Source organism: Schistocerca piceifrons, chromosome 2 (genome assembly GCF_021461385.2).
Source record: "Schistocerca piceifrons isolate TAMUIC-IGC-003096 chromosome 2, iqSchPice1.1, whole genome shotgun sequence".
Classification (NCBI taxonomy): Eukaryota; Metazoa; Arthropoda; class Insecta; order Orthoptera; family Acrididae; genus Schistocerca; species Schistocerca piceifrons.
This window is the reverse complement of record NC_060139.1, coordinates 619,591,342-619,663,430: the sequence shown is the minus strand read 5'-3', so window position 1 is coordinate 619,663,430 and position 72,089 is coordinate 619,591,342. Positions and strand designations below refer to the sequence as shown.

At 38.7% G+C, this 72,089-nt stretch overlaps 3 protein-coding genes across 5 annotated transcripts in view; 2 read left to right on the top strand and 1 right to left on the bottom strand.

The window, feature by feature from the left end:
- The first annotated feature begins 16,725 nt into the window (after positions 1-16,725).
- On the top strand, positions 16,726-24,913 carry LOC124776636. Of its 2 annotated transcripts, XM_047251725.1 has the most exons (5): positions 16,726-17,171; positions 19,880-20,053; positions 20,806-20,883; positions 20,965-21,251; positions 22,824-24,913. In XM_047251725.1, exons 1-5 carry the CDS (start codon positions 17,142-17,144, stop codon positions 22,855-22,857), a joined length of 603 nt encoding a protein of 200 aa, XP_047107681.1. In that variant the 5' UTR covers positions 16,726-17,141; the 3' UTR covers positions 22,858-24,913. The 2 variants fall into 2 exon arrangements, 1 of the variants encoding a protein (XP_047107681.1); XR_007015642.1 differs by lacking the exons at positions 16,726-17,171; positions 20,806-20,883; positions 20,965-21,251 and having other exon boundaries at positions 19,918-20,053.
- A 5,003-nt stretch (positions 24,914-29,916) lies between these two features.
- Positions 29,917-55,885, top strand: LOC124777733 (elongator complex protein 5). Of its 2 annotated transcripts, none has more exons than XM_047253232.1 (6): positions 29,917-30,119; positions 44,878-45,054; positions 45,221-45,403; positions 48,855-49,030; positions 52,492-52,658; positions 55,233-55,882. In XM_047253232.1, the coding sequence occupies exons 1-6, from the start codon at positions 30,065-30,067 to the stop codon at positions 55,339-55,341; spliced, it is 867 nt and encodes a 288-aa protein (XP_047109188.1). In that variant the 5' UTR covers positions 29,917-30,064; the 3' UTR covers positions 55,342-55,882. The 2 variants fall into 2 exon arrangements, with proteins under 2 accessions (XP_047109188.1, XP_047109189.1); XM_047253233.1 differs by lacking the exon at positions 29,917-30,119 and adding an exon at positions 30,190-30,300 and having other exon boundaries at positions 55,233-55,885.
- A 15,247-nt stretch (positions 55,886-71,132) lies between these two features.
- Positions 71,133-72,089, bottom strand: part of LOC124777046 — a 1,458-nt gene continuing 501 nt past the window's right edge. Inside the window, exon 2 of the mRNA XM_047252313.1 lies at positions 71,133-72,089. This exon is cut by the window's right edge and continues 122 nt beyond it. Coding sequence (XP_047108269.1) covers positions 71,747-72,089 — 343 coding nt within the window. The 3' untranslated portion in view covers positions 71,133-71,746.

The window sequence follows — 72,089 nt, the reverse complement described above, 5'->3', positions numbered from 1 at the left end:
TGGTTTCTGTACAAATTGTAAATAGCCTTTCGCTCCCTGTATTTTACCCCTGCCACCTTTAAAATGTGAAAGAGAGTATTCCAGTCAACATTGTCAAAAGCTTTCTCTAAGTCTACAAATGCTAGAAACGTAGGTTTGCCTTTCCTTAATCTTTCTTCTAAGATAAGTCGTAAGGTCAGTATTGCCTCACGTGTTCCAGTGTTTCTACGGAATCCAAACTGATCTTCCCCGAGGTTGGCTTCTACTAGTTTTTCCATTCGTCTGTAAAGAATTCGTGTTAGTATTTTGCAGCTGTGACTTATTAAGCTGATAGTTCGGTAATTTTCACATCTGTCAACACCTGCTTTCTTTGGGATTGGAATTATAATATTCTTCTTGAAGTCTGAGGGTATTTCGCCTGTTTCATACATCTTGCTCACCAGATGGTAGAGTTTTGTCAGGACTGGCTCTCCCACGGCCGTCAGTAGTTCCAATGGAATATTGTCTACTCCGGGGGCCTTGTTTCGACTCAGGTCTTTCAGTGCTCTGTCAAACTCTTCACGCAGTATCATATCTCCCATTTCATCTTCATCTACATCCTCTTCCATTTCCATAATATTGTCCTCAAGTACATCGCCCTTGTATAGACCCTCTATATACTCCTTCCACCTTTCTGCTTTCCCTTCTTTGCTTAGAACTGGGTTTCCATCTGAGCTCTTGATATTCATACAAGTTGTTCTCTTATCTCCAAAGGTCTCTTTAATTTTCCTGTAGGCGGTATCTATCTTACCCCTAGTGAGATAGGCCTCTACATCCTTACATTTGTCCTCTAGCCATCCCTGTTTAGCCATTTTGCACTTCCTGTCGATATCATTTTTGAGACGTTTGTATTCCTTTTTGCCTGTTTCACTTACTGCATTTTTATATTTTCTCCTTTCATCAATTAAATTCAATATTTCTTCTGTTACCCAAGGATTTCTACTAGCCCTCGTCTTTTTACCTACTTGATCCTCTGCTGCCTTCACTACTTCATCCCTCAAAGCTACCCATTCTTCTTCTACTGTATTTCTTTCCCCCATTCCTGTCAATTGCTCCCTTATGCTCTCCCTGAATCTCTGTACAACCTCTGGTTCTTTTAGTTTATCCAGGTCCCATCTCCTTAAATTCCCACCTTTTTGAAGTTTCTTCAGTTTTAATCTACAGGTCATAACCAATAGATTGTGGTCAGAGTCCACATCTGCCCCTGGAAATGTCTTACAATTTAAAACCTGGTTCCTAAATCTCTGTCTTACCATTATATAATCTATCTGAAACCTTTTAGTATCTCCAGGGTTATTCCATGTATACAGCCTTCTTTCATGATTCTTAAACCAAGTGTTAGTTATGATTATGTTGTGCTGTGTGCAAAATTCGACCAGGCGGCTTCCTCTTTCATTTCTGTCCCCCAATCCATATTCACCTACTATGTTTCCTTCTCTCCCTTTTCCTACACTCGAATTCCAGTCACCCATTCTTACGATTCTTTATTTAGAATCGTTCAAATGAACGACTCATTCACGAATCGCCACAACTCTATCAAGATGGCGTCGAAGGTAAAAGTTCGAAATGTGTCTCTCCACAAAAACGTAAATTTTGCGACAAAAAAGAAATCGTGTGAAAACACGCCACTTTTTCTGCAAGATAGTTCGACAGTTTCCGAAAAGTGGACAAAGGTGAAGTGCAGCGGCCGCAGACAAAAAGTACAAGATCAAAAGAATTGTGAAATAAATGTAAGCTTCGTGCACGACAACTTATTTCAAGTACTTTCCACAACAGATTGTGGAAGTGCAGTGTTTAGTGATAGTGCTCATGAACCATGTGAAAAGCAAAAGGATCTTGTAGATAAGCCAGAACAAAAGAATTCGTTGACGCAGAAAAATAAGAAATCCGACGTAAATTTAGTAAACAAACATCTGCCGACCTTATGTAGTTCCGATGGATTATCGGCTTGTGTGAAAAAGGAAGAGGAAATAAACAGCTGTTAGGCCTACATTTTGTAGCTCCAAAACAATTACAAAAATCGAAATATATCAGACAGCCAAGGGCGAAACATAGCTACTGACTTTCGTAATAAAAGCAATGTGAACTTAACTTCCATGGTGAAACCAGGTGCGAAATTCTGCACAGCAACTGCAATAAGCCACGAAAAAATTCTTACATTAAGCAACAAAGACTTTGCCGTTTTCCTGGCGGGAACAAACGACGTCGCAAGAAACGAAAAACAAGATCTGTTGCTTTCACTAAAAATGCGACTGTATGAACTAAGATGTACTAACGTCATTGTATTTTCAGTACCACATCGTCATGACCTAGCAGAATGGTCCTGCGTTAACAAAGAAGTGGAAAGTGCAAATAGTGAGATGAAACAGATATGCAAACGATTCGAAAATGTGACTTTCATTGATATAAGCAAACTAAGAAGGAGATTCCATACTAGACATGGTTTCCACTTAAATAGATTAGGAAAAATTTTCGTAATTGCAAAAATAATAGAAATAGTAAATGCCAAAACGAAAGTAAGTTGTGACACTTCAAACGTAATTCCCCTCAAGGACAAGACCCACAAACTACTTGGTGAATCTGAAAATGAAGCATCTTCACTACAAGACAAGTGTGATGTTCTGACATTGCAAGAAAACACCCCAAATGCTAGCAGTTCACAAGGAAGCATATCAATAACAACAGAACCAACACCTGAATTATCAGAAACAGATTCACCATCATCATCATCAACGGGCAACAACAACAGAAATGACAGTATCAATGACACTGGGAGCTACACCAGCAACAGCAGCAAGCAACTCACCATATCCCAGTGAACGACCTACAAGGTGCAGAAAACCTGTCCTTCTGGAGGATTTTTGGTACCTCACCAGGGCATGGAACGGAGTATGACACCACAAAATGTAAATACAAATGTAACCAGTTCTCATCCTCATCACCTGCAGATTCTAAGCTTAAACATTCAGTGTCTTAGAAATAAATCATTAGAACTTGAGGTAGCTATGAACAGTGCAAATATTGACTGCATGTGCATTGTGGAGCATTGGTGCAGAAGTTTTGAACTAAGTAGCATTAATATTCATCCATTTAAGTTGGCAAGCCATTATTGTAGAAAAAATACAAAAAATGGAGGTGTATGTATATTTACCAAACCAAGTATCAGCTATAAAAGAAGGTGTGAAGCTGAATCATTGAGTGTGGAAAATCATTTTGAAGCTGCAGCTGTGCAGTTGAATTAAATACAGGGAATAGTCATAGTCATAGCAAAATACAGACCACCTACTGGTGATGCAGACGTATTCTTTATCCAATTAGAAATATTGCTTAACACTCTGTTCACTGATAGAGCCACTGTAGTTGTGTGTGGGGACTTCAATATTAATCTTATGAGTGAAAGTAGGCTAAAATATCAGTTCCTAAATCTGTTATGTAGTTTCAACCTGCTTCCACACATACACACACCCACAAGAATACAAATAATACAATCAGTCTTATTGATAATATATTTTTAAATGTAGGATGCACAGAAGTTGAAGTGACAAATACTGATTTGGGATTAACAGACCACAATGCTCTTGTCCTCAAAATCCCTTCAACGCTACTGAAAGAGAAAAAACACACTTCATGTATAAAAGAAATTTTTCTACAGAGAACTGTGTAGAATTCATAAATATGCTAACTAATGAGGCTTGGGCAGAAGTACTATTCCTAACAAATACAAAAGATGCATATAACACATTTTCTTCCATTTTCATTGGATATTTTGAAATGTGTTTTCCAAAAAAGCTGTCAAAAATCAGGTCACATGGCAATACAAAGCCAAGTTCTTGGATCACAGCTGGCATCAAAACTTCCTGTGGAACTCTAAAGAGACTAATTTCCAAAATGAAAACATCCACAGACCCACAATTCATAGAATATGTCATGAATTACAAGAGAGTATATAGAAAAGTAATTGCTAAAGCAAAATTCATGAGTAATGATAGTTTTATAAGACAGTCTGAAAACAAATCAAAAGCCATATGGGGCATTGTGAAGACTGAAACGGGGATGAGTTGTGAAAACCAGGACATTAGCCTCAAAAATTTAAAAAAATGTCAATATTAATAAACAAGATTTGCCAAATTATATTAACAATTATTTCATAAATGCAACAACTCATTAAGCTTAAAATTTACAAATGAAGAAAAACCTGAATATCCAAAAACAGCTTGTAGGATGAGGGTAGAGCCAACAAATGAGGGTGAAGTGTTGAAAGTGATACAAAGCTTGAAACCCAAAATGTTGGCTGGCATAGATGAGGTGCCTGTGTCAATCATAACAAGGACAGCACCACAAATCACAAAGCCCTTTGCAAACATAGCCAATTTATCATTCAGTGAAGGAGCTATTCCAGAAAGGCTGAAAATTTCAAAAGTGAAGCCATTATTTAAAAATGGCGACAAGCATAAGGTAGAAAACTATCGCCCAATATCTCTCCTCCCAGCATTTTCAAAAATATTAGAAAAACTGATGAAGCACTGAATCAACAAATATATAAATGACCATAATTTAATTAACAGAAATCAGCATGGCTTCCAAGCACGTAAAAATACCGAAACAGCAGTAATGTGCTACACTGAACAAATAATCAAAAATCTAGAAAAAGATTATTGTGTAGTAGGAGTAAATTTAGACCTCTCCAAAACTTTTGACACGGTGAACCAGACCAAGCGAGGTGGCGCAGTGGTTAGACACTGGACTCGCATTCGGGAGGACGACGGTTCAATCCCGCGTCCGGCCATCCTGATTTAGGTTTTCCGTGATTTCCCTAAATCACTCCAGGCAAATGCCGGGATGGTTCCTCTGAAAGGGCACGGCCGACTTCCTTCCCCATCCTTCCCGAATTCGATGAGACCAATGACCATGCAGTCTGGTCTCCTTCCCCAAAACAACCAACCAACAACCAACGGTAAACCAGGACATTCTCTTAGAAAAATTGGAATTGTTGGGTATACATGGGATAGGAAAAAAAATGGTTTGAATCATACCTAAAAAAACAGAACATAGGTTGTAGGACTGACATTAACTTACTCCAACCACAAAATAAATTCAGTATCAGAGGAAAAAAATGTAGAAATAGGAGTACCACAAGGCAGCATCTTAGGGCCCATATTGTTTCTTGTCTATATAAATGATTTTCACAACTCAGATGATGCAGCCAAAGCAATAATATTTGCGGATGATGCTAGTGTGATAATAAGTGCACCAAAGCAGTTGCTACCAACAACTCCTGATAAAGTTCAAATTACATCCACTCTTGGCTCAATGCAAACAGGTTGACATTGAATGTAAATGAAACAAATTATATGCAGTTTGGGAAAAGATGTCAAAATGTAAATCTTGATCTGGTGTGGGGTGACAAAGCCTTAGACAGAGTGACATCCACAAAATTGCTGGGGATTCATGTGGATGAAAACTTAAATTTTAATGACCATGTAATAAAACTTGCACAGAAACTTAATTCAGCCTGTTTTGCTCTCAGAATTATTGCAAATGTTTGTACCTCAGAGGGTGCCAGAATGGCATATTTCGGCTATTTTCAATCTCTTGCCACATACGGAATAATATTTTGGGGTTCCACAACAGGGCGCCTAAAACAAATTTTTTTGTTGCAGAAGAGGGCCATCCGAATAATAACTCACAGTCATCCACAGACACACTGCAAACCCATATTCAAAAAGCTTAGAATACTTACTATACCAACATTATACATATACAAATGTGTATTGTATGTCAGGACCCACATTGCAGATTTTCAGACAAATGCCGACTTTCATAACTACAATACCCGTAATAGCGCAGCACTCCATACACAGTGAACAAAAAGAACGAATACACAAAGGCATGTGAGCCATATCGCTGCAAAACTGTACAACGCACTGCCAGTCAACATCAGGCAGTTAGAAGATGATAACAAATTTAAAACAGAATTTAAAAAATTTCTAGTAGACCAATGTTTTTATTGTGTAAATGACTATGTAGCTCAATAAATTTTTTCTGATGATATTTATAAAGGCAAAATGGAAAATACTCAATATGTACCTAATCATTCATTACATTACATACTTAAAGGACAGCTGTTGTGTGATGTAAATATATGCTTAAGCAGTGTGGTGTGTATAAGGACTTGCCGTTTAGGGTGACAAAACCAAAGCCTTATGAAAAACAGACTATGCATTGAAAATAACAAGCAGGGGTGTATATAGGCTATATTACTTACATTGTATTATTATTAACCTCATTGTATTATTTTGTTTTGTACTTTTTTACGTATATATTGTTTGTGTCCATTTCTTTGAAATGGCTTGACAACATCCATACAATATTTATGGTCAACGGATGGATAAATAAAATAAATAAATGGGCCCCACTGGCAATATTTGCCAAAGTATTGAGTCTTCCTCACCGTATCTCCAGTGACCATGGCGGAAATTCCACGTTAAATGTTTATTTGACAGGAACTTGATTTATTCTCTCTTTTTGGATACTGGAAGAGAATATATCGTGTTTGCTAACCAAAGATGAAGGACGCCTGAATCAACCACAGTTATATATTATGGGACGTGCGTCTCGCGGGCCCCGAGGAATCGCTTCATGACGTCATCAGTAAGGCTGAAAGCGTGACAGCGCTGCCTGGTGACTAGACCTGTAAACAGCTCTGTTGACGTAAGTGACGTCACACGTTGGCCACAGCGTTTGTACAGACTTGCCATTAGCTATTGTTTTGGAACGTCAAATCAATCCAGATTGTTTGAATGAAGCTTCCACTAACAGAATTAAATGTAGAAACAAGGTTTGAATGCGAATAATCTGGATTATGGTGACATAATAATCCGCAGCGTAGTCAAAGTTACACATTAGAGTCTTACATGATTGATTGAAGCCAACTGATAACAAATTATTGGTCGAAAGGCAGAGTGATTTATAGCACAACACATATTACGCATTGAGGACAATGTGTCTAAATGTTTTTAACGTATTAACTGCAGCTTACCAATGTAGGCTAACTACCACTGAGATGTTTGCAGCACGAATTTGTCTTTGAACCCATACCAGCAGTAGCAAATGCGGAAAAACAAATCAAGTATGGTAAAGGATACGTAGTGGAACGCCCATTGCATTTTTCCAGTTTGTGTACGATATCTGTAAATAATATGCGTCAAAACACGTCGGATGATTGTTCATTTTCTAATATATGTTTTTTGGGATGACCCAGTAGTTTTATTTTTTCATTATGAGAAATGCATTAAATGTGGGAAAGTGCATTTAAATACGCCGCAAACAAATATTAGGCAAAGCCACACGTCTGTCTGTTATCACAACCGTTATTTCTCATTCACTGTGTTCCACAACTGTCGACGAAATTATCGCTTTTCAACCTAATGTAGACCTCAGACTATGCTACAAATAGTTATTACTCCAGCCAAGGTTTCTAGGGAAAGGGGGCGAAATCCAGTATAGTGCTCTAGCCCAGATATGTGCTCTTGCCCAGTGTGTGTTACCGATATGCGTAAATTTTGATCGCTGTTTTTCTGTAAACAAACAGCTATATGCCAATCACATCTCCCTGTATGTAGTTTCTCAAAAATCCAGTTTATGTGATCTTAAGATAAAAAGAGCTCAATGAGGGAATATTAATCGATCCAAGCAGTAAGCCTACTGACATCTCCAAATTGTAAGACTGCTATAGATGCAAGTCACTGATTGTCAGAGTGTATCAGCGGGACAAAACATTTGAAGTAAATCACAAAGCTTAGTTAGTTCAATGATTACTTCTTAATGTAGTAGGCAGTCACAATTTTCTTCCATATTTTGATGTACATACATACTACACAAGCAACCAAATGGTACCTGGTGGAGGGTATCTTGTACCACTACAAATCATTTTCTTTCCTGTTCCACTCGCAAACAGAGAGAGGGAAGAAAGGCTATCTACCATCCGAGCCCAGATTTCTCATGCCTTCTAAATTTTCTCAATAGTGTTGTACAAAAAGAACATTATTTTCCCTCCAGGGATTCTCATTATACTCACACATAGTTTGAAACTACTGGTAACCTATATAGCAACCAGACTCTGAGTTGCTTCAATGTGTTGCTTAAATCTGACCTGGATCTCAAACATTGGAGCAGTACTCATGAATGTGTCACATAATTGTTCTATACGGGTGGTGTACGTGATCTTCCCCTCATTTCCAGTCACAAACTATATTCATCTTCCCAGAGGAAGGAAGTAACAACCCTGAAAGCTAGAAAGGTTTTTTTTTTAAGTGCTGTTTTTCTCTCATACTTTGTACAAGTCATTTCATAATTTTACAATGAGTACTGTCAGCTGTACATATAATGGTAACATTAAAATCCTGTTAATTTGAACCTTAGTGTTAACATTAACTAGCAATTGCATTCATGAGTCGAAACATTATGTTTAATTATAATTATAGAAGGAGAAGCTAATAAAATATTTTTTTTACTTTGTATTTTTTTATTACCTTAGGATTTTCAGTTTTCTGCCTTATGTCTAGCAGAAACCTGTTAAAGACTTTCAATCAGAGTGTGATATTCCATTCTGAATCGTAGGCAGGGATGTATAATCTATATGGACATTGTTTTTACTTCCAGTATTTTGCAAGTTCATTTCACTGAACAGAGTAAAATTACCCCTATTATGAACAACAAATACTATTAGGGAGTAAATATGTTGACATGTAAGTGAAAGACTCCGTAGGGCTCTGAAAAGACTTCTGTAAGAAGCTGCGCCAACAATTTTACACAATAATTTTACTCACATGGATAAAAAGTTTTGATAACTTGCCACATCAGATTTGAATAAAATCGCAAGCTTTTCATAGCAGTATGTTGATGATTTTCACTTATGGACCGTCTGACAGCAACTGAATAAAACACAATTTTAGTGCCATACGCGTTTCGCCTTTATTTTCTGCAAGGCATCATCAGTGGCCTGTAATATGTACATATGTTAGCTATTTTATTTACATTTTTTGTCACTGTGCCTATAGGTTATAAACAGTTCTGGTGGTTGGTATTTCCTATTAAGTAGTAATGTTTTGAACTGTACTTACAGGTTGCATAGACAGTTTCTTACATATTACGCTCCTGTTCCATTTTTGGTCTTGTTCTTCTTCCTATGAGCGCCAATTTGCTGTTTTTTCTGCATTCCACAGCACTATGCACTGAACGCTTTTTTTAATGCAATGTTTTGGTTTCTGAGGCCGACTGTCAAATGTTTTTGCCAAAGATCGACAAAGATCGAATAGTATTGCCAAACTGTGTGTGTGTGTGTGTGGGTTTTTTATGTTATCATTTCCTTTATTAAGTGTAGTAAGGAGCCTGTGCTGATGTGTGTTTGTTCATTTATCACATGTTTGTTTTCTGCTATGGCTTTCTGGATGTGGAAGTTCTCTTGCATTTGTATAAGATGTTTGTCATGGTTGCTTATTCTCATTATTTTCATTTCTTGTTCCATGTTTGGAGGATGATGGTTGTAGTGTTTTAAATGCTCTGCAAATGTGGAATGGTTTGTTTCATACTTCCAACATCTGATATGTTCTTTGTATCTTGTTTCAAAATTCCTGCATGTCATGCCTATGTATACTGCATCACAACTTTGACATTCAAGTTTATATATTCCTGATTGTTGGAATTTGTCCCTCTTGGTAGCTGGCTGGCTTAGGTGTGATTGAAGGGTTTGCCCAGGCTTATATGCTATTTTGAAGCCCTGTCTCTTTAGGATGTTTGCAACTCTGTGTCTTAGTTTATGTGTGTAGGTCATGGTGTACCATCTGGTTCTTTTCTGTGTGGTGTTGTCATTGTGTGTGTTTGTAAGTTTTCAGCTTGTGAGTTCTTTTGTATTGTGGAAATGTTGTGTTTGTTTTTATTTGTGTTTTTATTTTTTGATTGAGCCTGTGTACCACATGTGTGTCATACCCGTTGTTCCTAGCTATTTGTATGATCGTGTTCATTTCTTGTTCATAGTTTCTCTTACTGAGTGGGATTCTGTTTAATCTATGTAACATGTGCCTTAGTGCTGCAAATTTCTGGCTTTGGGGGTGGTTGGATGTGGAATGTATTATTGTGTCCGTGGCTGTTGGTTTTCTAAAGATGTTAAATGTATGTTTTCCATTTTCTTTTTTAATTGTAATGTCAAGAAAATTTATTTGATTTTCTTTTTCTTTTTCAAGTGTGAATTTTATGTTCTTATGAGCTTTGTTTATTTCTGAATGGAGTTCATCTATCTTTTCACTTGGCTCGTCTACCAAACAAATAATGTCATCCACGTATCTGTACCAATATATGATTTTGAAACTTTCATTTGTGGTTATCTTATCAAATATCAGATTTTCAAGGTGACTGATGAAAATGTTTGCTAGTGTTCCTGATATTGGGGATCCCATGGGCAGTCCATCAGTTTGTAGATAATATTCTTCCTCAAACTGAAAGTAGTTTTGTTCAGTTGTCAGTCTGAGCATATCTGTTATTTCTTTTATTGCGTCTGTGGTGAGGTTGCTGTGGGATGAGAGATTTTGTTCTATGATTTCTATTGTTTCTGTGATAGGGATGGAGGTATACATATTTTCTATATCGAATGAAATCAGTGATGCTGTGTGTGGTACCTGTATGTTCTGTATATTTTCTATTAGGTTTCCTGTGTTTATCACTGTTCTGTTGTTTTCTACTTTATAGTGTTTTGTAACTAACTTTTGGAGGTGTTTGGCTATGCGGTATGTTGGGGCTTTCTTGAAGTTGATAACAGGTCTCATTGGCATTCTGTCTTTATGTACTTTCGGTTGACTGCGGAGTGTTGGTGCTTGTGGGTTTTTCTGTGTTAAGTAGTATTTTTGTTTGTCTGTGAGTGTGTGTTCAATGTTTTTCAGTGTTCGTTTCACATTTGCCTGGAATCGTGTAGTTGGATCTGACTTCAGTTTTTGTATTGCGTTGGTGTTTATGTATTCCTTGGTTTTTGTGATGTATTGCTCTTTATCCATGAGTACTGTTACATTGCCCTTGTCTGCTCTTGTTATTAATACGTTGTTGTTTGTTAACTTTTGTTTTAACCTTTTCATAGTAGCTGCTTCTGTTTGGTTGCTCTTATTGTGTGTCTGCTGTGTTTGTTTTATTATGCCTTTTATTTCTTCTTTTACTAGTTCTCTTGTCAGTCCTATGTTTATTTCACAATTATTTTGTTGTTCTTCACGTGTAAGGATGTGTTCGGTTTCTACTATGAGCAGCCTCCATCACCGTCACCAGTAATGGTACTGGTGTGGTGTACTGTAGCAGCACATTAAAAGTGAAACTTCCTGGCAGATTAAAACTGTGTGCCCGACCGAGACTCGAACTCGGGACCTTTGCCTTTCGCGAGCAAGTGCTCTACCATCTGAGCTATCGAAGAATGACTCACGCTCGGTACTCACAGCTTTACTTCTGCCAGTATCTCGTCTCCTACCTTCCAAACTTTACAGAAGCTCTCCTGCGAACCTTGCAGAAGTAGCACTCCTGAAAGAAAGGATATAGTGGAGACATGGCTTAGCCACAGCCTGGGGGATGTTTCTCATTCTGGAAATATTAAAAGTGTTTCAATTGAATTGATTCTGCATTATTTCTCTTGCTCATGTCCTTGACATTAATGCTACCAAGTTGTGTTCTTGTACAGTAATTAGTTTCCATGTTATAACATGTTAAATATAGAAAGTTTAACTGTAACCAAGCAGTAGTTTTCTTTGATGACAATATCAGTTCCAGTGCACAACTGTATTTCAAAATCTGTCTTGTGGGGTGAAAATCCATTACTGCTGCTATCTTGTGCTGACAATGAGATGACTTTCATAGAAATACTGAATTATTTCATTTGTAATACAGTTTCATAGTTTTTGTAGTTGCTCATGACCTTTACACTTGCATGCAATAGATGTAGCATCAGCATACAGAACTATCCTTGAATTTGGGGAGCAGTATTTTGTCATTTACATAAATCGACAAAAGAAAGTATCCCAGTACTAAGTCCTGGGTACCCTGTATTACATATCAGTTATTTTAGATCAGTGTATGCCACTCGCCATTCTTAAGAGTGAAAACTGATTTGTGATAGATAAGGTTTTATTAAACTGTGAACAATTATCAGCATTATTACCCAGCCGTTTTCCCAGAGTATTTACTATCTCTCTGTACAAGTAATTGATAGAGATTAGCTTTCCCATCTGTAGCTTATAGCAGAAAGTTCAGTAACACCTTCAACATGTAAGGAATTGAGCACCAACTATTGGCACTTTTGCAACATCACCATAAGGTTTGATATCCCTACTGAAAGACGAGCAGAAATTTTTTGTTAATTGGTGCATAATAAAGTTCTTTTTTGGCATACCAGTGCTCAGTAATAACTGAAACATCTGGTTTATTAAAACATGCTATTATGTCCAAATCATTGTGCTTACTTCCTAGGCTCGTAAAGTTTTGGAAGATGATCTTTGTCCGCAGGTTGCATTGCCACCACATGTTTTTTTCTTTTTTTTGTTTGTAACCATAAATATCCTCATTAAGTAAATCAGATGTACTTGTCAAACTGGGAAGAGGACACAAAAAGGTCACACATGTACAAAATAATAATAAAAGGAAAGATTCAAAACGAGTTTCTTACAGCAAAATGTAAAACTTAATTGTTTTTGGATATATTACTTACTTATATCCTTCATTCAAAAACTTAAGAAGGCTGTTAGTTTAGTGTCTTCAAGGCATAATGCTGTTTCACTGAGCATCGCAACAATCAAGCCTGAGTTAGTAGTGTACTATGATACTACCTATGAAGAAATTGATGCACTGGATGTGAAGTGCACTGTTTAGTCTACCCAGCAGGTGTTCCAGAAGATGGCCCTGCACTATTCTATAGCATCATGAATATTTGTGTGGTATATACATTAGTGATATATTCATCACTGACAGAAAATTTAATAATCACATTTTTCCTTCAAGTTTCTGAAATGGCAGTTGATGAGATCATATCTGAAGAGACAGCTATCAACCCACACTTTCAGCATGAAGTAGGACTACAATTACCAGAATTCTGAAATGTGGATCTAATAAACCTAGAGTTGCTGTAGGAAAATAAGTAAGATGTGACATGTGTCCCAGATCAAAGATGAGAAAATGAAAGGTTGCTGTATTAGTTATAGCACACAAATATGCAGTGACTAAGAAGTGTGAAATGACTGTGTTCAAAGCTATGTAGACTTGTTTAATTCCTGGTTTAAGTCATTCACATTATTTCATTGATGTGTTTCCTGCTGCCATCCATTAATATCAGAATGTCAACAACTACTTTGTTACTTTAAAATCTTCAACATGTTCACTGTGGCGGACACAAAGGTCAATAAGAGCTACTAGCCACGAGCTTTTAAGTGTCAGCTGCAGTGAATGTGCAAAACAAGAAAATTTTTGCAATTTAATTTAAAGTCCTATTCAGCTTCCTTTTTCAGGCATGTTTATTTTTAAATATTAAAACTGATGAGAGTTTCATTACAAGACCCCTAATTTTGAAATCTGGATGACATCATCCCAGCACTGCAACAAAATATGCACCATACACAACAGGTTCAATGCAATCTCTCCTCTCCACAAATTTGCACCTCAGATGTGTTATATGTCATATATATGTTATACATCATATAATACTACAGTTAATTTTCTATATATCTGAGCAAAACGAGTTATTGTGTGTCCATGTTTATCTCATCTAGGCATTGCATCTTTCCCTTAACTTCAGTGTGCTTTACAATAAAATTTGTATGAAAAGTTTTCTGTGTAAATTACGTATTCTACAGCTAATGCTTGTGTAACCCAGTGTGCCATTCAGGTGGGTTTACTGGTGTGTCAGTATAATTGTCAGGTTTGGTTTGAAAGGGGTTCTTGAAATATATTCCCACATAAATTTTTATCTATTCTCAGTTGCAAAATATATTACACACTGTCAGTGCCATTTCAATGCAAAGATTTTAAATCATGCTGGGGAATATACCAATAACACAGTTGCAACATACCTCAGAAATTTAATTTTAGTTGCTTCAACCAATGACAATTACGGACCAAGTCTTGCACTGCCCTGTTTTGTGTATTAACCCGTTGGCTGGCATGAAGGTGCCGGTGGTCACAGCAGATTGCTCTGCTGGGGCCAGCACTGATCTCATGGTAACAACCAGGTATCAGCAATTTTACACTTTAATCTTACCGAGAAAAAATATTTACTTATATTTGATATCCCTTACCATTTCAAGACAATTTTTCGGTTTGCAGCATTTTTATTTAAATGACTACAAAGTTATTCATGAATTCAGTTTTAGATACATATTTAACATGATATATTTAACTGTGTAAAGGATAATTCCTGAAACAGTAATTAGCATTCTAGCTGTATCTTTTTAGCCAAGGCTGTACAGATGCATATACTTCACACTAGTTCCTAAACGACTGCTTAACACATTGACTACCATGCTGCTGACAGCAGAGCAGCACACTTAATGCTGTTTTCCAGACCTAATCATGTCAGGGCCAAAAAATGCAAACGATAATCTCTCAGGGAGTACTATAATCTAAGAATGTAAACTTATAACTAAAAAGGCCATTTCCAATTATGTCTACGAAGCAAATTGTGCTTTGAGTCAGTGATTTCTTTTGCCATAAGTGACCAGTGAACACGCATGCCATAGGATGGTGAATATTTATACTTTGCCTGTGAGAAGCAGCTATGCACATAGTCCAATTTATGTTGAAATTATCACCTGAGTATTGTAATTAAATTTGGTCTACTATAAGCAACATGATAAAGGAATCAAAAGAAAGACACACACAGAATTAATTTCTTTATTAACAATGCTCGGATTTCCACATCACCATAGAGGTACCAAGCTGGATGCGTTACTCGTTTTTTTTACATGGCGAGTTTCCCCAGTAGGCCTATAAACCATGAAACAGACAAAAAAGCTACTTCTCGTTGTCTTCTCTCCCTTGGACTTTCACTTCAGAAACTCTGAAACATCCATTACAAAAACACATTACATCACTCACAAACCTGGATTCAGTCACTGCAATTCATATCTATTTTACTGTCAAAAATACTGACTATGATCAATGATTAATTGTGAACATTCAAAATTTTTCAAATGTGCAGGTTACTGTTAGAATACAGACACTACACAATTTTTGATCAGGAAAAAGTTACGATGATTGCAACTTAAATACCGAAGCCATTTGTTATGAGAATACGCCGTTACCACAAATAATCCACATAGATGCATTGAAAGAAACTTGACTGAGTAACATAATGCATCAGAATACTATAGTCACAAAGAATGAAATTTCTGGGGTCTAGTGCAGCAGGGGATATAACCCGTCGGCTTTGAACAATGACGTCATTCCTTAGTCATAGATCGTAAGGGCATAGATAATAAAGCAGTTCTGTGTTCTAATAAGCACTATCATTAAAATAATTGAATGTAAATCTAAAAGCTTTTGCTGTTATGTTTCAGTTTCGTTTCTTTACTGATTGCTTAATGAAGTAGGATCAGTTTATTCTATCTCGTGAGATTTTTTTTTAAAAGCCAAAAACACTTATTAGGTACTGAAGGGAGCTGCTTAATACAGTAGGATCAGTTTATTCTATCTCGTGAGATTTTTTTTTTAAGTCAAAAAACACTTATTACGTACTGAAGGGAGCTAGAACATGAAGAACAATCGCTTCTCGTCTTTTGACAAGATATTGCTTAATAAAGTAGGATCAGTTTATTCTATCTCGTGAGATTTTTTTTAAAAGCCAAAAAACACTTATTAGGTACTGAAGGGAGCTGCTTAATAAAGTAGGATCAGTTTATTCTATCTCGTAAGATTTTTTTTTTAAGTCAAAAAACACTTATTACGTACTGAAGGGAGCTAGAACATTAAGAACAATCGCTTCTCGACTTTTGACAAGATATTGCTTAATAAAGTAGGATCAGTTTATTCTATCTCGTGAGATTTTTTTAAAAAAAAAGTAAAAAAACACTTATGCTTTTGACAAGATCAATGTTTATCTCTCTCGCATTCCTTTGTTTCTCAACATTCTCCTCAGCTCTTTCATCTCTGTAATACATGCTCTCTGGCGACTTGTGACGTCATTGTTCAAAGCCGACGGGTTGTATCCCCTGCTGCACTAGTCCCAATTTCTGTAGATTTACCATACATTTTACTTTTCTTGCGCATGTTAAGATTACTAACGGAAGTTACTTACCGTCCATTGTCTGGAATTTAAACTATCTCTTCTCGTCTGCAAACACGTGCTTTTGCAGCAAGTATTATCAATTTTTTTCCGTGATTGAAAAGCTTTATCGCACACAAATCCCGCCATCATATACAAATCCACAAGGCATCAGCATGCCATGTTCAAAGAATATCCGCGTTTCGAAAACTACCAGCGATATTGGCTTGCATGAGAGACGACGTCATGCCATGATATGACGTCATGATTCCTCGGGGCCCGCGAGACGCTTCTTACTATGGGAGGATGCGAAGTTCACCGGACTTGGATTTGATGTGACGTCATTATGACGTATAGACGCTACATCGAAAACGATAGAAACCTTATATCGACTATTCGACTTTTGTGAACTTTCGAGAGGTTGTGACAGAGGTAGCGATGTGCTCTGCGCCATTCGTTTAAATGTGTATTTCGTTCCTTGCTTTTAAATCGTGTATTGTACTGTGTTTGTGTCCTGTGCGTTGTTTTTCGTTTGCTCGTCTCTAATTATATGTTTAGCATTCGAGAGACTAATGAGAGAAAAGCTGACAGAATTCAGCATCGATGACGATGGGCAATTGCGTGGTTATTGTGAATCTCAAGCAGAAATTGAAGTAAATATTCATAGTTTTGCCCAGTTTTCCAACCACTTATTTAGAAACAATTTATTTCTGATTTTGCAGGTTGTCCAAAATTTTTCTTCAGACTTAAGAGTGGGAGCGTGGATATCCGATTTTTCAGATATCCTTTCTCAGTGGAAAATGGAAGTCACCGGGAATGTATTCCTGGCCCTAAGTACTACAAAGAAATGAAAGGGGTTCCTGTTCCAGATCACCTGGTTTGTAACATCATGCTATGTTTCATCTGCTTAGTAGTAGACTCTGTTAACCGGTAGCTTATAGTACAAACTAAGAAAAGTATGCATACCAGTAGCATTTATTATCTTGCATTATTAGGTTGCAAGAATTAAGATTGCAATTATGCTGGAAGCTGATTTTTGTGGGTAGTCCTATTATTAAATATTGTCTGTTATAAAATAATCTTTTTTTTATATAATGGATGAAATCAAAGTGTACTACAAAACAAACATATTCTTAAGATGTCACCACAATACAGTGATATTTTTGATTTGCTCTTATCACTGTCAATATATTGTGCTTAATTAAATGTACCATATTTCAAAACAGGTGAATTAAGAATATTAAACACTGGTAATTAACAACAAAGCTTGAATCATTAAGGGTTTGTGGGATATCGATGTTGCGATCTCGTGATAACGATATATATTGAACTGATAACGATATATATTGAACTGGTGAATGCCGCGGCATGGGAAACTGGTCAATTTCATTACCACAACCTTTATTGAGGTTTCACATTCGCTGGCTTCGCCAGCTCACAACCAAACTGTTGCCTCCCACCCTAACCTAAACCTTGGGCTGCGCTACAGATCAGTCTGTCACCACATTTTACCCTTTTTCATTTACGTAATACGTTCAAGGTGTAATGTTTATATCCACGCCACATTGAAACACACAATCGATACCTGGCTCCGTGGCAGTTGCTACATCGATATCCCTTAATCCCATAATGATGCAAGCGTTGTTGTTAATTACCTAAACACTTTTGTAATTTGCATATAAATTGAAATAGTAGGCTACTCAACTGTGTAATTACTTCAGTAATATAGGTAATTTTGAAGAATTCACGCGTGGGGCTACATATCAATAATTCGGCCAATGTCGCAAATTGTTTTTAATTTTTAAGGAGAGGGAACAAAAAATTTTCATGGGAGAAGTTAGGATGTAAGTGGAGAGTACCCTACCTTCTGTGATTTTTTAAAAATTTAAAACACTGATGATAAAGTGTGACCTTGGCAAGAGTGTCAATATGTAGCCCCGTGCATGGATTCTTCAAAATTACTGTAATATATAGGTCTTGTTTTAGCTAACATCTCTTACAAAAATTTATTACAGTTTTCTTCATTTGATAAAATGCTGACTCACATTATGGCATTGTTTTTTCCTGTTAAGTTGTAGCTGGTTAAATCTAGTCTCAAGTTAATGTTTAGGCCTGCTGGTTAAATATAAGGAATCATATGTTCTGTCTAGACACCCCTTTAGTAAATATGGCCCTAGCTTCTTTAAACCTGTGGATTTCCTCCACAGTGGAAAAGTAGTTGTGTGTTTATTAGTCTGTCTTTGCCTTATTTTGCATTATGTTGAATGTGTTGCTGAAATACTCTTATGAATCTGATAATTTGAGGTCCAAGCTAATGTACTTTTGTGGTTGATTTGGGTAGAGCTTCACTTTGAGATGTTCTCTTAGTTCACAACAGATGCTGGCCTGTGTGGTTAACTTTTAAGTGAGGTCAACCAAAAGTTGGGATTACACCCAAGTGCATTGATTAATGGTGTAACTGTCACTTAATCCAGCTCAAAAGCTTTGCACCACCCTGACATGTTTGTAGCTGGCATGTTACAGTATTTGATGGTGCACACTTGTTGGATGATTGTTTCAGAGTTGTTTACGTATTTTATTAGTCATTTGATGGTGTAGTTGAGTGTGTCATAGCTGTGTAGCATTTGTATATGTGGTTTAATAAATGGCCATAATGTGGAAGTGCAACTTACTTTTTGATCCACCCTCATATATATTAAAATTGGTGATTATGCAGGATTTAAGAATTTCTTGGGTTTTCTTGTTAGTGTCTGGTAATTTCGGATTGCGGGTGGTAGGTACTGCAGGTATTGCTTTAGCATCATTGATTCTGTTAACTTTTGATATTAGTTATGTGATTGAGTTTTGGTTTGTTGTACTGTGGAGTTCATTTTAGATAGGATAAGTAAAGGTTTTGATAACTGACATAACAATGTCTGTGTTGGTGTTTGGTGCTGTGGACTTCATTTTAGACGCGATAAAAGTAAAGTAAAATTTGTAATATCTGGTTTTGGGAGTTGGATTTGGGTTCATGGTATCAAGAGATTCACTTGAGCCATATACAGTTGAAGTAAGGGTATTGTGTCATCTTGGTGACACCACAGGTCAAAGTGGGTGGGCTGACTTTAGGTAATACCTTAGTGCTGGCCAAAATGTTAGTGGCCGTACCATTTAACTGTATTGTCGAAGCAATGCATTGCAAGCTAACTATCTGAGCACATATCCTGCGTGAATGTTCTATGCTAAACCTGTTTTAATACCTTCTGTGATTAGCAGCAGTCTGTTTGAGTAGGCTTTTTTGTACCTTTGAGTTGCTGTTTTTATTGGTTTCATCAAGGAGGCAAGTGTAGATTCATCCTTAGTTGTTATGCTGGAGTCAATTACATTTTTGCCAATTAACTTAAAATTCTTTTTGTGTAGTGTTATTCACACAGTTTGTAGCTGTCCTAGACCAGTCATTTCTAAATGTGTAGATGGTTTTTTCGTTTGTTTACACTGGAACATTTAGTTTTGAAAGCACTGTAAGGAGGAAGAAACATTTAAACCACATTGACCAGAATCAATAAAATGTTGTTTTTTTAATTAATTTTTGTTTTTTACTTCAAGGCTGACCGTACGAACCCCAGGAAGAGACTCTGTGTTATGGACACAAAGAAAAGTGGTTGCCCAGCTACATTCTCTGTTAAATGTATCCGGGTACACCCTGGATATTCAATTGAGTCAGTATACCCTGGATATTCAATTGAGACAGAGGGGGCTCATCCTAATATTAAGAAAAAGGTGAGTTTAAACTTTAACATACTTGAATATATTTTTTAATCAGTGTTTGTATACATTTAGTTAGAGACCGTTAGTACTTATCTGCTATAATTAAGTCTATTGTGTTACAGGTTTTGGAAAGCTTGAGAGAGGCTTTAGTGTCCCCAAATCAGCCCACAAGCTTTCTTAGATTTCATGTGGTTGCTTCACTAGTAGTCTCACACACACACACACACACACACACACACACACACACACACACACAGAAAGTGTCCAAGTTACTGCAGAAATACACCCTATGCTAGCAAATGAAATAGGAAATGTTGTTAAAGAAGGAACAAGATCGGTACCGGTAATCAAATTACATCTTGACAATTTTGTCAAGACAAATTTCAGTGCAACCACCATGCCAGATCATGACAATGTAATGTTTTATCCCTCAGATAAAACGATTTATAATCATATGTATAATGCTATATTGAAAATAAAAGACAACAATTGATCAGTATGCTCTGCAGATGAAAGTTAGTGAGTGGAAGAAAGAGTTGTCAGGTGGCAATATCTATTTTAGACCTTGTGCAGAGGTAGATGGAGAGGTACAGCCACTACTCTTTTGCTACCAGACTGCGTGGCAAGTGGAATTATTAAGAAAGTATGGGACAGTATGCTTGCTTGATGCGACATATAAAACCACTAAGTATGACATTCCACTGTTTTTCATAACAGTGAAAGCAAATGTGTGCTATTTAGTTGTAGGTTTTTTTTATGTTCAGGTAGAAGACACACAATCCATTTGTGAAGCATTCAATATTTTCAAGGAGTGGAACGTGGACATGAGTCCTGCATACTGGGTAACTGATTTCTCAGAATCCGAGATAAATGCTATTCAGGCAGTATTTCCCTGCTCTAAAGTGTATCTATTTTCATTTCAGAGGGAACAAGCTTGGAACAGGTGGTTACGTAAACATGTGAAAGAACAAGAAGACAGAGAGACAATAGTTAATCAGTGGAGAAGAGTTGCAGCATCGTCCTCCTTGCAACAGTACAAAGATAATTTAGAAAAAATGAAAAATCATCATGTTTTTGAAGGGAAGGCGTCTGCATTAAAATATTTTGAGAAACAATGGGTTCCGGTGCATCGTAGATGGGTGAAAGCTTTTGAGCACAAAGGCATGTTTGCCAATATAAACACAACAAATGGTGCTGAAGCAATGAATAGGTTGGTGAAATATTCACACCATCAAAGTACAGATACATTAACAGGTGTTATTACAGTTTTAGTCCATAGTTACCTCCCTAGCCTCATTGAAAAGTATTGTAAATTAAATTCTGCCATTAAGTCATACAATAAGATGATCCCTGTATTCCTGCATAGGATACACCCCACTTCACAAGGCATGTAATGAAGCGATATGAATCAGTGGAAGTTGATTTTAGTGCAGAATCGGTAACAATGGTAACTATGGGATTGTTTCCTGTAAACTGTGCAGGAAACAAAGGCTCTCATTACATGGTAAACTTCGAAAAACCTGAGTGCTCTTGTCCAGATTTCCAAAAGTTCAAGTATCCTTGCAAGCACTTCTGTGCCATTTTCCATTTCTCAGAATGGGGATTTCACAAATTGAATTTCAGTTATAGGACTAGTCCATTGATTTGCTTGGATGAAACAAATGGGTTTGGCTCGCGAAGCAGTTGCAGTACAGACACCAGCACTGTAACAAATGACTTGCAGGATACCAGCCAAAGTCATGAAACAAATGAACAGCACATTCCTGAAACATCAAATGGTAATTCAGCAGTGCGTCAACGGGCAAGAGAAGTGTGTAAGAATTTAATAAATCTGACATACAGTTGCAGTAATGAAACAGCTAATAAAATGTTGAACACCTCACAACCTTGCAACATGATGTAGAGTCATCAAACCCTACAGACAATGGCCTTCCATTAGCAGTGGCATCAACTTCAAAGTAACAGAAATATACTTGTGCACTCTGAAAAGCCAACAGAATGTGAGGCACCGAATGGTCGCCCATCAAAGTGCTGTCCACACCCAGTGGTGCTTAACTTCAGTGATATGAGGGGAACCGGTGTATCCACTCGGCCAAGGCTGTTGGCTTTGCTTTATACATAATAAATCTTTTGGCATTATGTATAATGTAGATTTGGCATGAGCCTTATGTTAAAAGATTAAACTGTAGAGGGTACTTCCCCCCCCCCTCCCCCTAGCATTCAGATTTTACTGGTGATGTTCATTTTTTACAACTTACATTGCTAGCAGTAGGTGTAAGTATTCAAAGTGCATTCCACTTACTGTAATCTGTGCAGAGCTGTTCAATAGGTACAAAGAACCACAAACTGGAGTGCAAAGTGTCTGAATGTTCTGTGATGCTTATACTTCAGAACACACACAGTATGTGAAAAATCGTTTGAATTGTCTGTCACTGGCAAAAGAATTGCAAGCAAATTGCACATAGGTACTGATGTTGCATGTTGACTAGGTGTAACAAAGTAAATGCAGCTTTAAAAATATTCACTTCAATTTTGTGTATAAGTAGTTACTGTTGATGTTATTTGCAAATACTTCCAGCCTATTGTGATCTGGCATCTTTAGCGAGTAAAATTGTGGCATTAAAGATAGCCTATATCTTAACATGTTCGCTGTAGCTGACGCTTAAAAGTATTCACACACATCTCTACCTCAGTGCTTGCAGTTTTGCTGTTGTATTGTTTGTATGCTGCTTAAGCAACTGTTTTTAACTAATCTAATTGAAATCTCTGTATTGTGTTACAGGTATGGAGTTAATGAAGAATCCACAGGGCTTTAATCAATAGAAAAAGTGCTAAAGCAACTGGAAACATATAAACGTTATCATTATCAACAGAAATGAAACTTTTTTTAACTTATTGAGAAGCAGACCAGATCATATACCCCCTCTTGTTCTTTCAGGAATGTGCTGCTTCTTTTGTGATTTCTGCTGGTATCCTGTAAGCCATGTGTTGCAATGCTAGATTTTGTATTGTAACTGCTTTATGTGCCAATTTGTGAAATCCCCATTCTGAGAAATGGAAAATGGCACAGAAGTTCTTGCATGGATATTTGAACTTTCGATAATCTGGACAAGATCAGGTTTTTCAAAGTTTACCATACAATGAGTCTTCAGTTCCTGCACATTTTACATGAAACAATCCCGTAGTTACCATCATTACTGATACTGCACTAAAATCAACAGAATTTAATTTAAAATACCTGGGAGGTAACTATGGACTAAAACTGTAATAAAACCTGTTAATGTTACATTTGTACTTTGCTGAAGGTGTGAATATTTCACCAACCTGTTCATTTCTTCAGCACCATTTGTTGTGTTTATACTGGCAAACATTTCTGTGTACTTAAAAGCTTTTACCCATCTATAATGCCCTGGATCCCACAGCTTTTCAAAGTAATGTAATGCAGACTCCTTCCCTTCAAAAACACTATGAATTCTCGTCTTTCCTAAATTAACTGCCCTCCACAGTTTAACAATTATGTCTTTCTTGTTCTTTTGCATGTTTTCATAACCACATCCTTCAAGCCAGCCAGCATCCCCCCCCCCTCCCTCCCCCAGGGGGCCTGCAGCACTTTTGTGGGCACATGTGTGGTGTCCTTTCATCTATTAAACTAACCAACCTCCCTGTGAAATAAACATAGATACACTTTAAAGATGGGAAGTACTCCCTGAATTGCATTTATCTCGGACTCTGAGAAATTGGTAACCCAGTATGCAGGATTTATGTCTGTATTCTACTCCTTGTAAAAATATTTAATGCTTTACAAATTTATCTTGTGTCTTCTATCTGAAGATAAAAATCCTACCTCTAAATAGCACACTTATGCTTCCACTGTTATAAAGAACAGTGGAATGTCCTACTTTGTGGCTTTGTCGCATCAAGCAAGCATACTGTTCCGTACTTAGTAGTTCAATTTGCCATCTAGTCTGGTAGCACAAGAGGAGTGGCTGTACCTCTCCATCTCCATCTACATCTGCACAAGGTTGGAAATAGTCACCTGTTAATTCTCTTCCACTCATTGATCTAATTTTGCAGAGCATCATAATCATTTGTAGTTCTTTTAGTTTCAAAAACTGCTTGTTATACAGGAATAAAAATGGTCCAAGGAGTAAGACATGTAGTTTTAATGTGATTTGGTCTGACTTTTTCAGCCATGGATTTGCTTTGCAGATACAAAAAAGAATTGTACATGCTGAGGAAGGAATTCTGTTAGTATTAAGACACTGTGAAAGCTCAATTGTTATCAAATTGGTGTTGTTATAGGATATGGGTGACAATGAAAATCAGTGGCTGCCTACAGCCTAATCCAATGACTTGTCATTGCATTACTGAAAACTCTAAAAGAAAGCTGAAGTACCAAACATGCAAAACATCTTCAGTTCTTTTTCGCTGTACTCCATAAAACATGAGTGTGTTAATTATTTGATTTTGTCATGGAATAAAAAAAACATGTGGGTGAGACATTTCATATGTGCTGTGATAACCAGAGTAGACTGTGTTCATTTGTCTGCTGTTTCTTCTGGTATGACACTCTTATCATTAACTGTTCCTTTCAGCCATGTGATTGCTTTGTGCACACCTTTTTATGCTATTTTCCATGAAATGCTTCATACTTTTACACATGATTGTTATGTTATACAGAAGTAAGCAATTTAATTATATGTTGAAGGGCTTTGTGCTCTTTATAGACTTTGGCAAGATATGTGTTACCTTGTGCTGAGTAATATGCTGAACTGCTCAATAATTGTTGAAATGCCTGGATGTGTAATTATCATTGTTACTGTGCTCAGATGTATTGTCACATACAATTAAGGTGAAACTGAATAAAAAATAAAGAATTCTCTAATCGTGGAATTTAGATTTATTTTGTGTGTGTGTGTGTGTGTGTGTGTGTGTGTGTGTGTGTGTGTGTGTGTGTGTGTGTGTGGATTGAATCTAAATTTTCCTTTTTTTCCCCCACCCCTCTCTTTGTAGAAGATTCCAATAGAAACTCGGTCCATTCTTATAATAACAGGCAGATCAGAAATTGTTTATAGAGGGGTGAAAAATGTTAACTTTCAGAAAGAGATGTTGTGAATAAATATTACAGTAGGCGTATATCTCTTTCAAAAGAAATGAAAGGATCGGGCTAATACGCCTTATTCAACTGCAACCAAGCGGTTTGTGTTCTTCTAAATTTTGCAGCATTTTTACTTTCCTTGCTCTTAAAGTTCCTCGAATATATTTAGGTAATAGGGAGCATAAAATGTCACCAGTTGTGAAGTTCATGTCCAAAACAGCATAAAGTTCTGATGTCACAATATGGGCAATAATGAGGCTGCTTAAGTACACAGTTTATGAATCTTATTTCATTTACATTTTGTAGACCATGCACGTAACTAATGTAACAAGCAAACCCTCAAAATTATTTATCTTTAATTTCCTCATAACTGTTATGCATGACACAAATATATTAAAACAATAAGGAACAAGATAGATAACTACTCACCGCAAAGATAACAAGTGAGCCCCAAACAGGCACAATGTGTCATCTTTGCAATGAGTCTATCTATCCTTTTCATTATTGTTATATTACAACCTGGGTTTTCCATTGTTTGACAAATATATTACATTCAGAAGAGTCAGTTGTCAAAATTACACACACAAATGTCTTAATGCCAAAGAATCATTCGACATTTAACCTCCGTATTGTCAACAAGTAACACACTGAAAAACACCAGTGTGTGAGGTTGTCTCTAGAGTATGGCCTTCAGATACTCCAGCTTTTAAATTTCACCACGGAGGAACACAAGTGCTAGTCTGTTTTATTACTACATCCCAGAGGTTGTCACATCATACTGCAAAGTTAACTTCTCATTTTGTTTGATTACACGAAGAGTACAGCATTTTACAGAAAATAAGTGACAAAAGAGCTATTATTTCTCAGATACTAGTCACTATACTCAACCGACAATATTTGCAAATAGTTCTATCAATAAAAATCTTGTTTCATTAACATTTCTTATCTGACAGTTACTTTCTACACACATTACAATTTTCATTGTACTAGATAAACAATGTTGAATGCTAGACTGAATAGTTCTGTAAGTGGCCACTACCGAGTGAAATGGAATGGAGAGAGAGAACTAAATAGAAAAATATCTCTGGCATGCTATGCCCTTCAGTATGTTATTTTTTGTGCCATGGATGACTACTTTTCTTATGCACATTTTCATATCACCGTAAGTTGTATGTTTCTGATGAGTATTCAAATGACTTTTATAAGGTAGATATCTTGATGGCCACATCAACATCAGCTATTAAATTAAAAAAAAGAGACATTTGAATATTAAAAGGTATTTACAATTTATGGAGGAACTCATCCAGCCTGTAGAAGCAACTAGTTTCTCTCTCTGTTAAGCAGTTTAAGATTGTATTTATTCAACAACACTGTATACAATGTATGTGAAAATACATGTTTAGAGCCAATTTTTAAAACTCCTTGTATTTCTAGGATTTCAATGTAATGTAGTAAGTGAAGGTAATGACATGTAGTCAAATTAAATCAGGCAATGCCGATAGAATTGCATTAGGAAATCAGACACTAAAAGTACTAGAGTATTGTTATTTGTGAAGCAAAATATCTTACGATAATCAAAGTTGACAGGATATAAATTGTGGACTGACAATGGCAAGAAAAGAATTTCTGAAGAAGAGAAATTTGTAGACGCTGAATATAAATTTAGGTGTTTGAAAATATTTTTGGAAGGCATTTGTCTGGATTATAGCCTCATAACAGTTCAGACAAAAAGAGAACTGTAACTTTCGAAATGTGGTGCTACAGAAGAATGCTCAAGATTAGATTCATTGTACGTGTACAGTAACCAATTAGGAGGTACTGAATAGAACTGGGGAAAAAAGAAAATTATTGCATTACTTGACTAAAGGGATCGGTTGATAGAACACATTCAGAGACATCAAGGGATCGCCAGTTTAGTACTGGAGGGAGTGGGACAATTTGGACCAACAGTGCCTTGATGATATGATGCCACTATGAATACAGACATGCATCAATGCAAGGGAACTTATTTCTGGGTATTTGAGATACTGGTGTATGCTGCAATCTGGAACACAAATTCAGAAAGTGTGACTAAATGATTTATAGACAGCAGAAACAAGATTGGACCTAAATAAATAAATTTAAAATTCTGCTTCTCTGTATGCATATTCTCCCCCTCTTTGCATTTAAGTTCCATTACTTATCTGTTTTGCAGGTATGATTGTATCCATGTGTGTTGGTTGGTTTGGTATATTTAAAGAGGACCAAACTGCTAGGGTCATCAGTCCCCTTATCCATGTGTGTCCTGACCCCTTACACATATGTTTTAATTCTGAGAGTAGCAGTTTTTGGTTTACAAACATCGCCAGCCTGTGCAAAGTGTAAAATTATGGCAGATACATGCTGTTTATGATGTACTGAGGCCATAACTTCATTTAGATAATCAAAGAATGCAGTTTATTTGGACCATTATTTCCATAAACTATGGTGCGATATCAATATGCTTAGTGCAAGCAATGTTTTATTTTGTCACATTATTTTCTTTCATCTGGAAGGGAAAAACAGTTCAAAGTTAATAGCAGTTGTTAACAAAAACATCAAATTTTTCATTTGTAGTTCTGATGGAGTCAACTTCTTCTCATGTTTACCAAGGTAGGAAGTATAGAAAGGGATGTATATTTTGTTCATTATAGCTCCTAAAAGCTGATATAGACTGATTTGAAAGCTGATTCCTGTGAGATTATATGAGTCTTGTGATCCAAAAAATCTGCATTTAAAGTCTGTGTATTGTATTTACATGGCATATTTGTAAACATTTTGTCAATGGTTGACACTAATACTGCAGTTATTCACATTTCTACATATACTGTAGATTTTAAATGTTACGAGTATGTAAGATAAGTCATTTTTTTCATTCTTCTATGAAGTTAATATCAAAAACCATGCACATAATTAGATGTTTACATATTTTTGTCAACATGTGAAGGGATGATTACAAACTTATTGACATGATCAACTTATTGCCTGTTGGAGCCCTATACAAACAAATGATAGGTAAAGCTTCAGCTACTAATTCAACTCTAGATATGGATATTTCACTTTGGCAGTGGATAAGTGAAAATTTTACACCACTTATTTTTTAGATACATACAGCTTCCTCAATGAGTCTGCATAGGTCTAAAGAAAAGACATTCTAACAAAAAGATATTGGAAATTCATCATCTTCCATTTCTTCTCTTTAAGCTAGTGTTCTGATGGCACAATACAGAAACAACTTGCATTTCTGTCTGTAATACCTTTAGCTGAAGCACTGAGAAATTTTCTTGTCTCTCTGGTTTGAAGCTCACTTGTTATACCACATGATTATATTTATATTGTGCTCTTTTATAAGTTGCAGGAGGCAGCTTTAAGTTTGCCCGCCTCTGTTGCTAACTTTTTGTTTGGTGCACACAGAGGTGAAGAAGAGGCTATCCTGCTAGATGTTCCTCTCTGGTACTTTTCATTTTGTTGATGGCATATGTACAACAGGTGCTTTTGCTTTGTATACAGTCTGGTTTCATGTATTGCACCTCTGCCAAGAATGGAGATGTCAACATCTAGTTTATGTATGAGTCAGAAGTATTTACATTTTCCAATTTTGTGATGAGGCGGTTTTTAAATTTCTCTATATGCTCTGAACAGTAGACTCCAAAGCTGAACTGAGTATATGATGACCAAACACGTTGGTTCTCCGAGTAAGAGACCTTTACTGGTGTCATCTTCTACAAGGTGCATCCAGCAAAAGTAACGAGACTTCTGCATAATTTAAGGTATCCGCTCATGTTGTGATGCAATTCGTATTTTGCATAATCTTGTCTTAGCAAATTATACTGCTGACATAAACCACATTGACATGGCCAGGTACATGCTAAAACTATTGTGGTTGTATACATGACATAATATACAGTACGTCTGGTTTATCGTACCACCATGGAATGCTTTGACACTGCATTCAATCATTTCATACGACAATCAGTACTAGACACTAACCTTTGGTTAAGATTACATTGAGAAATCCACTTCCCCTCGTATTTCATCTCCGGTCGACGACTTTTCTGCAACAATGCCTCATATTTTTCTTTTTAAGTTCGAAATTCAATCATTCTACACACAAGTCATTACTGGACACTAAGGTAACTGTCTCTGCGGTCCGAGTGTAAAATTACTTGGAATTATGGTTAATAAAAGACTATCTTGGGACGGACATATAAATTACTTAGCTAACAAACTTGCACGAGTTCTCTTTCAGCTATATAAATTAAGAAAAAAAAGTCAGCAAGAGTATGCTGCTACAATCTAATATGTACTGACAAGACCAATTGTATGGAACCATACTAAAATGTTGATAATAAATAAATATTATTTTCGGCGTAAGAATTCAATACAACAATCACACAATCTAACCTGCTCGGGACATAAGAAGACTTCACTTTTATACGAAACGTGTTGTCCGTGGTGTTTTCAAGGCCACGGTCAGGAATATTTCTATTAATATCCAGCTCTTTTATTTTGGCGAAATACATACACGCTGTGGGGGGGGGGGGGGGGGGTTACTGTAGCAGGGGATACAACCCGTCGCTGCCACACTGAGCTGTTTTCAGAATCGTACGTGTCAAAACAAATCACTAGCCGACGACAGTTTAGAATCTCGAACGTTCGTAAAAGTCGATAGGTGTGTTAATCGACTAAAGCGTATATACTATATACGTCATAATGACGTCACATCATATGCAGGTTGGGTGAACTTAGCATCCTCCTATATTATGTCTGTGGTACCAACTTGTGAAATGGTCTTGGAGACTCTAACCTCATTGGCGATTAAGATGAGTTACTGACTGAGTAGAGTCGCTGGTCTGTTTACATGGGATTGTTTTGATTTCGAAGCGCATAAGCTAAGAAAGGGAGGAATGTTGCTCGACATAATAACGCGAAAATTGCCGTCGAGATTGGTAATTATTCAAGGTAGGCTTAGTATGTTGTAAGTTTCTTCCAAGCGAATGAAGTACTCTGATACATTCAATTGCAAAACTTGTTTGTACGTTGCCCATTCACAAGCAAAGTATGTAGACAGGAAAAGTGAAGGCATGTAGGATTTAAGATTGTAGGATGCGGACGATCACGTACATAACGAAACCCATAACAGGTAGTATGACTAGTTCTAGTGTAGTGACCTTTCATCAGTAGTGCTCGGTAGGACACTGTGATGAAATGCACGTGACATATGACATCAGTTTCCGGTATAAAAGTAACTAATCTTTTGTTTGTTGTTGAAAGTTTATGGGAGTTCTAGGATTCTTTGCACCGTTGCGGTCTCAGTAATGCTTATGGAAAATGTGCCTTTTGTTGATAGTGGAGGTTGGCTTGATTTAAATTCCTACGAAATTATTACATACGAATGCTTGTCATCGTTTTTGGGTATCCGAGGCTCTGCGCAAGTGGGCTTTTAATTCCCTAAGATCTCGTGAGACCAAAATTTCACTCCTCTAATGCTATTAAAACGAGTAGAACACGTGGGCTACTGATGGAGGCTCCATCCAACGAACAAAGCACGTTTGAGTGTTTAGCAGTCAAGAGACGATTAATAAGCTAAGTAAAACTGCCACCTTGTAAGACGGAAAAGTGTTTTTTTTCCATTTGGGAGTCCAGCAGTTCAAATCCCTGCCCACGCCGCGCGGTTTGAGGCGTCATGTCACGGACTGCGCGGCCCCTCCCGCAGGAGGTTCGAGTCCTCCCTCGGGCATGGTGTGTGTATTACTCTTAGCATAGGTTCGGTTACTGTGTAAGTCTCGGGACCAGTGACCTAAGCAGTTTTGTCCCTTAGGAATTCACACACACACATTTTTTTCTCCCGCCCACCTAATCCCTAAATGCCTTGTAACGAAAATGCCAAAATGCAACTTTTAGTAAGAACTGTGGGCCGTACAGAAGCGTCCGATTCCACCGCCACCTTTACTCATGACGATATCAATATGACGGAAACGGCTAGTTCCAGCATATACATTCCTTGCGGGGTCAGGGATTTTCACCTGCCTCGAGATGACTGGGTGTTTGTGCTGTCCTCATCATTTCATCATCATTTGTGACAGTGGCGAGATTGGACTGAGCAAAGGTTGGGAATTAGTACAGGCGCCAATAACAGCGCAGTTAAGCACCCCACAAACCAATCATCATACTACAGCATATACAATATGACGACTATGACGTCACTATAAACATCCACCAACAAACGCGAACAAAAATAAAAATGACGCAATAACGTGTCGTTCCAAAAATAAAATGGAGCTCACGGGACAGTCGCTGAAAACTGGAAGTGTAGGCCAGGGACAAGCTAAATATGCAACAATAAAAACACTGCACCATCTGAAAACAAGTAATATCGAAAAAAAACTAAATTTTAAAATTTCGCCGCAGCAACGAAACCACAGGAATTGGACATTTCCCTTGACCAATATAGCTCAGTTACAGCTGTCGGTACCAAAAATTCAGCGCTTACAACTCCAAAAAGTGAAACCATAACTCCACCAACTCAAAAAACCAAATACCCCATGTTCCCTATATGAAGTAAAACACAACCAACCTACCATAAATATACAAGAGACGAAACATCACAATTACTAAACAATAAAACCAAAACAAAAATTACTTACCAGCTAAAGCCTCCAGCAATACTATCTAGGTCCCCCCCCCCCCCCCCCCCCCGCCACACACACACACACACACACCTCCTAAAGAAAGCACCTACTTGTGAACTTCACTTGTCATATCTATATCTAATTAAAAAGCAATAAAAATTACACTTATTTCTGCAAAACACCAAACTAATCAGACCTAACTAAAATGCCAAACACACAAACCAAAAAGCCTTAGTAGCTCATTGAAAACAGTTTCACAATCCACATTACCACACGAACTACCTGAACTAAAAACTTTGTTAGCACAATGACAACCGAAACTCAAATTAATCAAATACCACATGTTAAATTCAGCGAGTCTCCTTCAATCACCAGAGGGCACATCAAATACAACATCTACAAACACAACCAACTTAAAAACACCGTGCCATAGTGATGTCATATATCACACCACCATTATGTCACAGGTCAAAGGAGTTGCGTGGAATCTCTTTCCCTATTCTTCCCAAACCTGTGTCTGTGCTCTGTATAATCACCTCTTCCTTGATGGGACACTGAATTGTATAGGCCTATATATATTGAAATAAGTTTGTGATTGATGTTTGAATGAGGTGAATGGTAGATGCCAGCAATCAGTCAATCACAGCTGCTTCTGGTGGAGGGGAGAGGGGGTCAGGGAGAGACAACTCAAGGGGCAGATGTTTTCCTGAGGTAAAACAGTAAATAGTATACAATGGGGTACAGAATAAAATTGGGGAGAAAATAAATTTATGGAACACATTGACTGCAAAAGAGATTAGTTGATAGGACACAACCAGTGGCATCAAGGAATTATCAGTTTGATAATAAAGGAAATGTGGTTTTGGGGGGGGGGGGGGGGGGGGACGGCGGCAGCGGATAAAAATTGTAGAGGAAGACCAGGCTAGACTACAGTAATCAGGTTCAAATAACTATAGATTGCAATAGCTAGGCAGAAAAGAAGAGGATTGTACAGGATCGAGTAGGTGGAGAGCTGCATCAAACCAGTCTTCGGACTGAAGACTGCAGAAACAACATATTCAGTTTGTAACAGATGGTTTCACTGTTACACATGTTTGTCAGTAGAGTATTGTTTCACACTGGTGTTTGTGTTTAGCCAGAACAATGGATGAAATTGCAGTACCATAACAAAACTAAAGCAAAGTGATGTGCGCAAGCATACGATCACATGTAAATCCCCAAAAGTAAGATCCTCTGTCAGTAATGGCAAGAAGTCTTGAAAATCAACACTTAAGCCCACCATATCTTGCTCTCCTGATGCTGTTCAACTATTCAAAACACAACCCATCTTCTGTAGAGATAGTCTTTGAAATTTTACCCTAAGGATATTTATAAAGCTGGCTCTTCACCAGATATTAGCCAATGGCTAAAAGAGCCATTGCAGGCAACAGAACACCTTGCAGAGTGATCTTCTTCCATTCTCCGGGAAGAGCAAAAAACATACTGAGAAAGAGAGAAACTAACAAGATTTTAACCATGTAATCTTGCAGCACAATTGTAATGGACTCAAGGTGATCTTGCTACATCACTTAAGGCAAATGGGCAAATCTCAGAACTGTTCCTTTGAAAGGACATGGCCAATTTCCTTCCCTAATCCAAGTGGACCCATGATGTGGGGATAGCGTCATTGAAAAGTAGTCAAAACGTCCTCGGTCCCTGGCTCGAATCCTGCCACCACTTAAATTTTGAATAAAAATCATCAGGAAAGGTGGCTGAATACTTCATTCAGCCAATGAGCATGTCAACGAGAATGGAGGAGCAAACAGAGATTCAGGGCACTCTCTTGTTCTGGGGGGGGGGAGAGAAACTACCCCTAAAGGTGGAAGAATCAGCAATGATCAGTGGAATGAGGATGTAAGGCAATGAAAAGCACTGCATTAAAGGCACATAATGTGTATCTGCAGGACATGTGGTCTGTAATTTTAAAAACAAAAGTGTTATATGATGATGTCTCCATTTGCAAAAGATTCTGAACTAGTCCACCATTTGGATTTCTGGGAGGAACTGTCAAGGGGTTGGTGACCATGAAGAAAAGACTGAATAACCAACCAAAGGATAATACTCCAGGAGTCAGGGCATGGAATGTCAGAAGTTTGGAAGTGATAGGGAAGCTAGAAAATCTGGAAAGGGAAATGCTAAGGCTCAGTCTAGATATAATCTGGTCAATGAAGTGAAATCGAAAGAAGACAAGGATTTCTGGTCAGATGAGGATAGGGTAATAGCAGCAGCAGCAGAAAATGGTATAATGGGAGTATGATTCGTTACGAATAGGAAGGGAGGGTAGAGAGTGAGTTACTGTGAACAGTTCAGTGACAGGGTTGTTCTCATCAGAATTGACAGCAAACCAATGCCGACAACATTACTTCAGGTATACATGTCGATGTCTGAAGATGAAGAAATAGAGAAAGTTTATGAGCTAATTCAGTACGTACAGGGAGATGAAAATCTAATAGTTATGGGGGACTGGGGCTGCAGTTGTAGGGGAAGGAGCAGAAGAAAGGGTTACGAGAGAATATCGGCCTGGTGCTAGGAATGAGAGAAGAGAGATAATAAATTTCAGCTAGTCATAGTGAATTCTCTGTTCAAGAATCACAAGAGGAGGAGGTGTACCCGGAAAAGGGCAGGAGATACGGGAAGATTTCAGTTACATTACATCGTGGTCAAGCAGAGATTCTGAAATCAGATACTGGATTTTAAGGCTTACCTAGGGGCAGGTATAGACTCAGATTACAATTTAGTAGCGATGAAGAGTAGGCTGAAGTTTAGTAGACTAGTCAGGAAGAATCAATGCGCAAAGAAGTGGGATACTGAAGTACTAAGGAATGAAGAGAGATGCTTGAAGTTCTCTGAGGTCGTAGACACTGTGATAAGGAACAGCTCAGCTGGCAGTTTATCTGAAGAGGAATGGATATCTCCAAAAAGGGCAATTGCGGAAGTTGGAAAGAAAAACATGGGTACAAAGAAGATAACTGTGGGTAAAGGAAGAAATAATGCAGTTGATCGATGTAAGTAGCAGGTACAAAAATGTCCAGGGAAATTCCAGAATACAGAGATGCAAGTCACTTAGGAATGAAATAAATAAGAAATGCAGGGAAGCTAATGTTAAACGGCTGTGTGAAAAATGACGAAATCAAAAGAGAAATGAGTGTTGGAAGTACTGACACAGCATATAGGAAAGTTGAAACAACCTCAGCGAAATTAAAAGCGAGGGTGGTAACAATAAGAATGCAATGGGAAATCCAGTGTCAGACACAGAGAAGAGAGTGGATTGGTGGAAAGAGTACACTGAAGGCTTCTATGAAGGGGGGGGGGGGAGGCTTGTGTGATGATGGTATAGAATAAGAAACAGAATGTGATAAAGAACATGTAGGGGATGCAATATTAGAACCAGAATTTAAAATTGCTTCGGAAGATTTAGGATCGAGTAAGGCAGAATGGGTAGACAACATTCCATCAGAATTCCTAAAAACATTGGGGGAAGTAGCAAAATTACTATTACATTGGTGTGTAGAATGTATTATAAGTCTGGTGATATACCATCTGATTTTCGGAAAAATATCACCCACACAATTCTGAAGACTGCCAAGAGCCAACAAGAGTGAGAGTAATTGCACAATCTGCTCAACAGTTCATGTATCCAAGTTGCTGACAAGAAAATATACAGAAGAATGGAAAAGAAAATTGAGGATGTGTTAGATGACACAATTAGTTTGGCTTTAGGAAAGGTAAAGTCACCAGAGAGGCAGTCCTGACATTTCAGCTGATAATGAAGGCAATACTAAACAAGACTTATTCATAGGATTTGTCAACCTGGAAAAAGCTTTTGACAACGCCAAATGGTGCCACATGATTGAAATTCTGAGAAAAACAGGGGTAAGCTATAGGGCAAGATGGATGATATATAATGTGTAAAAGAGCCAAAAGGGAACAGTGAGAGTGGAAGACCAAGAACGAAGTGCTCAGATTAAAAATGCTGTAAGACATGGATGTAGTCTTTAGCCTCTGCTGTTCAGTCCATCCAATGACAGAAATAAAGGAAAGGTTCAAGAGTGAGATAAAATTCAGGGTGAAAAGATATCAGTGATAAGGTTTGCTGATGACATTGCCGTCCTCAGTGAAAGTGAAGTAGAATTATACGTACAGTTGAATGGAATGCACAGTCTGAGTACAGTATATGGATTGAGAGTAATGAGAAGTAGCAGAAATGGAAAAAGTGAGAAACTTAATATCAGAATTGTGGATCACTAAGTAGATGAAGTTATTTAATTGTGCTGGCTAGGTAGGGAAATAACCCATGATGGATGGAGCAAGGAGGACATAAAAAGCAGACTAGTTCTGGCAAAAAGGACATTCATGGCTAAGAGAAGTCTACTAGTATTAAACATAGTCTTTAATTTGAGAGATAAATTTGTGAGAATGTACGTTTGGAGCACAGCATTGTATTGCAGTGAGTCATGGATTGCAGGAAAACTGGAACTGAAGAGAATAGAAACAGCTGAGATGTGGTACTACAAAAGAATGTTAAAAATTAGGTGGACTGATAAGTTAAGGGATGAGGAGATTCTCTGCAAAATTGGTGAGGAAAGGGACTTATGGAAAACACTGACAAGAAGAAGGGACAGGATGATGGGACATCTGGTAAGACATCATGGTATAACTACTAGAGTGAGTTGTAGAGGGTAAAAACTATAGAGGAAAACGGAAATTGGAATACATCAAGCAAATAATTGAGGACATGGGATGCAAATGCTACTCTGAGATGAAGAGGTTGGCACGGGAAAGGAACTTGAGGGGTGCGGCATCAAACTAGTCAGAAGACCTACAACTTAAAAAAATATGTGAGCTTTTGTTCCATCTCTAATGACATCATCAATGGGACATTAGACTCTAATCTTCCTTTATGTAATGGGTTTTGTCTTTTAGCTAGTTAGTAGCTGTTGGCAAGAAACAAGGCTCACCTGAGACCACCAGACCTCCATTAGAAATTACTACATATGCTTTGAGAACTATATAAATATTGACATAGTTTCTCAAGATGTTTATTCATTGGTCCTGTTTGACCTATGTAGTGAGTGAGTGTGCCTAAATTCTAACCTAGAAGCTGTGGCTGTAAATATTGCATATTAATACCCATCAAGGCAATAGATGTAACACATATCTCCTCCCCCCCCCCCCACTCCCCACCCCCCCCCCCTTTTCAATGAGGTGGCCCTACTACAAGATAGACATGATTTACTAAAACAACTGTCCATCTTATTTCTAGGGGACTTCAGTATGCTCAATCCACTATTGAGAAGCAGAAATTACTCCTGCAGAGGTAAACTTGTTGAATGGTTTATCATGAATCTCGAATCTTTACATTCTCTTTATGGAAAAACCTACTAATTTTAGTGTATTGTATGGAACTTGCTCCATTATAAATTTAGCAGTTTGTAGTCCAGCCCTTACCCCCTAATCCAGTGAAACACCCAAGAAGACATTTGTGACAGTTTTTCCTGTGTCTTCACCTTTCAACCAGCATGCCCACCATGATGAACACCAAGATAGGCAAACTAGCTCATCTTCAAATCTAAATTAAAATGACTGAAACCAGGTGCTAAAAGAGTTAATTCTCTAAATTTGCAGCTGTATATGGGAAAACAGAGGCTTCCATACCACCTTGCCCACCCCCAGTCGGGGGCCATTGTCAGTTTTATACTGAAACCTGGGAAAGATTATCACTATCCTGATAACTATAAGCTATTTTATCTGACAGATAGACTACATAAGTATCCTGAAGGAATTTTTCGTGGTGACTACTCCAATATCTGGAGTTTGGAATGCTTGTGTGAATTCTACTATGTCTGTAGTTATTGATAAGCTTTGGTAGGTTGGTACTGACTTTGATAACCTTTCCCTGCTTAATAATGGCAGTAGTCAACATTCATTCTCATATTTCAACAGCCACATAAACCCAGTGTCAGCTTGCACCCCCCTGCAGGTCCGGGGGTAAGAATAGGCCCGAGGTATTTCTGCCTGTCGTCAGAGGAGACTAAAAGGAGTTTCACACGTTTTAGCCTTTATGTGATGGTCCCCTGTAGGGTTTGACCTCCATTCTTCAAAATTTTCTTGGAGAGTGAGCCAATTGGGGAAGGGCACCTTACATAATGCATAGTGTCCATCATGCATTGAGGTCTTTAGCCCACTTTCTCGTCATCGCATTTCAGTGCTGCTCATTCTCCATCTCTTGGCAGAGGACAGCTTCCTGGGTGCGTTTTCCACCATGCACTATGCAGTGTCACTTTCTGCATCGATGATGACCGGACCTGATACCCAGCAGGGTAGCCAGTCCGTTATGGTGGGGCCGCCATGTACCCTGTTGGTTGTAGCCCCCTGACCACACAGGTATCACTCTGCTGATGCCTGGGCCGTTAACTCCCCTTATATGCCAAGGGGTAGATGCCCATCCCCCTGGGACATCAGGACTCCTGGCAGTGGCCATCCTACCAGGTGACCTTTGCTGCGGCTGGGTGGCACCCGTGGGGAGGGCCCCTGGTCGGAGTGGGTGGCAACAGGGTGGATGACAAGTGATTGAGCGTAGCCCATCATCTCTTGCTGGTGGTGAAACACTAGCAGTCTCTAAATTCACGTGCTCAATTCAACGCACATAAGTACGACCCCAAATTGTTATCTTCCCTGGCCACACTATGGGAGGAACGTCAGGCTAAGGATGGCAGCGGATCTTACTTGCCCCGGTACCTTGTATGTTCGAGAGCTGATGGCGAATCTTTCATGATGATAAAGCCTCAGTTTTTTGTTGAGCATTTAGAGAATGTGTGGGGAGGTGGAGGGCTTGTCCAAAATGAGATCTGGGTCAGTCTTGATCAAAACAGCATCCTCTGCCCAGTCACGGGAATTACTCGCTTGTGACAAGCTGAGGGATGTTTCTGTAACCATCACACCCCACAAGAGCTTAAATACGGTCCAGGGTATCATATTTCACAGGGACATTCTTTTGCAGTCTGATGATGAGCTGCATGCCAATTTAGAGCAGCGAGATGTACATTTTGTCCACCGGGCTCCGAGGGATAATCAGGTTGCCACCAGTGCCTTCATCTTGGCCTTCTAGGATGATACATTACCCAGGAAGATCAAGGTGATAGTCTGCTGCTGTGATGTGAAGCCCTATATCCCTCCCCCAATGCGGTACTTTAAGTGCTGGAAGTTTGGCCATATGTTTTCCCGCCGTACTTCCAGTGTCACATGTCGAGATTGTGGACGCCTATCACATCCCAATACTCCATATGCCCCGCCTCCCATCTGTGACAACAGTGGAGAGCACAGTTTGCCTTGCTCGCCAGACTGCAGGATTCTCCAGAATGAAAAGAAAATCATGGCGTACAAGACTCTGGACTGATTGACCTACACTGAGGCTAAGAGAAAATTTGAATGCCTGCATCCTGTATGTGTGACATAATCTTACGCCGCCACTACAACAGTTCTGGCACCATCAGCTTCACCAACCCCAGTAACCTCTCAGAGCCAGAAGAATACACCTGCCGTCTTGATGGTGGGGGGCTTTTCCCTCCCTGTTGCTCCCACACTATATACTTCGGAACAAACAACACCCCCATCCCCCAACCATCGGGGATGCCCTTCCCCACTTCTAAGCTGGAGAAGTGTACGTCTTCTTCGGCTTCTCTCGCTAGGAAGGGGTCCGTTGGGTCACTCCATTCCCAGGCTTGTGCTAGTGGGAAGGATGACACTCAACAGTGGCTGAAGAGCTCAAAAGCAGCTGGTTGTGGGGCTTCACACACATCCTCGGTCCCAAAGACTGAGCCAGTGAAGTCATCCCAGCCAGGAAAACCCAAGGAGCAGTGAGAGAAATCCAAAAAGAAGGCCTCTAAGACCAAGGAAATTGTGGTGGCACCCACACCACCTCTACCTACAAGCTCTGTGTCTGAGGATGGCGTGGAGATTTTGGCGTCTGCCAAGGACCTAGGTCTCGCCAGACCCTCAGACACAATGGCTATAGACTGATCAGGCAAAAAGTCGGTGGCAGCAGGTACTCTGAGGCATAAACTGCCTCATTGAATGTTCCATTTCTTCCCAGTCTCACTATGACATCATCCTCCAGTGGAATTGCAGCAGTTTTTTCCACCGCCTGGCTGAGCTATAGCAGCTGTTAAGCTTTACATCTGCTATCTGCATTACCCTCCAGGAAACCTGGTTCCTGGCAATGTGGACTCTTGCCCTCCGCAGCTATAAGGGATATTACAGGAACCATAGCGACTATAATCGAGGGTCAGGTGGAGTTTGCGGTTATGTCCTAAACTCAGTCTGTGGTGAAACTGTGCCCCTTCACACCCCTCTTGAAGCTGTGGCTGTCAAAATAAGGACGACGCAGGAAATAACTGTCTGCAATGTATATCTTCCTCCAGATGGTGCAGTACCCCTGAATGTATTAGCTACACTTATTGATGGACTCCCTAAACGTTTCCTACTTTTGGGAGATTTTAACACCCATAACCCCTTGTGATGTGGCACCGTTCTTACTGGCCCAGGCAGAGATGTTGAAACTTTACTGCCTCAGTTTGCCCTCTGCCTCTTAAATACATGGGCCGCCACACATTTCAGTGTAACTCTTGGTAGTTACTTGGCCATTGATTTATCAATTTGCAGCCCAGGGCTTCTCCCATCTATCCACTGGAGAGCACATGACAACCTGTGTGGTAGTGACCATTTCCCAATCTTCCTGTCACTGCCCCGGCATCAGACCCATGGACGCCTGCCCAGATGGGCTTTAAACAAGGGGAATGGAAAACTTTCACCTCTGCTGTCGCCGTTGAATCTCCCCTACACGGCAACATCGATGTCATGGCTGAGAAGGTGACTACAACAATTGTTTCTGCGGCAGAAAACGTGAACTCTTGCTTTTTAGGGTGCCCTGGTGTAAGGGAGTCCCTTGGTGCTTGTTAGGAGTCGCTGAAGCAATTAAGGAGCGTCAGCGAGCTCTACAGCAGCGTAAGTGGCACCCTTCCCTGGAGCACCTCATAGCATTTAAACAGCTCCGTACCTGTGTTCGCCAACTTATCAAACAATGGAAGCAGGAGCGTTGGGAGAGATACATCTCGACCATTGGGTGCCATACGTCATCTTCCCAGGTCTGGGCAAAGATCAAACGTCTTTTCGGGTACCAGACCCCAACAGGTGTTCCCGGCATTATGATAAATGGCGTGTTATCCACCGATGCAAACATGATTGCCGAGCACTTTGCTTGAGCCTCTGTGTCGGAGAATTACCCCCCAGCCCTTCACATTCTCAAATGGCGGCTGGAAGGGAAAGTCCTCTCATTCACTACATGCCACAGTGGATCCTATAACGCCCCATTTACAGAGTGGGAGCTCCTCAGTACCCTTGCACATTGCCCCGACACAGCTCCTGGGCCTGATCGGATCCATAGCCAGGTGATTAAACATCTCTCATCTGACTACAAGCGACATATCCTCATCATCTTCAGCTGGATGTGGTGCGATGGCATCTTTCCATCGCAATGGCGGGAGAGCGCCATCATTCCGGTGCTCAAACTCAGTAAAAACCTACTTGATGTGGATAGCTATCAGCCCACCAACATTCTTTGTAAGCTGCTGTAACACACGGTATGTCGGCGGTTGGGTTGGGTCCCGGAGTCAAGTGGCCTTCTGGCTCCATGTCAGGGCAGCTTCCACCTCTCATAATCTTTTGTTCCTCAAGTCTGCCATTTGAACAGCCTTTTCCAGACACCAGCACCTGGTTGCTGGTGCATGAAGCATATAACACGACCTGGCGACATCATATCCTTGCCACATTGTATGAGTAGAGGCTCTAGGGCCAGCTCCCGATTTTTATCCAAAATTTCCTGTTGCTCGGTACTTTCCCGTGTCCAAGTTGGTGCCTCCCACAGTTCTATCCATATCCAGGAGAATGGAGTCTGACAGGGCTCCGTATTGAGTGTCTCTCTATTTTTAGTGGCCATTAACGGTCTAGCAGTAGCTGTCAGGCACTCCGTTTCACCTTCTCTGTATGCAGATGACTTCTGCATTTCGTACTGCTGCTCCAGTACTGGTGTTGCTGAGCGTTGCCTACAGGGAGACATCCACAGGGCGCAGTTTTCCGCCATGAAGACATGTGTCTTGCATTTCTGTCAGCGTCGTACTGTTCATCCGGAACCAGCACTTTACCTTAATGACGTTCCACTCACTGTAGTGGAGACATATTGATTCTTAGGTCTGGTTTTCAGTGCTCATTTGACTTGGCCTCCTCATCTTTGTGAGCTTAAGTGGAAGTTTTGGCACCACCTCAATGCCCTCTGCTGCCTCAGCAACACCAAGTAGCTGCCTCAGCAACACCAAGTAGGGTGCAGATCGCTCCACGCTGCTGCAACTCTACAGAGCCCTTGTTCAATCCAACCTTGACTATGGGAGTGTGATTTATGGTTTGGTGGCACCCTCAGCATTGCGTTTGTTCGACTCATTGCACCATTCGACTAGCGACAGGAGCTTTCAGGACGTGTCCAGTGACAAGCATACTGGTGGAGGCTGGAGTTGCTCCAGTGAAGATCAGACGTGCCCAACTGCTCGCCAGTTATGTTGCACACATTAATATCTGTCCTGAACATCCTAATTACCATCTTCTTTTCCCAACCACAGCAGTTCACCTCCGAATAGGCGGCCCAGGTCAGGGCTAATGATTGTGGTTCACGTGCGATAGCTTCTGTCTGAACTGGAGTCCTTCCTTTCACCACCTCTCCTCGAGGTCCATTCACATACACCTCCGTGGTGTTGCTGTAGGCCAAAGCTTTGCCTGGACCTTTCGTAGGCCCTAAGGACTCCATTAACCCTGTGGCTCTACGCTGTCACCTCTCGATTCTTGAAGTGTTCCGGGGCTCTGAAGTGGTTTACACTGGCGGCTTGATGACTAATGGTAATGTTGGCTTTGCCTTTGTCCACACAGGCCATACTGAATAGCATTCCTTGCCCGACGGCTTCAGTGTATTCACTGCAGAGCTGGTGGTCATATCTCGTGCACTTCAGTGTATCCGCTTATGCCCCGAGGAATCATTTCTTCTGTGTACTGACTCCTTGAACAGCCTATGAGCTATCGGCCAGTACTACTCTTGCTATCCTTTGGTGGAGTCCATCTATGCCCTGGACATGTCCCGTCATTCAGTGGTGTTTGTGTGGACCCCAGGACACATCGGCATCCCAGGCAATGAACTTGCCAACAGGCTGGCCAAACAGGCTACATGGAAAGCGCTTCTGGAGATGGGCATCTCTGAACCTGACCTGCGTTCTGACTTACGCCACAGGGTATTTCAGTTTGGGAGACTAAATGGCATAACAGTACGCACAACAAACTGCGTGTCACTAAGGAGACTACGAGTGTGTGGAAGACTTCCATGCGGACCTCTCGCAGGGAATCAGTTGTCCTCTGCAGGCTCCGCTTTGGCCACACTTGGACGACCCACGGTTACCTCTTGCATCTCAGTGTCGGTGTGGCGTCTGGTTGGCAGTGGCCCATATTCTGGTGCGCTGTCCCATTTTGACTGGCCAGCAACGAAATCTTGAGTTACTGGACTCATTGCCGCTCATTTTACCTGACAACGCCTCATTGGCTGACTTAGTTTTACAGTTTATTCGCGAGGGTGGGTTTTATCATTTAGCGCACGTCCTTTGTCCCTCTGTGTCCTCCACCCTAGTGCTTTTATGGTGGAGGTTTTAATGTGTTGCAGAGTGGCTGGCTTATCCTTATTATTCTCATGGTCGGCCAGCCACTGTTATCTGCTTTCTTGTTTTACTCTCTTCTGTTTCTAGCGTCTCTCTGTTGTTTTCTTTTCCTCTTTTGTTCCTTTTAGTGTTCATTGCCTGTCATTCGTTCTTGTGGTTTTTCCTTTTTTTCCGTGTTGTGTTATGTGTCTCGTCTGTTTTATTCTCACACTTGTGTCATTGTTTTATTAGGAACAAGGGACCAATGAACTTGTAGTTTGGTCCCTTCCCCCCTTCTTTCAAACCAACCAACCAACCAACCAACCATCAGCTTATACAGCTATCTGTCTACCACTGAACGGCTGTATCATTTTTACTACAACAGCACCCTTCAGTCAGATTCTCTATCTACCAAACATTTTATTTAATGTGGACAACTCATTTCTTTCAGTAACTAGACCTTCAGCATACTGGTAAGCTGCTACCTTATTTTCGTCGTGCCATTGTTGGCGAGCAGACCACCCCTTCATCAAAAGAACTGATGACCAAGCAGTCTCTCTTTCAGCAACAATCATAGCCATCATCCAAATGACACAGAAATAGTAATTAGTGTGTTATTATGTATATATTGGAATTTATGCTGATATTATGGGATAGTTTCTTAGTTGAAATCATCAGTGTTACTCCATCCTCAGTTCTTGGCATGTGAGAGAACAAACTTTGCTTTTTTGATCCTTAGCAACTTGAAATAATAAAGTGTATTAAAGTTAGCATAGAGCCTGCTATTGGTTATACTACCAGTAATCAAGTGAGCATGATTCTCTTACTTTCTGTATATAAGATTTATTAGATGTGATGGGGTTTCATTGTAAGCATCAACACTGGGCTAGTAATTGACATAACCACATTATTCTTTCTGAATGACTCACCTTAATTTGCATTACTATCTGGTTGTTTTGTTGTATGCTAGTGTAACATTCTGTCTACATTAGGTACGCTTGAGGTAAAAATAACAAAGGAGTGCAGAAGCTAGAAATTTGATTTAATTGTGGAAGGTGGCTGTTTGTTACTGAAACTTGTCAGCAGTAACAATAAGCAACCTGCTGATAATGTCGAGAGTTTCCTCGAGGGGTACATAAAATGTAATCTGGTGGCAGGCCTGAGAGCCGTACATTGAATATTTTGCGTAGTTTGACTGGGATACTTAACCAGGACGTGTTACATTACAAACATATATGTAAAGTATGAAGTGTAATTTCCTTTATTATTGTTGTTGTTGTTGTCATTGTTTCTATCTACCACATTGGATAAAAAATAATTTTGCAGATTCTGTTGAAAACACTGGAATATGCCTCTGGAAATCTTTTGTCAAACAAGCTACTTCAGGACCAAATACAGTGTGTATTTTAGCTCTTGATAACAACATAGCAAGACTCAAACCATGTGAAGGTGTGGAGATACTACAGTTCTTTGATTTTTTCTCATGTGAAGAAGATTGGACAGGTACTCAGTAATGTAGTTTATGTAGGTAAGCTTACGTATGAACCTACTTGTAATGACATAATCTTATACAAGTATTCATTAGTAGTGTTATACTGAAATTCATAAGACATTATCATAGTTTTTCCAGTAAACTGATTTTGCATTTTTGTGATCAAATATATTTTAGACTCGAGAGAGAATTCCAGCTCAACTGTAAGTTTGGTGGACAAATTATCCCATTTGGCTGCATCTAGCCAAGGAAAAGAATTTATATTGTGTATTGATTCACTGTCATCATTTATTCTGAAAACTGGGCTGAATCAGTGTTACAGGGATCTCCAAAACATCCTTTCATCATCAGTCTTAAAAGGTAAGTATGCTAATATACTGAACTGTTGGCAAAACCAAAAATAATGGTACCATCCATTGCTTTGACACAAACTGTTATCAATCTGGTGAATATCACTATATCGAGCTTATACAATAAGGTGACCAGGATGTCTGTTATTACACATGTAAATAGACACAAATGTGAAAAATATTTAATTTCAGAAATAACAGGAAACTAGTGAGGCAGCCATGAGAATTAGTGGGTTTTGGGTGGTGACAAACTAAATATATCATAATGCTAGTAACTTAAGACATACCAAAACAAATCAGGCAAACAAAATCCTGTCTTCAGCAAAACTACAGTAAGGAAAACATCTGAAAAACTGCTGTTGAACATTTAACTCGATCTGTTTGATTTGATGTACATAGCTCATTCAAAATCCACACTATGACAAGACTAGACACAACTAGACAATTCCACTATCTAACACTTCACTTGACATGTATAACTATTACGAAGTCAGCATTACCACAGCTCGCCCTTATAACTAATATTGAAAACATACCCTCACCAACGTTCATAGAACAAACCCCATGATATCTACCATTCACAATCCAGCGTAATTACCAACAACTAAAAACATAACCTCAAAAAAAAAAAAAAAAAAAAAAATGAAAAACTGCATTTGTACCAATTTCAGTATACAAGAAACGCACAATTATGCTCATAAACACACATACCATACACACTTCAATATAAAATAAAAACATACTTATCGACCAAAGTCAGCTTACATATAAATCGAGCAATCTATTGATAGCAAAAATTTCATCAACACAATCTCTTGAATGGTCATGCTGTACCTCTCAAACTAGGATCCCCTCCAGATAGAATGACATATGTCGTCCTGTTGACGGCTCCACGTACACTGATCCCTGGTTCGAGATGCAGCAACTTTGGTCAGTCTCATATGTTCTCGACAAATGTTAACAGTTGATACACTCAGCAATTAAACTGACCAACTGTAGGAATTTAATCATGCTTGATGTGTCGTCCCCTATTGCAGCATGCAGGGATCTATTTATCAATCCATAACTAACAAAACTGATACATAAACTTAAATCTCAACCATAACCAACACACTGCATTACAAATTCCAAACCTGAAAATAGATGTGCTGCTCAAAGCTGCCGACATCAAAATAACTAAAAAACCATTATAAACTCCTCCAATATTATTCTCACAAATAGCATTCAGGAAGTCCAATGAATCACTAACAAAGCACACAAACAATTTAGAATCAAACATCCCACACTAGAGAACACCAATTCAACATGCGCTCTGCAAACATGATCCACTTGAAATACACTGCACCACAATGATGTCCCTACACAGTTACTGCACGGGTCAAAGGAGATAGGTGGTACCACAAACTTTGGTTGATCCAAATTGTCCTACATTTTTTGACAGATTGTAAAATATGTTCTAGATTATCTGGCAGAATTAAAATGCTTTCATGAAATTCAAAAATAATTTAATAGGTTTCAGTTAAGAGTGTTAGTACCTGTCATTAAATAAATCCACAGTTCCTCTATTCTTGCCCATTTGACCTCATAATCTGTGTCTGCTAAAGACTGTCAGAATATTTTGCTCTTACCAGCCCCTTCCTCTGCACATATGAACAGAAATTAATCTGCGTAAATTATTTTCTATTTACACTTCTGATTCCAATCTGTAAATTTGTATTGTTGTTTATTATTATTTTATTTATCAATGGTAATTGAAAATTCACTGATTTCATCCATAACATTCCTTAATCTGTTATTGCACGTGCATCCCTGGGAGACTGTCATAGGCTGAAAGGATATGGACTTAATTCCCAAGCTGGGAACTGGTTAATGTTTCCATCCATCTTGGTGTCATAAGCCCAGTTATGGAAGCTGCGTGATAAGGCAGTGGAAACAATGTGTGTGATAGGGAATGTAGGAATCTTTCAAGTCATTGCCTATATCATGAGGAAGATGGTAATCTTGAACAAGGACAACGGGCCATAGATTAACAATATAGTAGTAAGTTTGACAGTGCTGGGAGGTCATTCATCAGTGAGCAGACTTTGAAGCTAGTGCTGTTACTTGGCTGTTTTGTACTTGCTTAAGCATACATTACACAGCCTGGATGAAAAATTCTTTCCCAGCTAATTGTAGGGAACTCTTCTACCTGTTAGAATTTCTTGCTTATCAAAAGTGAGAACTCGCATACGGCTTGGAGAGAGAACAAAGAGCAACAGTGCTCTACAGAAGCCATTTCCAAAAGGAAGGTCAAAGGCAGTGGCTAATAAGTAGTCCTCCATTAGTGGTGCTAGATGGAAGAGGGTAGTCCTATACTACTTCTTTCTCAGAAAAAGGGCGAAGGACAGAGCTGTAGATAAAGCATATCCACACCAAGAAAAGATATATGCAAAAGATTATCTGGAGAATATCCATAGGTAAAATTCTCATAATACTTTGTGCTGTTGACACAGAAAGATGTAAATATTTGCACAAGGGAATGAGCTATTCCTAGTCTTCTAGTGATTGTCATCAACTGGTCACTGAGATAAATACATAATAGCTGGAAGAAAAGTTCACCTAATACAAGATTGCAAAGCATAGAAGTAAAAGAAACAAATTCATTTTGTTGCTTGGTTGTGTTCTCATGGGCAGTACTTTATGGCTTGCTCACAAATATGAATCTTTTGGTGCAACTGCTTGTTCACACACTTCATTTTACCTGTTTTTATTTCGAATTGAACATTAAGAATAGTATGTTCAAAAAAAGATACAGTTGTAAATTTTTCTTGTATCTGATTACCCTACCATCATACTACTGTGATAGGTATTGGTGTTCTTATTTATAATCATCATCTGTTTGACAACCATTGATGGATAAAGATCTCTTCTCAATTTTTCATGCATTGAGGCCTTCAGTTGTACATATCTGTGTAGCACTTCTGTGTTTCCCAACACCTGCTACCCACTTTAAATTATGTCGTTGACTCAATCTTTTCTTTTTCCTCAAAATTCTGCAAAGAATTTCCTGGCTACTTCTCCCAGCTCCATCCATGTCATTTTCGTAAGTTGTAATTACCTGTTCCACTCCAATTTGTTCCCTGATTGATTTGTTTTTCTTTACATTTCTCCCAGTAATTATGGACATGCTAGTTGGCTTGCTTGCTAAAGTACGTGTCCACTGCCTTCATTCAAAACTTTAGTTTATCACTGATTGCTAACTTTCCATTTTAGATGCACTAGAAGGTTGTCGGAAAACTTTCTTTAGCTTAGCAGAAATACTCTAGGTCATTTTTACTCTTCTACTGTTTCCTTATTCTTGCGGTCTTTCAAAATGCATAACACTTAATTTTAGAGCTTATGTGATGCATATTTCTTTATGTTTTTGTGTTGCAGACTTGTTTTCCTTTCTAACAGTTTACAACAAAACCAACGTCTTACAGGTGTCAGTGTTAAACAGATGATTTGTTTGGTTCACGAAGATGTCCTAATGAATCGGGATCTGACTATAGCCCAGTTGAAACATCTTGCATCTACTTATATACAGATATCTGCAGTACAAGGAAAACCTGTAGCCACTACAATCCACCGAAAAACAGCTGGCAAAATATCAAAATCGGTACATTTTTCTTCCTTTTAATTAATGTATATATAATACTTACCTGTGAATGGGACTGAGAGATTTTTTTCATGTAGCAGTTATTTATTATATATTTATGTACTTAAATTGATTTATGTTTGTGTCTAATGTATTTATATATGTGTTTGTTTCTGGTGATGCGGTTATGGAAGAATAACTCTGTAACACCTGGAGCAATTTCAACCAAATTCAGTAAATGTATCTGGGGAAAAAATACTATGGGCCCTAGAACTCCTAGGAATGAGGAAGGAGTTGAAGAACAAAGCAACTGGCATTTAAAGCATAACTCTGGGACATGCGGAGGAATTTCAGCCAAACTTAGTATGCACATGACTTACTGCAGAGAAAAATATTGGGGTTTTGGAAGGGAGCAGGGGTGTTAAGAAGACACTCCTAGTCCAACTAGAAGCAAGAGTAGGCGTGGGAAGTGGATGGCATATAAAAAATGACTAATACTTGTGTAGAATCCATAGCTGTTGCTGAGCTGATTGCGCGTTGTTCCAACCAATGATATTTTTCCCCTAGGGGTTTGGTGGAGGTGGTTCTGAAAAAAGACAAAAGTAATACTACTGATACTAAATACTATTAATACTCATAATATTTGGAGTTGATAGACTGAATGGTTAAAGACCTAAGACCTAATGACAGATGGCCTATAGGGGTGGGTGTGGGCGTTTGATGGGAAGGTGGTGGTGGCATGTAAATTTGTAAATTATGTGGGAAGCAATGTCAACTGGATTTGTAATACATATCACTGGCAATCTGAAAAACACTGGGGGAGGGGGAGGGGGGGGGGTAAGACATCCCCTAGATGTAGGAAAGGAGGTAGGACCATGGAAAATAGTATGAAATATCTAACATTAGTTTCATTATCAAAAGGCCTCTGGGGTCATTGACTGGTTAGTGACAGCTCCTATGACATTTCATCCCCACTGTCAGGTAGGAGTGGGGTGGAGTGACATAAAAATACATAAATGGCCAACACCAGACAATCATATCGTATGAACAAATAAATAATAACCTCGTTTTTCCAAAAACTATATATAATACATTTTGAAAGAGAAAGCATTCACTTCTCACACACAGCCTTGCCACCAAAGGATGACTTTTCTGCATTGCAGTGTGTTGAAAGTCTCATGTAGGCCTCCATAGGCAGGCACTACCCCCTGAACCTAGTCCACAAATAGATTTCCCATGCCACATCCTCACATACCTAAATCCTCCCACCATCTCCGAGAATGAGCTACAGAGAAGTGCCCCCCCCCCCCCCCTCCACACACACACACACACACACACACACACACACACACACACACACACACACACACACACACAACCAAAAAAAATGAGAGAGAGAGAGAGAGAGAGCCAGTATCACCCTGGACTGGAACAACTGAAACATATCCTCCTTCAAGGCTTTGATTATCTCTCATCATGCCCTTGAATGAGGGACGTCCTACCAAGATCCTTCCCACTCCTAAAGTGGTTTACTGTCATCAACCCAACCTATGCAACATCCTGGTCCACCCCTATGCCACCCCCACTCCCAACCCTTTGTCACAGGGATAATGTCGCTGTGAGAGGCCCAGGTGCAAGACCTGCCCAATGCATCCATTCAGCACTTCCTACTCCACTCCTGTCATCCTACCCTATCCAGGCAGGGCCAACTGTGAAAGTAGTCACATCATATACCATCTCTGCTGCAAACACAGCATAGCATTTTATGTCAGTATGACTTTCAAATAGCTGTCCACTAGGATGAATGGCAACTGGCAAACTGTTGCCAAGAACAAAGTTGACAATCCAGTGGCACAACATGCAGCTGAGCATAACTTGCTCAGTTTCAGTTTCTGCTGCACAACATGGGCCATCTGGATCCTTCCCTTCACCAAGAGCTTTCACGAAGAGTGTCTCTGAACTATGCGGATGAAAGTTATTTGTGCCACACATCCTTCACTCCCATAATTGTACTGCCCTCTATGTCCTGGCCTCTTATCTCCAGTGATCTACTGTCCCCACACCCTCCCCTAACAGTTTCCCCTACCTGTGACCTGTCGCCTCTTCCTAAATTCAGGTTCTGGCATCAACTTTAGAGTGCAATGACAACCGTGTATCATATTCCTAGGCAGTGCTCCTGCAACCCCTCATTCCTACCCAGCAAACTGCTGCCTCCCACCAAGCCACTAGCCACTCACCCCAACCCCTCTCCTTGCCTCCTGCCTCTGTTTCTCTCTACCCATCCCACCCAACACAATCTACTCCACCTGCTGAAATGCGTCACTGTGTGTCTGCTTGTTGGTGAGTGGTCTCCTTTAACCCAAAAGTATTTACATTCTGTCAGACCTATACTAGAAAAATCAATTAGTTATAATTATTGCCATTTAACCATATGTTAATTTAAGTTGCCCAAAGTGGATATAAAGGTGATGTAATGAAGAGTAAACTATCACAAGGCTCAGGCAAAGTGAGACTTACATACAGTAAGGATTGAAAGGTAAAAATGCGTTTAACAGTTGAGAATAAGAATTTTAGTTATGAACTGTTAGCACTTGATCAGAGAAAAATGAGAGATAAACAAAAAATCATAATGTGAATGGAAGTTAAAGGTAAATAAAAGCACAGTGGTGATAGACAGGAAATTAAACTATGTAACAAATTCAGGCCTGCTGGTAAAGATACATTAGAAGATTATATTAAAATGCAGTCTATAAGTAGTGAAGTGGAGAATATAAGCCTGTGGAAGGCAACAGAGAAAGTAAAGAGGAAAGACATGAAAATGTATCATGATGTCATGGACAGCAACTGCTAAGCTTCAGATGCTTTGATTTTGTTTGGTTTCACAGATCATTCTTTCCCTGCCTAAGAATGCTTTGTCTCAATGATGGGGCTGGAGTGTGTGGTGATAGCAGAGCATTTAGGGAAGGATTTAAAACTAATCCGTTCTCATTGATAAGATCGATCAATTAGGCAGTAATGATGTAACACACAGACCACAGCTACGTATTAGCAAGTACATTGGAGATACTGATTGGATCGCAAAAGGTTATTTTGTTGGAAGAATTTTTGATGCTGTTGATTACTTTCATCACATGACTAAAGAAAGGCATGCTTTGAGCCACATTGATTTTAGGAATTCACTTTGTCTCATCAGTTTTAGAAAATGAAACAATTTGTAGTATGGCTGGTACATTTACTGAGTGAGTTTATGACAGAACACTTCTATTTTCCTTGAAACCAGTGATTGCACAATCTCCCTACAGCTGGGTTTATTTTATTTTTATGGCGTTTACACACACACACACACACACACACACACACACACACACACACACACACAGAGAGAGAGAGAGAGAGAGAGAGAGAGAGAGAGAGAGATATTCTTGTGTGTCTCTTGCTTTATTTTCTCCATTAGCAATATGTAATTGTTGATTCTTTTGTAGGTGGAGCAATTTCATATAAATGATGAATTTTCAGTAAGTTGCACAAAAGTTGATTTTATGAAAAAAGTAACTTCTGATGTCCAGAATGAACCAAAATCAACGTTCAACTTAGAGCTTTGTGCAGCAGAGAAAGAAGCTAAAAACCAGCTTGTCCTACCATACATTCGGTAAATTGAACCACAGTAGAAAATCATAATTATGTATGCATTGTCTATGTGAAGTTTACCAGGCTTTTATAATCATTATTTAAACTGTTATCTATAGAATCTGAAGCTGACCTTTACTATCAACAGGACTCATTTGTGATTTAAATTAATTTTCATTTGTTAGATGAATAGCATATAGAAATTTGCTGTCATTGAGCACAAATTTTCTCTTGTTTGATAACATTTCAAGTAACCAACAATAGAGCCCTCCTACAGAAAATATTGAGAGGTAATAGATCTTGAGCTTAAAATGTAACCAACTTTCATTGCTACAACTCATATACTTAACTTCTTGATTTTTGCCATCTTGAATGCATAATCTCTACCTGTAATGAAAGTCTGGGTTTTTCTCATGTATCTCAGGGGCTGATTGACTAGTTAATCAAATCTAATGATGGAACCAATACAATAAAATACTTATTTATTGCACCACAGACTGACACAGGTTTAGTGCCTAAAAATGATGTAACACAAAGACCACAGCTACTACTGCTGTTCCTTGTATATCTTCTAATAATCATGAATTTACAACATACATTGTTTCAAACAGATTTTTTTTTTAAGTTTAAAATTCAAGTTTCATCAGTTCTGCAGCATATTCTGGGTCCATTCATTGAAGTAGTGTTGTTAATAAGCATGCATTGTACATTACAACTAAGTCTGCATGCATATACTTGTTCCTCCATGTCATGGCTGTCAAACAGAGCATACTACTCTGTGAAAATGTCTCAGTATTTATCAAGCTCTAACTGTAGGCAGTCCAGTTCCCTTGTCACTCCTGGCTGACCATCACTCCATTTCCAACACAACTGAAGATGACAGCAGTTTCCATTAGTTTCACAGAAATTGTATTCATTTCTGTGCTCATTGTTTTCCACTGAACAGTAGTATGCGACTTTAACTACAGAAGTTCTGTTAATAACCAACTATATTTGCATTCTGGAGATAACCAATTCATATTCTTGTATGTGTATCCAGTTTAGGTTTTGCATGGTGCCCTTAAATCTCTTAAGGCAATTTCTGATATGATTCCCTTAAAAAGAACGTGGCTGATTTCCTTCTTAATGCTTTTCTTAATTTAATCTTATACTCAGTTGGCCTCATTGTAATTGGGCTGTTAAACCCTAACAGTCGTTCGTTCATTCTTCCACAGCTAAGAATTGTAAAGTGTGATAACACTTTACAAACAGGCACATGATTTGAGTCCCATTAGTGGATTTTTTTTTGTGTAGTTTGGCTGAAAAATGGAGAGATGTTGGCACAAATTCAAAGTCATTTTTGTATGCATCAGTGTATGGGTTCAGATCCAAATATTTCCGGTGTCTTACAGTGCAAAAGCATGAGTCACTGTTGATGCCTATAGCTGTTGAAAGTGGCACTTTAAACAGGTTACATTCTCAGATAGACTGCGCAAGAAGTCGTTGCAGCAATCCATGAATTATAGGCACACTATTGACCCTGAGGAGGAGGCAATGGTGCAAGTATATCACCTACACTGTAGCATTGTGGAAATTAGTGATCTTCACATAGTAGGCTTACATGAGCAGATTTGACTTCATTCAATCATCCTGTTCTGTAGATCTCACCAAGAAGGAGAACCATGAGCAACATTGAATGAGTCAAGGTATATACGAGGGTGTGCTGAAAAGTAATGCCTCTGAATATTTTATGTGAAAATTCTTTAAGATTTTTAAATAAAAAAAATAAACATTCTTCTTCTTTAATCTTCATTTTTATATATTTATTTCTCAACATAGTCACCCTGGCAACAAACACATTTCTCCCATTGTGAGACCAGTTTGTTGATACCTTTTCTGTAGAATGTTTGATTTTGTTGATGGAGCCACAACCTCACCTCTGCTTGCACCATTTCATCACTATCAAAATGAAATCCTTGAAGGTGATCTTTAAGTTTTTAAAACAGATGAAAATTAGATGAGACCGTGTCGGGACTATATGGAGGATGGTCGATGACAGTGAACCTGTGGCATAGGATTGTTGCAGTGCTCATTGTGGTCACATTGTCATGCTGAAGGAAAGGGTGCTCCATGTGTGAACGAACTCTTTGAATTTCAAACTCGATTACAGGATGCGAATTCTCACACACTGACATTTGAGTTCAAGACTGCAATGTTACAAGCTACAATTTGGAGCCATGTAGTGGCAGAGGGCTACAGATATGTAGATAGAAAGAATAAAGATGTAGAAAGTTAATAACATGTGTTTTATTTCACCAGTTGTAAGAGTTTTCACATAACAAATTTGGAGGCAGTACTTTTCAGCAATGTTACCTGTCTGAGTATGTTTGTAAGCATTTTATTTTTCAGTGCTTTTTGTCTTGAATGCTCCCAAAAGAGACTTCAGCATTCAGTTTGTTCTCCAATGAAGCACTTCATTGCAAAATATGACAGCAAACAAAGTTGTTTGCAGCAATATGGAAATTTAAACTGGATATTGGAGACCTGTGAATAGTTTGCATATTGCACTTCTGAACACTTATATCTTGATATTAACTACTGTTGTATCTTTTTTCAGGAAGCAAGATGACGATGAATCAAAAAAGAGTGGTGGTGAAATATTTTACAAGCTGGAAGAATCTGATGACTGGGATGAAGATGATCCTGATGATGATTTAGATGTGTGAGAGTGTTTTTTCTCTCATATGAAAGCTGAGCTGTACCTATGAAATCATAACTGTGATTACATGTGGCAATATATTCACATTAAGGTGTGGCAGAAGGCTTTGTATGATCTAGTAGGTTGTTGGTCAAAAGCTCTTATATTTGCATCCATGTGATGAATGATGAGTCTTAAGACTATGATCAGGGAAACTTAAGACATTATAAGTGATCGGATCCTTATTGTTCAGTGGCTTTTTAAGCTCAAACAACATGTAAGGAAATAAGTGTGTGAATGAAATAATTACGTGTACATCTGTTTGCAATAGAGCAGTTATCTTATTTATAAGAAGTTCACAGGTTTTTGATTATTGACAGCATGAAAACTAAATACTCAGCAGTGACTACAGATTTTCTTGTAATTTTAATTCTGAGAGCATTACTCTAATAGCAGAATGTATGTGGCTAAATACTAAACTGGTTGCAAATTTCGCAATTTTATTTTTAACATGAATTTAAAAGTTACTCATATTTTTGAACCCAATAAAGAGATTCACAATATTAAATGTACAGTTTCTCAAGAATGAATATTGTTACTTGAAGTAAACAATTTTTCAACTAATAAAGTAGTTAATAAAAAGTACTATGTTTTGTGTTCCTTATACTCCTACAGTCCACTTCCCCAGGAATGATGCAATTTGCTAATTTTCAATAGAGTTCTAAAAAATTCGTTAATGAGTGTAGGCATTTCAAATTTCTCAGTGTTTTTGAAAAATTCATACTATATTGAAAAATAGTTGATAAACAGTAACAAATATATAGCAGAACATGAGAGTATTTAATTTTATTTATTACTGAGAGATGGTAATAATAGCTTGAAATAAGTAATTGGTGTTCCATCGACAGGTAGATGCGTAGACTTGCTAGCGAACTGAATTCCTCAACATGTAGGCTACATTTTTTATGTTTTCATAACTGCATCATTCCATATTGTTTGTTTTTAAATTTAACATAACATTGGGACACACAATATCATTATGTGGACCAGTAATCAAAAAATATTTTGATCTGTCTAATCAGAGGCTGCTTTTTATCAAGGCAAAGGAACAGATTTTTTTTTGTAATGCTGCAGTGTTTTGTGTCAGTGCTTACCCATAAGTTTGCTATTTTTTTTCTTTTGTACATTTGTGGAAGAATATACATAATGTTATTGCTCAAAAGATACCAAGGCACATTTTGTTTTCTTGTTGACATTAATTTTACTTCATATTTTTAGTAATGTCACTTTGCAGTGCCACGTTTAGGTAGTCCAATGTCTTCTAGCCTTATTATAATCTTCAGTTGGTCCCCAGTTGTTTAGTTCAGTACAGAGGTGTGTGTTGGTGTAAGAGTGACAGGGATGATGCTCGTTGCCTGTGGATAAAGAAGGGTATGGCCAGTGGCATTGTTGGCTGCAGTCTACAAGCTTCAGCCTGCACTCGAGATTAGGTGACATTGGTGCACCTGGGGCAGTTGCTTCTCAGGGAAGCAACTATGGTGTTGGGAAGGAAGGCCAATGTACACCCTGTACTTTCTTCTGGGAGGAAAAGGTGGTTGGGGTGGGGGAAGTGCCTTATTCATCATATTAGAGGATTCTGCTGGTGACTATTGAATGCACAGATGCAAATCATAGTTTGTCCAGACAAATAATGTCTGCCACTTGGTTGTATAAGTAACCCATGGTTTTTTTAAATTGCTGACTCAGCTGGCGAAGATATCTTGTATGAAGGATGAATACAAAACTTGGTACGTGCATCGTTGCTCCCAGTTATCCTCTTGATTTGGAGGTGTGTGGAGGGCATAAACCAGACGCAAGCAATAGCGCAACAATCTTGAATGCTGATTTGTTGGTCCCCACACTCAGGTGGCAAATTATGGATCTCCACTTTATGCCCAACATTGCACTACACAAGAATTGGCTACTTGTGTACCACAGTAGGTATAGTATGCACATGAGTTCTTTTAGCTTACAGAATCAATTTTGTGCCATATTGTACCAGAGATTAGCCATGTCTTCTATACATACATTGGAGGTGACGGGAGACCCACCTCTAACTGACAAACCAGGGACCCCTAAGATACGACTTGGCAAACAAATGGTAATGAGATGGGGAGCTATTAATATCAATGGGGACTACTCTGGGAAGAAGGTAGAGCTGGCAGAGCCTGCAAGTAAGATGGGGCTGGACGTTTTAGCTGTTAGTGACATTCGGGTAAGCGGTGAGAAAGAAGAGGAAGTGGGAGAATACAAGGTCTACCTGTCAGGAGTCAAAGCAGGAATAGCTCAATGGGGTGTAGGGCTTTACATCAGGAAAGAAATGGAACCCAGCGTAGTTGCAATAAGGTATGTAAACGAACGACTGATGTGGATAGATTTGACAGTGTCTAGCAAGAAAATTAGGATTGTGTCAGTATATTCGCATTGTGAAGGGACAGATCAAGATAAGATGGATAGTTTTTATGAGGCACTCAATGATGTAGTTGTTAGAGTAAAGGACAAGGCCAGTGTTCTGCTCATGGGGATTTTAATGCCAGGATTGGAAATCGAACAGAAGGGTATGAAAAGGTGATGGGTAAATTTGGAGAGGATATGGAGGCCAACAGGAATGGGAAAAAACTCTTGGATTTCCGTGCCAGTATGGGCTTAGTAATCACAAACTCATTTTTTAAACATAAGAACATTCACTGGTATACTTGGGAAGGCGGGGGAACCAGATCTGTCATTGACTATATAATAACAGATCAGGAATTCACGAAGGCTGTGAGGGACACGTGTATTCAGGGGATTCTTTGATGACACTGATCATTATTTAATCTGCAGTGAAATTGGGATTGTGAGGCCGAAAGTGCAGGAGGTCAGGTCCATATGTAGGAGGATAAGAGTGGAGCAACTTCAGGATAAGGAAATCAGGCACGAGTACATAACAGCGATCTCAGAAAGGTACCAGTTAGTTGAATGTAGTCAATTACAGTCATTGAAAAAGGAATGGGCAAGGTATAGGGACACAGTACTAGAAGTGGCTAAAGAATGTCTTGGAACAGTAGTGTGTAAAAGTAGGATGAAGCAAACAGCTTGGTGGAATGACACAGTCAAGGCAGCCTGTAAAAGGAAAAAGAAGGCGTATCAAAAATGGCTACATACTAGAACTCAGGTAGACAGAGAAAGTTATGTTGAAGAAAGAAACAAAGCCAAACAGATAATTGCAGCATCCAAGAAGAAATCTTGGGAAGACTTTGGAAATAGGTTGGAGACTATGGGTCAAGCTGCTGGAAAACCATTCTGGAGTGTAATTAGCAGTCTTTGAAAGGGAGGTAAGAAGGAGATGACAAGTATTTTGGACAGGTCAGGAAAATTGCTGGTGAATCCTGTGGATGCCTTGGGCAGATGGAGGGAATATTTTGAAGAGTTGCTCAATGTAGGTGAAAATACGATCAGTAATGTTTCAGATTTCGAGGTACAGTGGGATAGGAATGATGATGGAAATAGGATCACATTTGAGGAAGTGGAGAAAATGGTCAATAGATTGCAGTGCAATAAAGCAGCTGGGGTGGATGAAATTAAGTCGAAACTCATCAAATACAGTGGAATGTCAGGTCTTAAATGGCTACACAGGATAATTGAAATGGCCTGGGAGTCTGGACAGGTTCCATCAGACTGGACAAAAGCAGTAATCACACCAATCTTTAAACATGGAAACAGAAAAGATTGTAACAACTACAGAGGTATCTCTTTAATCAGCGTTGTGGGTAAAATCTTCTCAGGTATTGTTGAAAGGAAAGTGCGAGTATTAGTTGAGGACCAATTGGATGAAAATCAGTGTGGGTTTAGGCCTCTTAGAGGTTGTCAGGACCAGATCTTTAGCTTATGGCAAATAATGGAGAAGTGTTACAAGTGGAACAGGGAATTGTATCTATGCTTTATAGATCTAGAAAAGGCATATGGCCGGGTTCCTAGAAGGAAGTTATTGTCTGTTCTACGAGATTATGGAATAGGAGGCAAACTTTTGGAAGCAATTAAAGGTCTTTACATGGATAGTCAGGCAGCAGTTAGAGTTGACGGTAAATTGAGTTCATGGTTCAGAGTAGTTTCAGGGGTAAGACAATGCTGTAACCTGTCTCCACTGTTGTTCATACTATTTATGGATCATATGTTGAAAACAATAGACTGGCTGGGTGAGATTAAGATATGTGAACACAAAATAAGCAGTCTTGCATATGCGGATGACTTAGTTGTGATGGCAGATTCGATTGAAAGTTTGCAAAGTAATATTTCAGAGCTAGATCAGAAATGTAAGGACTATGGCTCCAAAACGAAAGTAATGTCAGTGGGAAAGAAATATAAACAGATTGAGTGCCAAATAGGAGGAACAAAGTTAGAACAGGTGGACGGTTTCAAGTACTTAGGATGCATATTCTCACAGGATGGCAACATAGTGAAAGAATTGGAAGCGAGGTGTAGCAAAGCTAATGCAGTGAGCGCTCAGCTACGATATACTCTCTTCTGCAAGAAGGAAGTCAGTACCAAGACTAAGTTATCTGTGCACCATTCAATCTTTCGACCAACTTTATTGTATGGGAGTGAAAGCTGGGTGGATTCAGGTTACCTTATCAACAAGGTTGAGGTTACGGATATGAAAGTAGCTAGGATGATTGCAGGTACTAGTAGATGGGAAATGGCAGGAGGCTGTCCACAATGAGGAAATCAAAGAAAAACTGGGAATGAACTCTATAGATGTAGCAGTCAGGGTAACAGGCTTAGATGGTGGGGTCATGTTACATGCATGGGAGAAGCAAGGTTACCCAAGAGACTCATGGGTTCAGCAGTAGAGGGTAGGAGGAGTTGGGGCAGACCAAGGAGAAGGTACCTGTATTCGGTTAAGAATGATTTTGAAGTAATAGGTTTAACATCGGAAGAGGCACCATTGTTAGCACTGAATAGGAGATCATGGAGGAGTTTTATAAGGGGGCTATGCTCCAGACTGAACGCTGAAAGGCATAATCAGTCTTAAATGATGATGATGATGATGATACATAAAATAAAGTTCCGCACTGTGGTTTGTGTGTTCAGACTAATCAAAGGAAATACAGTTAATATTTTGATATAGTTTTCATTATTTGATAGACTGATGATGAGAAAGGTTTGTAAATATGATTTATAAATATTGCTTGTGAATTGTCTGAAATATTATGAATAAAAGTTCACCACCGCTGTAAAAACAGTGCCATTACTGTCTAGCAGTGAATAAAATTACTCCTTGGAATCATTCATACACAGGAAGTAGGCAGTGACTAGCTGACACAAGCTACTACTACCAAGACGCTGATGTTTGATTCCTGATGGGGTACTTCAATTTATATTCAGGTATCTACTGACGTTCTCTGAACTATAATCATATCTCTACACATTAGATTGTAAACAAAATTACTGCTATGTCAGACAAGTCAACCAGCATACATACACAAAAGCCAGGGTGGGTCATGAGTTTATAAAGGGGAACAGAGCAGAAAGAAAAACAAAATGTTGATACTGTGCAGGAGCATCTGTGGTAAGTTCTCAGACTTAATCTGATTTGTCAGTGTCAATAATGCACATGTAACTAGCAATAAAAAGCTGTTGAATCAGCAAGAGAATAGCAGCAAAATTTTGAATTATGAATGCAATGTACACTGACAAAAGAAGAATTGTAACAGCAAAAAATAATTAATGAAGAGTAATAAAATTTCAGGAATACATTTCTCTAAGTAACATATTTAAGTAATTAATACTGCAAGATCACTGGTTAATGTAAGTGCACGATAATCCCCTGCAAATGTGAAATACTGGTTCGTTAATAAATGGTGTAGCCCCTAGCATGTTGAATGCAAATGTGCATGCATTGTGTTGTACAGGCACCACATATCACTTTGTGGGTGGCCAGTCAATACAGGGACAGTTAATGCTCTTTGTGGATGTGCTGGAGTTGTCATACAATGTTGTCCCATATGTGCTCGATTTGAGACTGATCTGGTGATCAAGCAGGAAACGGCAATAAGTCAACACTGTGCAGAGCACATTGGGTTACAACAGTGGTATGTGGTCAAGTGTTATCCTGTTGGAAAACACTCCCTGGAATGCTGTTTATGAACGGCAGCACAACAGGTCGAATCAACAGATTGATGTACAAATTTGCAGTCATGGTGCGTGGAATAACCATGAGAGTGTTCCTGCTGTCATACGAAACTGAACCCCAGGTGTAGGTCCAGTGTGTCTAGCGTACAGACAAGTTGGTTGCAAGCCCTCAGCTGGCCACCTCCTAATCAAAACAAGACCGTCATTGGTACTGAGCCAGAACCAGCTCTCATTAGCAAATACAACAGATCTCCAAGCTTCCCACCTATGAGGTCTCGCTTGGCTACAATTAAGTTGCAAATGGCGGTGGTTTGGGGTCAGTGGAATGCATGCTAACACAGTGTCTGGCTCAAAGCTGTCCTTGCAATAACAGTTCATGATGTCACTTTGGTGCCAACTGCTGCTCAGATTGCTGCTGCAGATGCAGTATGATGCTCCAGAGCCATATGTTGAACACGATGGTCTTCCCTTTCGTAGTGCCATGTGGCCATCCGGAGCCATCTTCTTGCAGTCATACATGCTTATGACCGTTGCTACCAGCAATCATCTACAGTGGCTACATTCCTGCCAAGTCTTTCTGCAATATCGCAGGAGGAACATCCAGCTGCTCGTAGCCCTATTTACATGACCTCATTCAAACTCTCTGAGGTATTGATAATGGCATCTTTGTCACCTTAAAGGCATTCTTGACTACCGTCAGATCACCACATTCAATCTCAAAGGTAACTAACGCTCATGACAATTACGTTTATTTTAAACAAACCTGATTTGTATCCCCACAGTAATGCTACTAGTGCCTATCTTTTGCGACTAGCCTGAAATTTTGATAGACATTGTCTTTCAGATGTAGAAAAATGCCTACCAAGTTTCGTTTATGTTGCACTATTCCTTATTGGTGTTGCTGTTTTCCATTTGTGTACATCTCAAGGATTGGGTGAACATCTGTGATGGTAGCACTTTTATTACTAAAGTGATCTCAGAATACCTTGTGAAGTAATTACATTTTGAATGCAAAATAAGTGTCAAATATGGTAATATGGTGCTTTATAAAGCAACTGCCTTAAGAACTGTAGTGGCAGAATGCTTACAGAACAACTTGAAGACCATTACATTTAAAATTTCATCACGTTACAGTAATGAGAGAGGTTTTGAACTTACCACCTATAGAGTGGGACTCTCACACAATTAGAACTGGTGTCACAGACAGGCATTTATGTAGGCTAATACTGTCCTAAAAGTGATACCTGACACATATCTTGGTCAGTTAGAGAACCAACTTATGTGGGTTCACATCTTATACCCTACGACAGACACATCGTTTGTCTCAGTTATAATGATTAAGAGAATCAGTGACTACAAGACTGGTATTGTGTTATTGAATACAGTCATTAAAAGGAGGAAAATATTTCTGCTTAATAAGTGCAAGAAAGAAATTGCAAATATACAAGTAATCTAGGGCTGAAAATGTGAAATATTAATGGATAAAATTAAAGTGTATTGTACAGTATGTTTTAAATGAGCACATGCGGAACACGGATGGGTATCGACTACTGCAGATCAATAACCATGTTAGAATGTTGCTACAAAAGTAGAGTGCTTTAACACAATTTTAATCAAAGTTGAATATTTGCAGACAAATGAAAGGTGAATGAAGCTAAAGTGGGCATTGTTGTTGTGGTCTTCAGTCCTGAGACTGGTTTGATGCAGCTCTCCATGCTACTCTATCCTGTGCAAGCTTCTTCATCTCCCAGTACCTACTGCAACCTACATCCTTCTGAATCTGCTTAGTGTATTCATCTCTTGGTCTCCCTCTACGATTTTTACCCTCCATGCTGCCCTCCAATGCTAAATTTGTGAGCCCTTGATGCCTCAAAACATGTCCTACCAACCGATCCCTTCTTCTAGTCAAACTGTGCCACAAACTTCTCTTCTCCCCAATCCTATTCAATACCTCCTCATTAGTTACGTGATCTACCCACCTTATCTTCAGCATTCTTCTGTAGCACCACATTTCGAAAGCTTCTATTCTCTTCTTGTCCAAACTAGTTATCGTCCATGTTTCACTTCCATACATGGCTACACTCCATACAAATACTTTCAGAAACGACTTCCTGACACTTAAATCTATATTCGATGTTAACAAATTTCTCTTTTTCAGAAACGATTTCCTTGCCATTGCCAGTCTACATTTTATATCCTCTCTACTTCGACCATCATCAGTTATTTTACTCCCTAAATAGCAAAACTCCTTTACTACTTTAAGTGTCTCATTTCCTAATCTAATTCCCTCAGCATCACCCGATTTAATTTGACTACATTCCATTATCCTCGTTTTGCTTTTGTTGATGTTCATCTTATATCCTCCTTTCAAGACACTGTCCATTCCGTTCAACTGCTCTTCCAAGTCCTTTGCTGTCTCTGACAGAATTACAATCTCATCGGCGAACCTCAAAGTTTTTATTTCTTCTCCATGGATTTTAATACCTACTCCAAATTTTTCTTTTGTTTCCTTTACTGCTTGCTCAATATACAGATTGAATAAAATCGGGGAGAGGCTACAACCCTGTCTCACTCCTTTTCCAACCACTGCTTCCCTTTCATGCCCCTCGACTCTTATAACTGCCATCTGATTTCTGTACAAATTGTAAATAGCCTTTCGCTCCCTGTATTTTATACCTGCCACCTTCAGAATTTGAAAGAGAGTATTCCAGTTAACATTGTCAAAAGCTTTCTCTAAGTCTACAAATGCTAGAAACGTAGGTTTGCCTTTTCTTAATCTTTCTTCTAAGATAAGTCGTAAGGTTAGTATTGCCTCACGTGTTCCAACATTTCTACGGAATCCAAACTGATCTTCCCCGAGGTCCGTTTCTACCAGTTTTTCCATTCGTCTGTAAAGAATTCACGTTAGTATTTTGCAGCTGTGACTTATTAAACTGATAGTTCGGTAATTTTCACGTCTGTCAACACCTGCGTTCTTTGGGATTGGAATTATTATATTCTTCTTGAAGTCTGAGGGTATTTCACCTGTCTCATACATCTTGCTCACGAGATGGTTCAGTTTTGTCATGACTGGCTCTCCCAAGGCCGTCAGTAGTTCGCCGATGAGATTGTAATTCTGTCAGAGACAGCAAAGGACTTGGAAGAGCAGTACACCCGGGGCCTTGTTTCGACTCAGGTCTTTCAGTGCTCTGTCAAACTCTTCACGCAGTATCTTATCTCCCATTTCGTCTTCATCTACATCCTCTTCCATTTCCATAATATTGTCCTCAAGTACATCGCCCTTGTATAAACCCTCTATATACTCCTTCCACCTTTCTGCCTTCCCTTCTTTGCTTAGAACTGGGTTGCCATCTGAGCTCTTGATATTCATACAAGTGGTTCTCTTCTCTCCAAAGGTCTCTTTAATTTTCCTGTAGGCAGTATCTATCTTACCCCTAGTGAGACAAGCCTCTACATCCTTACATTTGTCCTCTAGCCATCCCTGCCTAGCCATTTTGCACTTCCTGTCGATCTCATTTTTGAGACGTTTGTATTCCTTTTTGCCTGCTTCATTTACTGCATTTTTAAATTTTCTCCTTTCATCAATTAAATTCAATATTTCTTCTGTTACCCAAGGATTTCTATTAGCCCTCGCCTTTTTACCTACTTGATCCTCTGCTGCCTTCACTACTTCATCCCTAAAGCTACCCATTCTTCTTCTACTGTATTTCTTTCCCCCATTCCTGTCAATTGTTCCCTTATGCTCTCCCTGAAACTCTGTACAATCTCTGGTTCTTTCAGTTTATCCAGGTCCCATCTCCTTAAATTCCCACCTTTTTGCAGTTTCTTCAGTTTTAATCTACAGTTCATAACCAATAGATTGTGGTCAGAGTCCACATCTGCCCCTGGAAATGTCTTACAATTTAAAACCTGGTTCCTAAATCTCTGTCTTACCATTATATAATCTATCTGATACCTACTAGTATCTCCAGGATTCTTCCAGGTATACAACCTTCTTTTATGATTCTTGAACCAAGTGTTAGCTATGATTAAGTTATGCTCTGTGCAAAATTCTACAAGGCGGCTTCCTCTTTCATTTCTTCCCCCCAATCCATATTCACCTACTATGTTTCCTTCTCTCCCTTTTCCTACTGACGAATTCCGGTCACCCATGACTATTAAATTTTCGTCTCCCTTCACTACCTGAATAATTTCTTTTATCTCGTCATACATTTCATCTATTTCTTCATCTGCAGAGCTAGTTGGCATATAAACTTGTACTACTGTAGTAGGCATGGGCTTTGTGTCTATCTTGGCCACAATAATGCGTTCACTATGCTGTTTGTAGTAGCTCACCCGCACTCCTATTGTTTTATTCATTATTAAACCTACTCCTGCATTACCCTATTTGATTTTGTGTTTATAACCCTGTAATCACCTGACCAAAAGTCTTGTTCCTCCTGCCATCGAACTTCACTAATTCCCACTATATCTAACTTTAACCTATCCATTTCCCTTTTTACATTTTCTAACCTACCTGCCCGATTAAGGGATCTGACATTCCACGCTCCGATCCGTAGAACGCCAGTTTTCTTTCTCCTGATAACGACGTCCTCTTGAGTAGTCCCCGCCCGGAGATCCGAATGAGGGACTATTTTACCTCCGGAATATTTTACCCAAGAGGACGCCATCATCATTTAATCATACAGTAAAGCTGCATGTCCTCGGGAAAAATTACGGCTGTAGTTTGCCCTTGCTTTCAGCCGTTCGCAGTACCAGCACAGCAAGGCCGTTTTGGTTAATGTTACAAGGCCAGATCAGTCAATCATCCAGACTGTTGCCCCTGCAACTACTGAAAAGGCTGCTGCCCCTCTTCAGGGACCACATGTTTGTCTGGCCTCTCAACAGATACCCCTCCGTTGTGGTTGCACCTACGGTACGGCCATCTGTATCGTTGAGGCACGCAAGTGGGCATAAGCCAAATTTTTTAAAGTTTCATCAAGGAATATTGTACTAGCCTGTGAATCAAGACAGATATCGCATTAAGTGATCACAGAATAGCACATCAATTAAAATCACAGTGTGTACCTGATTAGATACTTGTACAGTTTTACATATGTTATACAAAAGAACTAGGTTGGCTTATGGCCAACAGTCTATTACGGGTTGTTGTAGCAATGAAGCACCCCAAGTGATCAGAAAAAGGTGCAGCATACTCCCAATTCCATGGAGTAGCATCAGAGAGATGAACATAACTGTAAGACCTATATTGCTGACGTCAATCTGTTGTGAAATTATATATCAAACTTTATGCTGGGATCATATGACCTTTTTGGTGAGCGAAAATCTCCTTTGCAGAAACCAGGGATCTTGCAAAAATCAACACGCTGTACTTGTCCATGATACATACTATATTTGTCCAAGATATCCAGCAGGTAGTAGTTCTGGTTTGACTCCTTGACTTATAGACACTATCTGATCCAGTTCCACTTAATCACCTAGTGAGTAAAACATGAGCTTACAAAATATCTGACCATATTTGTAATAGGATTGAGGACTTATTAGCAAATAGAACACAACATATTGTTCTTAATGCAGAAAAAAAATCAGTATCTGCAGATTACGCTGTTGTATGTAGCAAAGCTGGAATGCCAGAAAATTGCAGGAAGATCTGTAGAGGATCAATGCTTAGTGGAGGGACACATTTATTTCATTGTGCGCAGAGCTGTTGTTGACCCTCCAAATAAACCAAGGTAATTATTAAGCAAAAAAAGGTGGAAAAGCCCATTATTATTTGGTTACATGATTGGTGATTAACAAATGAAGACAATCATTTACATAAAATATCTAGAAATACATGTCCTTGTTGATTTAAAGTGAAATTAGCCTACACAACTAGGAAGAACAGATTCACTGGAAGAATACTATGAAACTAACCTGTAAAGTAGATAGCTTAAAAAAATGTCACATGACTACTTTGTAACTATTTTTCATCACTGTGATGCTATGAGAATGATGGCCTATTATCATGGTCATTCTTACGTACCACAATACTAACGTTGATACCATTTCCTTAATCTGGAAACCCATACAATTAATAACATTAGTTGTATTTAATTTTGCATATGGAGGGGGCCAAACTCATGGCTTATCTATATAAGCACAATGTTAAGCCTTGCTCCAGAATATGAAAGCCAACTTTGAATCCCACAGAAAGGTGTCAAGCTTTACTTGAAATTACCTTTGTTTCTTGAATTGAGAAGTTTGCAATTTACACAAAACTATTTCACTATTTACAGATTTTAGTAAAGATTAAACATACTGAGGATGAAGTACCAAAAATTCAGAGACCTAAAGATATGTCACAGAAGGTATGTGATTATCACACAGTTAAAACTGCTGGTTTGAACCATTATCAAAGGCCTGTTCAATTACTATCTTAGCCATGTGTGGTACTGTTGATTTTGGATTCTTGATTTTAATGCTCACACCATCAGCAAAATTACAGGTCTTGCACATTATTTTAATGTTCCACTATTCTGAGTGTATTTTATTCATATAGAAGTACTCTGTTAATATGACCGACTGCTCCCTGTTACGAATGGACCACAGCCATGCAATCTTGCTACAATATTATAATCAGTTATGTAGAATTTGATGGTCAACAAAATCAAAGGCTGTGGAAAGAATCACCATAAAATTCTAACACTGTATTTTTTCCTACAAGATGATTACTTATCAATGCAAAGGCCATTAGCAACAGTGCCCTATGTCAAATGGAGAAAGGGTGGGGAGAAAGTGGTTAGGATGTTTAAGGAATAATCTTAATACATGGCACAAGTGGTTTAAGAAAACAGTAGATGAACTAAATCAAGGAAGCTGAACAGGAAATCGAACCTAGCTGCATCACTCCTCCTAATTTTCTGTTTTAGCTCTGCCAGGTTTAATTGTGATGTTATATGTTAGTTTCTTGGTAGACAATTCTTTATAAAAGCCAAACTCAGACACAGTAAATCTAGTCTGCTGGACTAAATGTAATTATTTGCAGTTCAATCATTTATTATTAGTTCAGCAGCTCTTAGTAATAATTATTTAAAAGTAATCATTGGCTTTTGTGGCCAATGTCATTGATATGCCATTGTTTTTGGAACTCAGTGTGTCATGTTTTACTATTTTCATTTGTTTCTTGTTGAACATCTAAAATTAAGTAGAATAAAATCACACAACTGAGTATACAATAATATATAGAATTCAAAATATGCAGTCAACTAACCAGAGTCATTGGCTACGAGAGACTGTAGTCTGTAAACGTGATACAACTTCTTGACACAAGTAAGAAATGATTTCTTTAGAATAATAATTTCAATTTAATCACAAACCAGTTCAAAATATGCTTGCTTCAAAGAGTGTGGTGTCCCCATGATAACTTCTAGGTAAAATCTGTCAGTGATATACAGGTATCCAGAATTTGTTCAAATACTATATACTGTAACATACCCAATTCCTGTACTGTGTGTAAAAGCTGCAGAAACAGATTGTGAGGAAACTGCTATGGGGACAGTATGCATCTATCAAAAACATGATAAGAAAGATAAGCACAACTACATTCTAAATGAGGACAAAATTCTGCAATTGTCCTTCTAATCTGTCCTAAACCATACTGACTCTGGCAGCAGGTTAATTTTTGTCTGAATATTTGTGTCTGTGTATTTCTACTGTATATTTGCAACATGCACACACCATCTGCCACAATGAAACATTGAAATGAGCATCCTTGACAAAAATAAGTCAACTGTGACTGGACTTAACATTTCGTCCTCAAAGTGGAATGTCTCTTGCTAGTCCATGAAAGCTAGTAAGATGCTCATTTTCTCCTTGTTTGCAATAAGGGAGCTACAAATGACTGCAAATTTGTAATGTGGGTGTATGTAACAGAATTAAAATGTTGCAGGAAATACAATCAGCAAAGCTAACACTTCAATCTCTGACAATTAAGCCTCTTACAACAGGTCACAGATACTAAGTTGACATACAACAGATTAATTTCTTTTTTCTTTCCATCCTGCATGAAAAACGCCTCAAAGATATTCTCAATGAACTGAAAAGTCTCTAAAATAATGTTATTTTTGCCAATTCCTTTCTTTTAAAATAGTGTCTCCTCATACTTCATGGAAACCTGTATCATCAAACTGGATTTGACAACTTCCCAAAATGGATTCTGGGACATAACATACTTATTAGTGGAGTATGTTGGAGCTTTCTGAAGTACTTGGGATATTTATATGTTCATATTTACATTGCTTTTGACACAACACTTGAGATCTACATCAGTTACTTCCTTATCCACATGTAACATGTACACATTTGATACAGAGCTCTTAAGCAGTGCTGATGATAATTGTACCACCAATGCTTTTTTTTTTTTTTTCCTAATCATAATATGAAATGCACAATACTAGTTTCAAGATCTGCATGACAATATCCAAGCAATATGTTTCTCGCATTTTACACTTTCTTATAACTATGCGATTTTCCCCACACAGACCCTGATGCTGCAATACTTTCCAGCTTGTCATAAAATTGATGAAATCAAGTGTAGTAAAATTAGGCAAAACAATGCATATTCTGCTCTGCCGCAGATTATACTCTGAAAGATCTTCCACTGCACATTCAGACTGAGTGTTTACTTTTACTTAACGTAAGGACTGCTGCGAGGCCACCAGCAGACACAACAGAGATTCACACCTGACAGTAGTCCCCACAAGTGGCCACATGCTCCACTCTGTTTAGCACAGTATATTGTACATTAACTTTTATTTTCAGATTGAGTCGAGACTGGTGGACAGAAAATAGGGACTATATTTTGCTCAATACTTTTGGTTTTGTTTTTGTAACTTTACACACCACAGAAAGATACACTGTACTAAGTACAGTGCAGCATGTGACCACTAGTAAGTACACACCTCTACTGTACCCACCAGCAGCCTTGTGGCAGTCAACGTATTACAAATACTTCATATTTTGTATCAAGTGTGGAAGTGTACCACCATTCACTATAACAATACCAGTCACAATACTTCTTAAACATGAAATTTTTATCAACTGAGATGTACACATTATTTTGTTTTTTTTTTTTTTGGGGGGGGGGAGATAAACCCATTTTCAAAAGGGCTTGATGTAAATTTTCTTATATGTTCCTTGAGCATCTACCTGATCTGAAATCATCAGTTTTTCTAAAACACTACTGTTATGAACAGTTACAATCAATGATATAGTCCATGTCTGAATTATCTTGCCAGCCTGGAAATGTATGGAAATTCCCATTACTATTAACAAACACAATTTTTCAAACAATTAAATAACAACTGACATCATATAACATGTACATTTAAAAGAATATGGTGAAAGTTACATACTGGACACCCCTCCTCCTCACATTTTCCAACATGACGCAAATGTAAACATTAGGTTTCGCTACCAGTCAATTTGCTACCACTAGCAGATTCTCTGTTTTCTCATTTGTTGACTTCACCAACTCTCAATCAAAGTTTAACCTTCCAATCTACGCTAGACTTCGGGCTGTGCTACAAATTAATCTGTCACCACAACCAAGATTTCGAGGGGGGGGGGGGGGGGGGGGGGAGTCCAATACTTAACTTTTGCCAAGAATCCTATCTGAAAGACATTCTATGTTTCAGTAATTCATGTATTTTATTTGTGAAGAAAGGGAAGAACATGCCTACAGTAATTTATATTTCTGATTCTGTTAATGGTCAAACTATTTTAACAAGAGAATGACACTATAATGATCTCATCTTAGATCACAAACAAATAGGGGCACATTACAGTCAGAGGAACAGGAATACTTTGTTGAGACCATCATACATGAAACTAGGATAACATTTATCCAATATTTTATATAATGTAATCACATTACATTCTTTGGTAGAAAGTATTTTCTTTATAAATGAGCTTCTCATCAATTTTGTTAATACATATAAACGTTTATACTTTTTCTTGCCACATAAAATACGTGATATATAGCTGCAATATAAGGCATATTAGTTTACAATAATTTAGACACATTAATAAATACTCAGTTCATATGTGCACTTATGGGCTAATGCTATCACAATATGGTGAAACAAACTGTTCAGACAATACCGTAGAGCTTAGTACAGACACTGAACAGCCAAACATTTCACACACCATGACTTAAACAATTATTAACGTTGTCTGACAACGTGCACAATACAAACTGCTATTACCTGATTTTCATCAGGCTAGAACACAAAACTAAGCACTTATTCAGTTACTTGCAAGTACTGAATTTTATTTGACACTGATTCTAAATCTCGTACAGAAGTAGCAAGATCTTCTTCAGACCCTGCAACTTTCAAACTTTCCAAGGAGCGAGATTTAAATAAATTACTGCTAATCGTCGCAGTACTACTAATAATTGGTGTTGTACTACGCAGAAGATCGAGGTCACTATCAGAATTTTCACTTCGTGTGCGAACTCTTTCCTCACGTCCAAAACTTGGTACTGGGTACGGTTTGTACCGAAAACTAGGTCCTTTGCGTGAACCAATTATCACACCTGTCACGTATCGGGTGTTCATATGCAGAACGTTCAGTGCTTGTCGA

Coding starts and splice junctions, on each gene's coding strand:
- LOC124776636 (XM_047251725.1), top strand. CDS start 17,142: ATGAAAGGGGTTCCTGTTCCAGATCACCTG. Junction 20,054..20,805: donor ATCCTAATATTAAGAAAAAG/GTGAGTTTAAAC, acceptor TTTTATGTTCAG/GTAGAAGACACACAATCCAT. Junction 20,884..20,964: donor ACATGAGTCCTGCATACTGG/GTAACTGATTTC, acceptor TTTTCATTTCAG/AGGGAACAAGCTTGGAACAG.
- LOC124777733 (XM_047253232.1), top strand. CDS start 30,065: ATGTTGCTCGACATAATAACGCGAAAATTGCCGTCGAGATTGGTAATT. Junction 30,120..44,877: donor GAGATTGGTAATTATTCAAG/GTAGGCTTAGTA, acceptor ATAATTTTGCAG/ATTCTGTTGAAAACACTGGA. Junction 45,404..48,854: donor TTCATCATCAGTCTTAAAAG/GTAAGTATGCTA, acceptor AACGTCTTACAG/GTGTCAGTGTTAAACAGATG.